Source organism: Hordeum vulgare, chromosome 6H, assembly GCF_904849725.1.
Source record: "Hordeum vulgare subsp. vulgare chromosome 6H, MorexV3_pseudomolecules_assembly, whole genome shotgun sequence".
Taxonomy (NCBI): Eukaryota; Viridiplantae; Streptophyta; class Magnoliopsida; order Poales; family Poaceae; genus Hordeum; species Hordeum vulgare.
Genome location: NC_058523.1, coordinates 522,108,466 through 522,180,554, shown reverse-complemented (window position 1 = coordinate 522,180,554; position 72,089 = coordinate 522,108,466). Strand labels below are relative to the sequence as shown.

At 45.8% G+C, this 72,089-nt stretch overlaps 2 protein-coding genes and 1 pseudogene across 2 annotated transcripts; 2 read left to right on the top strand and 1 right to left on the bottom strand.

Moving 5' to 3' along the window:
- Window positions 1-8,165: 8,165 nt before the first annotated feature.
- On the bottom strand, window positions 8,166-8,263 carry LOC123406607 (annotated as a pseudogene).
- Window positions 8,264-31,121: 22,858 nt separating this feature from the next.
- LOC123404675 lies at window positions 31,122-31,942 on the top strand. The gene has a single exon (XM_045098613.1). The coding sequence runs from the start codon at window positions 31,369-31,371 to the stop codon at window positions 31,696-31,698; it is 330 nt and encodes a 109-aa protein (XP_044954548.1). The 5' UTR covers window positions 31,122-31,368; the 3' UTR covers window positions 31,699-31,942.
- A 29,590-nt stretch (window positions 31,943-61,532) lies between these two features.
- On the top strand, window positions 61,533-62,348 carry LOC123404673. Its single transcript, XM_045098612.1, has one exon. The coding sequence runs from the start codon at window positions 61,764-61,766 to the stop codon at window positions 62,091-62,093; it is 330 nt and encodes a 109-aa protein (XP_044954547.1). The 5' UTR covers window positions 61,533-61,763; the 3' UTR covers window positions 62,094-62,348.
- Window positions 62,349-72,089: the final 9,741 nt, after the last annotated feature.

Sequence of the window (72,089 nt, the reverse complement as noted above, 5' to 3'; positions counted from 1 at the left end):
CACATTGCTTGCAAGGCTTGTGTGTGATGTTGTAGTACCGAGTGGGCCTCGAGATACCTCTCCGTCACACGGAGTGACAAATCCCAGTCTCGATCCATACTAACTCAACGAACACCTTCAGAGATACCTGTAGAGCATTTTTATAGTCACCCAGTTACGTTGCGACGTTTGATACACACAAAGTATTCCTTCGGTGTCAGTGAGTTATATGATCTCATGGTCATAGGAACAAATACTTGACACGCAGAAAACAGTAGCAACAAAATGACACGATCAACATGCTACGTCTATTAGTTTGGGTCTAGTCCATCACGTGATTCTCCTAATGACGTGATCCAGTTATCAAGCAACAACACCTTGTTCATAATCAGAAGACCCTGACTATCTTTGATCAACTGGATAGCCAACTAGAGGCTTGCTAGGGACAGTGTTTTGTCTATGTATCCACACATGTATATAAGTCTTCATTCAACACAATTATAGCATGGATAATAAATGATTATCTTGATACAGGAATTATAATAATAACTATATTTATTATTGCCTCTAGGGCATAATTCCAACACCAGGAACCAGTCCGGCGTGCCGCCGGCGTGCTGTTGTTGGAGCGTCAGATTTTGTAGCGCCATGTACAGCTGGTGGTACTGTTCCCAGGACGGCCCGGGGCCAAGAGCGGGAGGAGCGGCCACGGGGTAGGCCTGATGGGACGGTGGCGGGCGAGGGCCGAGCACACCGGCGGCATTGGGGGCCGCCCAGGGCGGGCAGGCGCCGAGTACGTTCGGGAGGAGGGCGTCGTAGGGGGCGAAGAAGCCAACCGGCGGTGCTGCGGGTCCGGGCGGTGGCGTGCCGCATCCAGCAGGAGAGCCGCGCCCGCGGCCGCGTCCACGGTCGCGACCTCCTCTGTCGCGCTCGCCGGCGGGAGAGGCAGCGGGGCTCTTGCCCCGGTCGGAGGAGGAGCGATCGCCGGAAGGGCTCCGGTCGGCGGAAGCACTGCCGGGGGTGTGGCCGACGGCGAGAGCGCTGGCGGTGGCCTTGGGACGCCCGTCGAGGCGGGCGCGTTCGTTGGCGGAGATTTCGTCCATGAGGAGCTTGGAGCTCGCTTGGACGAAGGAAGGGAACGGCGTTTGCATGGGCAGGAGGGTAGCCATGACATGGAACTTGCGACTAAGGCCGCGCAAGAGCTGGAGAGTGAGCGACTGGTCAGAGACGGGCTCGCCGACGTCCGCAAGAGCGTCAGCGAGGGTCTTGAGTCGCCGGTTGTAGTCGGCGATGGAGAGGTCCCCCTGGACTAGGTTGCGAAACTCAGCGCCGAGGATGACGGCGCGGCCGGGCTGGTTGTCCATGAAGAGGAGATGAAGCTGCTACCAGATGTGGTGAGCGGAGCTGGCGGGGGTGGCCATGGCAGCCAGAAGGTCGTCGTCGACGACGCCATGCAGCCAGAGGACGATGGTCAGATCGTCGTTGCGCCAGAGGGCGCTCTGAGCGAGTGGTTCGGCAGCGACGTCGAGGTGGTGTTGGACCTCGTGCTTGCAGGCGATGAGGTAGAAGAGCTGGCGCCAGCGGGTGTAGTTGCCGGACTCGAGTTGGAGCTTGGTGGTGAAGTAGTGGGCGATGGAGGAGGGGAGTCCGGTCGCCGTGGAGGAAGGGCCGACGTCGCCATCGTCGAGGCCGAGGGACGGGATGAGGGTGCGGTCTGGGCCACCAAGATGGAGGCGGGGAACGGCGACGCTGCCAGCGGTGCGGAGGGCACCGACGGCAGGCGGGGTGACGGCGGTGCCGACGGTAGGCGGCGAGGAAGGTGTGGGCAGGCCGTCGTCCCGGACAGGAGTCTTGCCCAGGGCGGCAGGGGGCGCACGGCGAGGTGCGGGAGCCGCGGCGGGAGCCGGGGGGCGGGGTGCGAGCACAGCAAGAGTCGCGGCGGCGAGGGGAATGGTGGTGGAGAGGGGCGGCGAGTCCAGCTCAGCCGAACGGGTCCGACGGAGGAAACGGTGCATGGCTGGAAAGAAGGATCGTAGAGAGGGATGATACCAAACTGGAGAGTAGATCACTAGGCTCAGATGATATCTATTGCATCAGTGGTGTTACACATATATACGCCCAGCAGGCAGAGCTACAACGGCTGAAGCCGTGCATGCATGTGCGTGCGGAGAGGTGGATCACGATGGAGGCGGCAGGAGGAGTGGCGCTGAAGTAACCCGTCGTGGCGCCGCAGGAAGTGGTCGTGGAGGTTATCGTGGAGACGGTTTCCAACAATGGCGGCCACGAGGTTGTCCGAGCACAGGAGGAGCTTGTTGAGGAAGTAGGGCGAGGATTTCGGGAGCGTCATGGTGGTTTCAGAGAAAGGATCAACGAGGAGGAAGTGGTCCACGGCGGTGTCGTCCGTGGTGTTGTAAACCTCGTACACGAGCGACTCCTCTGAGGTATAATGACGGTCGCAGCATCTGGTTTCGTCGACGCGGGCAGGGAGGCGGTGGAGGGCGCCGTCTGGGAGGCTGATGAAGTCGAGCACGTCGGAATCGTTCCATGAGGTGGTGAGCCATGGGAACGCCGGGGGGAGCTGCTTCTGGGCGGCGAGGCGCCATGAACGGCAGACGGAGCAGAAGCGGGCTCGGTCAGCCAGGGAGGGTAGGGGGCAAAGGATGTCGTCGGCCATCTCCGGCAGAAGGTCCGACCAGTCTGGCTCGGTCATCGTTAATCCTTAGGGCAGTGCTAGGCGCCGGCGCGCCGGTCTGAGGGCTCGCGCCGGTTGCACAACACACGTCAGATCAGGGCCCCCTGACCGTCAGATCTCGTCGCGCGAGCCCCCATCGCCCGCCATCCTCGCACGCGCCGCTGTCCCAACACGCGTCTCGCCTGCGCCGACGCCCCAGCACGCGCCAACCGCCTCGCCTGCGCCGACGCCCCAGCACGCGCCGACCGCCTTGCCTCGCCTCCTCACTGCTGGTTGCCCTCACCGTTGGTCGCCGCTGGTCGCCGCCTCGACCGCCCGTCGAAGCACCATGGATGCAGCCCGTCGGTCTTCACCTCGTTTCGGTCGCATCTCACCCCGCTGTGTTGCAAACGCTGGATAAAAAGTTTCAACCGTGTGTAGAAAAAACTTCAACCGTTAAGAAAAACAACTTCAACGAGGGAAAGTTGCAAACGGTGACAGAAAATGCTTCAACCGTGTATGAAAAAAGTTTCAAACGCCGCTCCGACTGCAGCATCTCGCATGGTCACTTCTCAGAAGTTTCAACCGTGTATAGAAAAGCTTCAACCATTAAAAAAAAGCTTCAACCAAATACTTCAACGAGGAAAAAGTATGATTTGCCTTGCAACTTTTTATATATATGATTCCAGCTTTTTTAATCAACGGTTGAAGCTTTTTTAAATAGCCGTTGCAGCAATTTTGAGTTACGTTTTGTAAACACTTGTATACGTGCGCCCCGGCCATGGCGGGCAGACGACCAGGACGACGTGCGAAAGCTGGATCCGGCGATGCGGACGGTCGACGGTGGCGGGAACTGGCGATTCGGGCGGGCCAACGGGGGCAGGGACCGGCGCAGCGACGGCGGCAGCGCAGGGGCGCGTGGATGATGGGGCGCAGCACGCGAGCCGTTCGGGATGGGAGGAGATCACGGGTCGTTCAGGATGGGAAGAAGATCGCGAGATCAACGACGCGCGTGCGTCCGGCCGAATGTTCTGCCGGCGCACGGGCGGAAAACGTTTACCTAATCCTTATGCGCGTGGAGCTCGTTCGTGCTAAGCTTTCCTCTATATATCATCGAATCGAGCGTGAGAGTTTTCGAGTCCGTTTACATGACTGCGACTGAAACCGAGACCATACGGGTGTGTCTCTGTCACGTACGACGTACCTGCGGATTGATACTCCGAGGGGAGTGTAAAACGAGAGGATTAAGCGCATACCTTTTGGCAGGGGCGTGTCCGTGTTTATATTGAAGAAGATTACAGATCGGTTGGGGTGTAGATTGATCTCCAAGAATATAAACAGAAGAGGAGATCTAATCCTAACAACCCCAACAGGTTTACAATAGATATAAACACACATGTCCACGCCTAACAACTCGGTTTATATACCACCAAGATATACAATGTTTAACACTCCCCCTCAATCACAACTGTCCAAGTTCAGATTGCAACGAAAAGCTTCTAACTGCCGTACTGACAATGGTTTGGTAAAGCCATCAGCCACTTGATCTCCAGTTGGGATGAACCGAACATTGAGAAGTTTATTGGCTACCCTTTCACGAACAAAGTGATAGTCAATTTCAATATGCTTGGTCCTGGCATGAAATACAGGATTAGCAGAGAGATAGGTACCACCAAGATTGTCACGCCATAACGAGGCTGCTTTGGGATGAGGAACACCCAACTCAGTTAACAAATTCTGGACCCAAATAACTTCAGCAGTAGCATTGGCTAAGGCCTTGTATTCAGCTTCTGTACTTGATCTTCTTACGAGCACTCCAAGAAACCAAATTTCCACCAAGGAAAACCGCCAGTCCACCTGTGGATCGTTTGTCATCTGGGCAGCCTGCCCAGTCTGCATCTGAAAAGGCATTAACGAGCATAGAGTCTGATCTAGTAAGTTTGAGTCCATAGCTTTTTGTTTCTTGAAGGTACCGAAGGATTTGTTTGACTGTTGTCCAATGTGAACTAGTGGGAGCATGAAGAAACTAACAAACCTTATTGACTGAAAAGGAAACATCTGGTCTAGTGAGAGTCAAGTATTGCAAGGCTCCTACAACACTTCGATACCTTGTGGAGTCAGTGGCACCAAGTAGCACGCCATCATGTTCGGATAATTTCCCAGAAGTGGACAAGGGTGTAGGTGATGGTTTGCAACCCTTCATGCCCACTCTGTGAATAATATCATGTACATATTGAGAGCACAAGTCCATTATTCACAGGTTTTACCTCAATGCCAAGAAAGAAATGCACGTCACCCAAATCCTTAAGTGCAAAGTCCATACGCAAATCCTTGAGGAGAGCATCAACTGCCTTGAGGGATGACCTTGTAACAATGATATCATCAACATAGATAAGCATAAAAATGACAGTGCCATGACGATGATAAAAGAATAAAGAGGTATCTGCTTTGGAGGGAACAAAACCAAGAGACTGCAACTTGAATGATAGCCTAGAGTACCAAGCTCGAGGTGCCTGTTTTAGTCCATACAGTGCTTTGTCAAGTTTGCAAACCTGACGAGGTGAGCCCAAAACTTCATACCCAGGTGGTTGCCTCATGAAGACTTCCTCTTCGAGAACACCATGCAAAAACGCGTTCTTTACATCTAACTGACGTATGCACGAGTTTCTAGAGACAGCAATTGAAAGAATAATACGTATAGTAGCAGCTTTAACTACTGGACTGAATGTATCCTCATAATCAATTCCATATCTCTGCTTAAAACCTTTGGCCACTGAGCGTGCTTTATACGTGTCAATGGACCCATCAGACTTGCGTTTTACCTTGTACACCCAATTACAGTCAATGATATTGCTCCCTTTGACAGGTGGAATAAGGCGCCACGTTTTGTTCTCCATAAGGGCATGGAACTCTTCGTCCATTGCCTTTTTCCACTTCGGATCACCAAGTGCTTCTTTTAAATTTTCTGGTTCACCTGTGGCACAAAAAGACCCTCATCGAATACACCCATCGGTGTACTCTTTGGGTTTAATAACACCACTTTGTGACCTCGTATGAGAACGAGATGGCAGTGGTTGAGCAGGGCGGGCAACTTGAAGCTGAATGCGATTGTCTATAGGAGAAGTATCAGATGCAGCAGAAACAACAGTAGTAGGAGAATCTTGAACAACCAAATCAACTCCAAACGATTCCACCGAATTAGAGCCTGCCATGTGACGGGAGGAGGTAGCAGAACCTGGCGCGGGCGCTTCCAGGCGGTGCGGGCGTGGGAGGTTGTCGGACATGGGGGCGCCAGGGGACGCCTCGGGAGGGGAGCGCAGGGGGCTGTCGGGCAGAGGAGGTCCTCTGCTGTCCGCACGTGACGGCCCGCGCGGCAGGCGGGCCCCGGCACCTTGGCTGTGCACACGTGAGGGGCCGACCGGGGAGGCAAGCGGGGACGCGACACGTGCACAGTTTCCAACACCGAGGGAGCCAAGCGAATCAGCCCGCGCAGATCCCGCGGCAGATTCACGTGCAACTCCTGACGCCGCCGATCCCGACGCAGATTTCCCACCCACATGAGTTCCAGGAGCTGTGAAGGCCGGATTTTCTGTGGCTGGAGCACCAGAATCCAGATCCTGCATAAAATGACGCGAATTTTCACCTGTTTCTTCGCCTGTTTCTTCCGTGCTAGCTCCTGGTTCCTGCACACTTTCAGACGCAGGGTCAAAGGTATCATTAGACATAGACATGTGATCATTACGGTCATCTACTACTCCCGGAACAAGAAGTGAGGATGGTAGAAGATGTGAGGGAAGGAGAACTAGCTCCTTGCGAAGTTGTGCGCCGGCATTAGGGTGGAGGCTAGCAAAAGGGAAAACATGTTCATCAAAAACATCCCAGGAAATATAGACTCGGCTAGAGGAAATATCTAGGCACTTGTAACCCTTGTGGAGAGTACTGTAACCTAAGAATGCACATTGTTTGGAGCGAAATTCAAGTTTATGTTTGTTGAAAGGACGAACATTAGGCCAAACAGCACACCCAAAAATGCGGAGAAAATTGAAGTTGGGTTTAGTATCAAAAAGTCGTTCTAGTGGGGATTGATTTTTGATAACACGACTGGGTATGCGGTTAATAAGATAGACGGCAGTGAGGAATGCCTCATCCCAAAATTTTAAGGGCATGGATGTATGAGCAAGAAGGGATAACCCGACTTCGACAATGTGTCTATGTTTGTGCTCTGCGGAACCATTCTGTTGATGAGCATGGGGACAAGACACGTGATGAGTGATCCCTATACGCTCAAAAAGGAATTAAGCTTTTGGTATTCACCACCCCAATCAGTTTGCATAGCAATGATTTTACGATCAAATAGGCGTTCAACATGTTGTTGGAAAAGACGGAATTTCTCAAACACATGAGACTTATGTTTAAGCAAATAAATCCAACTAAACTTGCTGAAATCATCGATGAAACTGACATAAAATTTCTGTCTTCCGACAGAAAGAGGCCGAGGGCCCCAAACATCTGAAAAAACAAGCGCTAAAGGAGCTTTGGACTCACTAGTTGATCGAGGGGCATGGTAGTTGATGGCTTTTAGCCATCTGACATGCATCACAAACTAAGAGATGATCTTTATTATTGACACTGGAAGACTAAAATTGCGAAGAATTTGTTGAACCACTGGAAAGGCAGGATGACCCGGGCGCTTGTGCCATCGAGAGGTTGAAGGTTTGATTGCACCAAGCACTTCTCGCTGCGGGGCCACATGATGACCCGTGACAGGGAATAGGCGCCTCTTACTCCTGCCTTGAAGGAGAACTCTCCGTGTGTCCTGATCCTTGACAAAGAAGAATTGGGGGTGAAGTTCAAGGTAAGCATGGTTATCTTCCATAAGTTGGTATGCGGAAAGAAGATTTTTGGATGCACATGGAACATGAAGAATATTGTTCAACCTAAGTGAGCCTTGAGGAGTAGTTAAAACCGAATGACCAACATGTGCAATATCCATACCTTGTCCACTTGCAGTGTGGATTTGCTCGTTGCCGGTGTAGCGATCACGGACTGCAAGCCGTTCAAGGTCGCCTGTCAAGTGGTCCGTGGCTCCGGTGTCAAGATACCAATTGGTATCTACGCCATAGGAGTTTGTAGCAGTGTTTGCAGAACGATCACCACCACCTCCACCTCCTGTCTGGCGTTAAAGTTGTTGTTGTAGTTGCGGTCATACATTTTCTTGCAGCGCCAAGCTCCGTGGCCCTCAAGCTTGCAGAATTGGCACCTGATGATGTCTCCCCCACCCTGGCGAGTGTCGGAGTTGCTGGAGGTATTGGTGGGACGAGAGCCCCAGCCTCCAGAGTTGTTGTTGCCGCGAGAGTTGCCGCCCCCTCTGGAGTTGCCACCAGATGGGTGGCTGAAGCCACCACGGTTGCCCCCCTTGGAGGCAAGATTGGTGCTGGAGTTGGTGTAGGTGCTCTGGGCGTCGATGCGAGCTTCGGTCGAGAGCAGGAGGGAGTAGAGCTCATTCAGGCCTACTCCTTGATCCACACGCATGGATATGGCAGAGACGAAAGGATTGTAATCTGCATCAAGACCTTCCAAGATATGCGAGACTACCTCATCTTCATCAAGTGGCTTACCAGCAGCCGCCAGTTCATCGACAATGGTTATCATCTTGCAAAAATATGCAGCAGCAGAAAGATCTCCCTTGCGGGTACGACCAATCTGAGAACGAAGTTGACTTATCTTGGCTCGAGATTGAGATGAGAAGCTCTGCAGAACAGCCGCCCAAACGGTCGCTGCAGTGTTGAGATTGTTCACCTGGAGCAACACTTCTCGAGTCATGGTGGCAAGGAGGAAGGTGAGGACCTGCTGGTCTTGGGTCACCCAGATCGAGTGCTTCGGGTTGGCCACCTCCTCCGCCACCTTCTTGCCGGAGACCTTCTTCTTCGTTGTCAAGGTCGAGGCTGGTTCCTTGATGGTGCCGTCCAGGTAGCCGACCATGCCGGCGGCCCTGATGTGTGGTATGACCTGGGTCTTCCACACCAGGAAGTTTTCCCTGGTGAGTTTTTCTGTCACGGTGTGACCTAGCGACGCGAGAGAGGGAACCGCCATGGCGACAGAGGGGGAGGACGACATGGCGCTCGTAGATGCGATGGGAAGAGTTTGCTCTGTATACCATGTAAAACGAGAGGCTTAAGCGCATACCTTTCGGCAGGGCGTGTCCGTGTTTATATAGAAGAAGATTACATATCGGTTGGGGGTGTAGATTGATCTCCAAGAATATAAACAGAAGAGGAGATCTAATCCTAACAACCCCAACACGTTTACAATAGAGATAAACACACACGCGCACGCCTAACAACTCGGTTTATATACCACCGAGATATACAATGTTTAACATGGAGGACGAGTACCTTTTTTCCCGTCTCAGACGACATTATCTATCGGATGTGTATAGGGATACATCTGGACATGATGACATAGTTATGTAACATCTAAATTGATTTTATTTTCATCAGTTTTTAACTTTGTTTTTATTTTCTTTGATTGTTTTCTTCTGTTATCCAGGTGCTTGCGGCGAGGCGGAAGCTCGCCTCGCTAGTGTCTTGGGCGTCCGTTCAGTTTTTTTTACGTTCAGTTCAGGCTACGCTACCCTCCACTTTATTTCCCGTTCGATGGCTCATCCTTTTCCCTCCCAATAATTTTGTTTCTCATATAAGCTTTATATTCGTGTATATTTTAGAGAGGCATCACCAACGCAAAATACAAAACTAATTGGGACATGGTCAATCGCCCGCTTGCTTATGGTGGGCTTGGAGTTCTTAACATCAACAAGTTTGTGCGGACGGTGGCCTTGATACGAGTGAAACAATCCCATAAAGTTATTGATAGGGACCGGGAACCCATGCGACGCGGAAGACCTCGACTTATTCTACGCCTATAATACCATTACAGGTCGGGAATGGTGTGAGGACTTCATTTTGTAACTTCCTTTGGATTCTTGGCCGCAAGCATAAGGATATCGCTCCATTCATTTTTGAGTCTTCCTTCCGAAATCGTTGGAAAAAAGCATGGATACTCAAAATCAGACCGCCTGCATCAATTTCCATCGAGCATGTCATGCAAGTTTTTCATCCTTTGAATGCTTCTGCATGAGGTGCAACTTCATGAGCTTGCTGAGGATGATATTCTTTGAGCACACACAATCTAGGTAATACTCGGCGGCCTCTGCCTATAGGGCATAGTTTTTGGGTTTGGTTTTCTCCCTCATGGACCAAATGGTTTGGAAGGTTTGAACACCACCGAAAGTCAAGTTCTTTGCCTCGCTTGCATTTCAAGACCGGATCTGGACGGCTTACGGATTAGATAAGCGAGGATGGCCAAGCTGTGGCCCTTGCTTCCTGTGCAGGGGGCGTACAGGACTGTGGTCCACATCTTTTCTTTAGATGTCTTTATACTCTCACGCTTTGAAACTTGGTGATTCAGAAATTTCGCACCGACGACTTGGACACATCGGCCTGGCACTTGTTCGACTGTGGGTAGGGGTGGGCATTCGGTAGAAACCGAAAATTCGGTTTATGCCATTCGGTTTTTTTCTTAATTCGGTTAGTAAAACTAAAAAACTGAAATAACAACACAAAAGAACTAACCAAAGATTCGGTTCGGTTTTTGGTTTATACCGAACAATTGTTTTGTTGCTGATAAGCTACAGTGCAAATCCTGACTCAACCATCAGACCTCTTATATAGCCGAGGAGCTTATCTATTTGAGGATAGCTAGTCGATGTGGGACTAAACAAATAAGATAGTCATGTGCTGCTACATAGTTCACCTGCATGAATGGGCCATTCAGTTTACTTGGACGTCCCATGCGGCCATGCCTGTGATAGCTGGCTGGTGGTTGGTTTCGCTTGCACGTGCGCCGGAGCACAAGAAAAGTGGGCGCGAGTGGTTGTAGGCTTCTCGCCTGTTGCGTGTTGAACTCATGGTCCTACGGCCACGTGAAGACGATCACCAAAACTAACTATATGCTGGCTGAGAGTGGTTGTAGCTTCGCGCGACGTGAGGACGTGAGGTCGTCTGGAGTACTGGATCGCTCAAGGATTCGATTTTTCTTTCGGTGATCGGCTTCATACCGAACCTACCGATTTGAGTTCGGTTCCTGAAAGCAAAAACCGAATTTAACTGTAGCAACAGCAAAAAACCGAAAATTTGGTTTATTCGGTTTCGGTATTCGGTTTGTCGGTTTTTATGACCACCCCGAACCGTGGGCATCGCCAACCGAAAAGAAAAGGCATCGACCACCATGGTGGTGTCGTGGGTCATATGAAACGTGCGTAAGGTAGGAATGTTCCGGCAAAAGAGCGCACCTCCGCAAATTTTGCTCAACTTCATTGTCGATGAGGCCAATCCTTGGATCAAAGCTAGGGCAAAGAAGTTAGGGTCTTTCTTATTACGTGAATAGTTAAGGAGTACAGCATAAACATTTTGGCGTAATTAAAAAAGAATGTTTTCTACAATTCAAAAAACATGTACGCGACATTTTAAAAACAATTGTTTGTGGCATTTATAAATGTTTATAAAAATGTAAAAAGTATACATGTAGCATAAAAAATGTTTCATAGTATTCAAATAAATGTTCAATGTCTATTTAAATTTTTTTAACACACAGCAGAAAAATGTGCAAACTATATATTGGAAAATAATGTTAATCATGCATTTGGAAAAAATCAACGCGTATGAAAAAATCCAGATGTATACATAAAAGGCACGAGTATTTAGAGAGAGTATTACAAAAATATAAAAAATATATATAATCATGTATTTAGAAAATGTTTAAGACTTGCTTGTTGCACTTATGTTGAAGACATGACGTCGGCACATGGAGTTTAAAGGCGAGGGAGACACTTCTAGTTGCATATTCCATGATGGTCATGTAACTAGCATTACAAAAATATGATTTTTATAAGAAAAAAAAGGAAAAAAATGAAAGTAAAAAAGGAAAACAAAGAGGACACACATGCAACTGGAAAAAAATGTCGGGTCCATCAGTTGCATATCGAGGGTGGACCTACAACTTGGACTAAAAGGGATCGTCCCCGCTCCTAGTTGTGTATCGAAGATAGACTTGAAACTGGGGAAAAAATGGGCCGGGTTGCATGTCGAGGATTGAATTGCAACTGGGACAAAATGGATCGGGCCCCTAACTGTGTGTTGTGGGTGGAGTTGCAACTGAGATAAAAAGAAATCGTCCCACACCCAGTTGTTTGTTAAGTGTGGACTTGCAGTGTAACATCCCAAAATTTTCCAGATTCTGAAATGTTAAGAATAAGAATTTCTTGAGTGAATTGCCATGATTTTTAGGGGAATTAAAACTTTTTGGGACCTTGTTTAAACCTTTTCAAACCATATTATGAAAGTTGGATAATCTATTATCCAATAAAGAAATGATGGTTGAGAGGTTTATACAAAAAGTATATTATCTCTTTACGTCTCTTTTGAAATATGCTTTTACCACATTCAAATGGATGGGTGAGAATAAAATGACTTTCTCAGTTGTGGTGTAAAAATAAAAGGATTTATTTAGGGGATTTTTGTTTCTATGCCTTCCTTTTTGAAGTTGGAACTTATTTGTAAATATTTCCAGTAATTCATTTAATAAAAATATGAGGGGAGATAATTTGACTTGTCAAAAATATTACTGGAAATATTCAATATTTCTTATTAGTTATTTTGGGTATTCACAAAACCCTAAGACATATATTGGGGGAAATTATGAAGCCCATAATGCATTACTGAAAGAAGTTTGTACATGAAAATAAGTTTATTGATATCTGAAACTAATGTGCAGAGACTCCAAATAATAAATATGTAAATGTGAACTTGGCGCTCTTGTTGTTTGCAATGCTACCGCTATGACTATGTGGGGATGTTAGAGATATACTAGTACAAATGCCCGTGCGTTACAACGGCCAAAAAAAGAGCAAAATCTGCTTCGTGTCCGTCATTGCGCAACATTTCCTATATCCAGTTCTGATTATCTCTTTTCGGAGTATGAAGTATGAATTTGAAAAAGCCACCTTAACATCATCCATTTGATGAAAGAGTAGTTGTGCATGGAATACTTTGTCATTAGTTTTTTACTTTTCGAGAGAACATGGTTATTTACTTTTTTTAAAAGGAACATTTTTGATCATTTTTTAAAAATGGATTTATTTTACAAGCTTCACATTTTTTCACACACGATTTTTAAAAACAATTTTGATTTATTTAATCTTTGAGATTTTTTATAAATGAAAGCATTCTTAAAAAGGTTGTTACATTTTTGGAAATATTAAATATAAAATGGTGAAGATGTTTTAAAATGCTCACATTTTTTGAAATAATTTCTTTTGAAATAGTCTTTCACTTAAAAAAACACACGCTCTTTGTGTGCAGTAAAATAAAAGAATTGTTGGTGTTTGGAGCATGTAGTATATAGTTAAGAAAGTCATAATCATGTCCTTGGGTGGCGCCTCCTTCGACTTATCACTATAACCGGGTGAAAGAGAAGTGGTGGATGTGTTCTCATTGGGATATACAAATGGTGAAATTGTTGTATACAATTTAAAGTTTAATAAATAATCCAATATTTTATTTAGAATTGTCAGAAGATAATAAATGTAAAAGGATTTATAGGATGTTGAATATTTTGAAACATAACGTTCTATTTTCATTATTTGGGCTTGGCCCAAAAAACACTTGCTGCACACAAAAATACAATGCACATGCTCTTTCCCTAAAAAACATGCAGGCATGAACTTATCTCCCCTCTCTTTCCCTATGTTTAAGTCTCCCTGCTGCTCGAAGTGCCTAGCACTGCCGTCACATGCTCGTGTCTGCTCGCCGTTTTTGGGATACAAAGCACCTCATGCCGTGTTCTTCCACCATGACCATCAAACTATATATTTTTTAAACCGAATGGGCACCGAATGGGAAACAGAACAGTTGCGGGTGTCATCGGTTGGATCGGTTCATCGATTTATTTCTGACAAAAAAACCAAGTTATAAAAAATAACCTAGATAAAATGAGTACACATAATATCATATGTAATATAAAAATAACCAAGCATAATTTATATGTACCCCACAGATTCAAAATAAAAATATGAATGGTCATTGCGAGCCAACCTTTTTGTGAGAATAGAAGGGCCACTCAATTAGAGCATGTGCCGATGTTATTTACTTTAATTCCTCCCTCCTCGGCCATGCACATACAACAACATCATCGTTGGAGGGATCGAATTAGTCTGTGTTTATTGCCAATTTGAGATGTCCTTGTCCATGAGCTAGTGATAACTTGGCTTCTAATATAAATAAAAATCCAATTCTTTTGGAATTGGATACCCAAATTTAGCATACTGCACATTCATCTCTCTTATCGTCAGTGTTTGGTTCTGCAAAAATAGGTTCAACATGTAAAATCAGGGCAGCTTATCTGCATACAATTTCCTAGGCAGAGATAACAAACCTTTGCATCATTCAAATGTCACAAGTGAATTGTTTCAGTTCGAGGTCTTGAAAAAATCAAACCAACATACATCTTCCAGGGATAGCCATCAATGGTATGCATGTGATGCTGGAGCCTGACCAACTTCCCTTGACCCCATTTACTGTATCATATCCATGGAGACAAAGGGAAAAAAGGTTTCAATGGACTTAGGCGGGCATCCATGATCAGGTTTCAAAGGGAAAAGACTCACCGCCTGCTGGTAAGGCCCGTCGATCGATAAGATCATTGAGGTTGACCAACCCACTGGGTACTCATCACCTTGCTCTACTGAATCTGCTTGAGGCTGTCGTTGGTGCTCTGGTGGTCTATAGCCGGGCTCTGAAGTTCTCTATTTGTTGTTCGATTCACCACAGTGAGCGGGGAACAACGTCAGGAGAACAATGTCGATATCCAATCAAGACGGTAGAATAGTTCAAGATCATTTCAAAATAAAATGAATAACAAACATCATGCATCTATGTGAACAAAATTATAATCAGCAAGGACATAATTATATTTGACAGAAGCCTCAGACCCGATTGAAATCACAACCAGTACAATTTTCTTAATTTGGTCTTCACAACTATAAAAAAATAAGAATAATAAATGTGCATCGTCATTTCAAATCCAAGATAATATTATCAAGGTTAAGGATTGTGCAACGCTTCTATCTTGCTCGTAGATGGAAAAATTCAAGATGAAAGGTTAGGCAGATGCAAATGAGTTACAATACATTAGGAAAATTCACTGCTACAATAAACCTGTTATTGGTAAACTTATTTTCATGACTGTATATCACAATATATTCGGGTCGTAATCTAATCAAGTTTTGTCCAGCTCATGGTTGGGTCGACGCTGCCTATTGCCAGCTTTGAAAGTATAGACAACAACAATGCAACATCATATCAAGTTTGTAGTTGACCTGACTTGATCACTTGGAATCTTGGTTGATGGCACTACATATGAGAAAAATGATTGCCTATAGTTTGTACCAACATTTAACATCATCGGCTAAACTAACATAATTGCTTGGGACTAAATGAAGCAAGGATGGTTCAGGTTTCAGACTAAACTTTTCACAATATCTTGCAAGTGGCTAGACAACATAGCCTGAAGCAGTAAAATGGCATAGTAGACAGTAGACAACAGAGGTAAATTTATCTAACCAAAGACCAATTATAATTTATTTTACATTAGGAGATGAGGAAGACAACAGGAATGCATTCAATTAAGACTCAAAAGGTAGACAGATAACAGATCCGTAAGCAACATATGGGTCAACCCAACACAACATGTTAATGGTGGCCTTGTTGACCTTAAGGAACACACCATTAAATATCCGTAGAAGTAAATTTTAGAAGTGAGCATATGTAATCATTTACAGAAGTAGATGTATCAAGCAACATGTTCATTCACAGAACCAAATAATTAATCAACCCACCTGCCTCAAACGCAAAAGCTGCAAGATCTTCTTGGTCTTCGGGTGCATAGCATTGATACTGAGGTGAAACGTTACAGAAAATTAGCTTAAACACATGTCCACACAAACCCAAATGAATGTAGATAGCAAGGAGCAAATGACCGTGATCCCTTTTCCACAGATACGGACGACAAACATCAGCTTTGCCTCAGGACTGACATAGAACCCACCCTTCATCCGGGCCTCACGCTTAAGTTGCACCAACTCCTTGTCCTGCTCCCAATACCCAGATTAGCATATTGAGTTGTTGACAGTATTCGTTCATTACTGAGAGCATGTTTATCAATTATTCCATCAAATAGAAACACCAACATGTCAATGATCAATCAGGCTAGATTAGAGCTATGTGGTAGTAGCACATATGTCGAACTACAGCAGAACAAACTGAATCTGAAGGATTTATACAAAACTAACGCGACTCTACACAGATATCAAGATGACTCGCAGTAATGCACAACACAAAAGCATAAAAAAATGGGTCGGTATGAACAAATCTTGCATATAGAACTGCTAAACTCCAAACACTCCTTCCCTATCAATCCAAGACAAGAAAATGAGTAGTTGATAAAGTCCAAATTTGACTCGGCACCGCCCCAAAACCTAATTAGTGGAACTACCGCAAATCTTTGTAACTCCAGAACACAATCCACAGTCATGAACGAGCAAGGGGCATTGGATCGAACAAGACATGAGAAGCGATCTGACCTGAGCCTCGTACTCACGCCGGCGACCATCCGCCTCACCTCGGATTCGCCTGCCCCATGCCTCGCCGGAACGTCGCGCCGCCAGTGGCAGCGTCGCAAGCACCTGCAGCCCCGAGCATGGTCGATCCCGTCGGCCTCCCTTACTGCTTTAGGTGGAGATGGGGAGATGGGGTGGCAGCATGTGGCGGGTAGGACGACGCGCTGGAGGTGGAGATGGGGTGGTGGCATGCAGCGGGGCGGGGTAATACTCACAAGCTATTGAATGTGAATTATACATGTGTGGGCAATGTAAATATATTGGTGTTAAGTTTGTGAAGCTGATCTATACTGGCCAAAATTAGGCATTTCTCCTATATTTCTATCTGAAGCTGGGCCACTTACTTTCGATGGGTACCACTTTACCTGGTTGCTGTTAAGAACTTGCTGTCGAGGGGTTCATGCATCTTTTGTTGGTGGGTAGTTAACCTCTGACCAGGTGTGTCAGCTTATTTAATTTGATGGCATGTATACTGATTTGAGAGGGAAACACTTGTGAGCTGAAGTTAATATCTTAAATGTTTATCTTAGCACCTGGTTATAGGGAACGAAGATCTCCCCATCTTAGATCCTAATGTTGAACGAAATTCTGTGCTACAACTTGTAATGTCATAATAAGCATAACCAAGGGTTCGGAATAATTATTTGTGTTTTTGTCCACTCAATTTATTTTAAATAGTGGTATCTGCAATTTCACAATACAGGCATGCTCGTTTTATTAGTGTTGCAAGCTTGAATGCATAGTTGATGAGTATCGAGAAGGGAGTTATGTAGAGGGCCAAGCATGAAACTACACCCAGTCTGATAATGATATTGATGTGAAATTTCGGATTGACTATTAATTAAACTCTGAAAGACTATCTTATGGTTATCTGATGTTTATAAATCCCTTGTGGTTATTCTTGCAGGACCTGTACAGGAGCATACTAAAAGATGCAGGAACCTCAGCAGACAATAAATTCACATCAATTGCCCTTACCAACTTCATCGCTGGAGCCGCCGCCGGATGTACCACTCTGGTGATCATTTACCCACTGGACATAGCCCATACCCGCCTTGCAGCCGACATTGGCCAAACAGACGCCCGCCAGTTCAAGGGCATTCAACACTTCATCCAAACCATCTACAAGAAGAACGACATCCGCGGCATCTATAGAGGGCTACCGGCGTCGCTCCACGGGATGTTGCCGGCGACCATCCGCCTCGCCTCGGATTCGCCTGCCCCATGCCTCGCCGGAGCGTTGCGTCGCCGGTGGCAGCGTCGCGAGCACCTGCAGCCCCGAGCATGGTCGATCCCGTCGGCCTCCCTTACTGCTTCAGGTGGAGATGGGGAGATGGGGTGGCAGCATGTGGCGGGGTAGGACGACGCGCTGGAGGTGGAGATAGGGTGGAGGCATGCGGCGGGGCGGGGTGGCCAGGGACAGCGCGCTGACGCATTGGAGGTGGAGATAGGGTGGAGGCGTGCGGCAAGGCGGGGCGGCCCGGGACGGCGCGCTAGAGGTGATGATGGGGTGGCGGCGTGCTGCGGGGCGGGGCGGGGCAGCCCGGGAGGACGCGCTGGAGGTGAAGGAGAGCTGCCAGCGGCGCATCGGGTCGCCTGGGAGTGGATATGAGGAAGGGATGACCACGGACATCGGGACTGCAGGTTGAATACATAAAAAGGCAGGGGTCTTTCTACAAAAAAGCCACGACGGGTTTTCCGACAGAATTAGGTAAAGATTCGATGCACATGTATTTGATATTTTAAGGTTTGTAATATGTCTTCTATCTTATCTTTAGGAGAGGCTTTTTATCCTTCAAATTTGTACTCTTATATATACTCGTCCATAAGGCACAATACAACATTCATCATATTCCACACAAATCCCTCTCTCTTCCTTCTAACAGGTATTAATCATACCTCTATAGTCAGTCTAGGATGTAAATGTGATGAAATCCTTCATGTTTATATGAAATCCATCGTATTTATATTAAATCCATCGGTGTTTGATCAAATTTCGTGAGAGTCGTTCGAATGTTGGCAGATGTATGCGGCTAGCGTTGGATGGCGATCTCCCACATCCGTAACCATGGACTGATCCCCTATCCACGGACAGATGGGGAAGGAAATTTCCAGATCCCCGTTGAAGATGCCCTTAAGAGTGATAAACACTAGTTTCAGAGACCAAATGTTCGAACTGTTGTAGTACAAGATAGGTTTACTGCTATCTTCTACAGTACTTCAAGAACAGGTAGTCGTCAATTAGCTGTACAGGTTCGACAGTTAGCTAACTCGTTCGAGCTGTAGAGGTTCGACAGTTGGCTAACTCTGGTTTGTCGGCAATTCGGCATCGATGCAGCCTCAAATTGACACGGCCTCGCGTGCTTAGAAGCCAAAGCAGACCAAGAGCCTCGGCCGCCGGTAAGACGCGACGCCGTCCTCCCCAAGTGCCGGAGCCGCGGCCGAGCTTGCCGTCGCAGCCCAGCACAGCAGGTGCTTGACGCCTCTCCTCCTCGTGCTCCTCTGCGGTGGCCTCCTGCTCGCCTTCTGCCCGAGGTGCGAGATATTTAGGTTCGCCGCGGCGGTTTCGGCGCCCCGAAGCGGCGAGAGCGACCTGGAGCGGCGCATGGGCCTGCTGGGCAGGGGCGCGGCGGGCCAATCCCGGCGTACCTTCTCCAGCGCGGCGGCGAACGGGTCGAAGTCCCGGTGCCTCGTGCTGCTCGCGAACGGGCTCCACGACGGCACCATGCACAGTTGCGCCTGCGTGTGCGTGGTCGGCGAAGTGGCGGAGGAGGACGCGGCGGACCAGTCAGCTGGATGCTGCAGCCGCGGCGGCAGCTTCAGAGGGAGCTGCGCGCCACCGCCGAGCAGCTGCCTGCCGCACCCTCGCGGCCCGGCGCTGTTATCTTCATCCCCGACGCTCTTGGCGCCAGCCGCGGCAAACTCGTGGCCGTCGGCGGTGTCTTCGTGGAGCCAGTACTCCTCCCAGGCGGGGGCGTCGAAGAACAGGTAGAGCGGCGCGCTGTGCGAGAGCGACATGATCGAACCGGCGAGGTCTTCCATGAGCTGCAAAACCTCAGATAGGTAGGATCCAACCGAAAGCTGGGAGAGTGTATTGGCGCCGGATGTGATCGGACTAGAAATGGTTCCTGTATATATACGTGGGAGAGTGACCTTTTTTCCTGCCCCAAAACGAGAGTTTTTGACCGGGGTTGGTTATACATACAAGTCGCAACCCAATGATTGGTCTATCCAGTGAATGCAGTCCACTTGTGAACTACTCAACTTATTGCCTCGGCAAGCTCTCGTCGTCTAAATTAACGTATGTGTTATGTTATCCCAACGAACTCCCGCGCCAGATCAGCACGTAGAAAATTCGTGCGCGTGTGAGCTATGGTGACGAACGTGACGGCGACGACGATGGCGGTATGTATTTTTATCGGCGTGCCGCGTACGTGTTACCAGCAGTCATGCGGTTACCAAACACCCACGCGAGCAGAGAGGTTGCAGACGAATGAAGCATATATATTGGGCTGCAGCCCCAGAAAATGTGGCTCGAAATCTGGAAAGGATGACGGTATTTTATTTGGGATTTTGCTGGCCGATGCTATATATCTTATCTCACACTCGAACAATGTGGTAATTTGGCGGGCGCGCAGAATGTCGCGTCGTTTCTTTACCCGACGGCAACAAAGCGCAGATTGCTAGCTGCTGGAGAAAAAGAACCATGTGCGGCGGCCTTGTTTAAGAATGCTTGGCAAGGTACTCGATTTATTTCGGTTTGAACCATGGGTAGTTAGGCATCTATCTGTCTATTTTCTATCCATCTCTCTCTTCTATTAACTACACTACGCTCCTTAATTCTGAAGGCATCAAAATCAATTGAGATCTTAAATTTAAAATTGAGTCATACGATTCTGAGCGGATCAATAATTTCTCAACGTGTACTCTCATTCAATTCTTCTATTTTACTATGCTTTCTAATTTTGGAGCTCTCTTAGTTGAATGGGGTATTCAATTTTAGAATTGGTTCATATCTTGATCAAGTCAATGATCAGCGACAATCAACATATAAAAATATAGGGAAAATCTAATGTGCTTCCTACGCACACATGTTTTTCCGTGCAGCGGCCGCGCGCATGTGTCAGATCTTAAAAGGATGGAGACGATTTACCGATTAACATAATGTAGTATTGATTAGTTTAATAGAAGTATAAGAGGGAATCTACTTTTTGCACTTACACGCTGCTGAGTTATACTAGCTATTTGCATTCTAAAAATGATTTATTTTTCAAACCGTTATCTCAATTAATGATCCGCTTTCATCGTTAACTTTATCGCGACGAGATCTTCAAAACTAGATCTCATGTTAACATGTTTCAATAATTTTTGTTTTCGTCGGTACTTGCCAGATTATTATGATTTACTTATCATATTATTTGTTATATAGTTCTCACATTAAATCAACTTGGTTATCACGTTCATGAATGAGTAAAAAACTTGATTCATTATACTTGTGCTGGTTCAAGCATTTGCTTGTTTATTATTAGTGCTTTAATACCCACTTTTTAGCTTCATAGAACACTACAATACTTAAAAAGTATAAATTATTGTCACGGTAACTATGTATAATTTTTTATGACAACTGTACATTCGTAAGATAACAACTATGTTGACACAAATGTGGCAACTAGGAACGACGAAAAAAAATCAACGAAACATATCGACATGGGATCTTATTTTGAAGGTTTTGTCGAGACGAACCAAACAGTAAAGTCGAATCTCCAATCAAATTATTAATTTGTGAGATAAAACTTTTTTAAGATTGACAATAAATATGCATAAGATGTTAACTAGGACTGGAAAATGCTTTGTATGCATGCGCTGCCAAAATGCTCTTTTTTGTCATTGAGATGCATGCAATGCATGCAATAGTATAAGTTTTTGTTGTTCGTACATTTCTGAACATAAGAGCCGTATTTGTATAATTTTTTAATCCCAAAACATGCGCTTAAACGCGATTTGCGTCGTGGCCAGCCAGCCGCCGCACGGGAAAGCAGCCGTGTGGCGCCGCTACGTAGCGAGCTCAAAAAATACATCAATCTCGCGCACCCTCATATCCCCTAGAAAAATGTAACGCCATATACTGCACGAGAATGTCTTGGTCAGGTTTAGGATATAATGTGTATTAATTATTGAAAAGTCAATTTTCTTTAACTTTGACCTAGTTCAGAGACAAGACATTCACAATACTGATTATATAAAATATAAATTTGTTCTATGATGAATCTATCAATACCTATTTGATATTATGATATTGGTATATTTCTCTCAATTTTGTCCAACTTAAAGAGGTTTGACTTTCTAGAAAACTACTCATCGTAATTTTGAAACACTGGAAGTAAAAATGTATAAAAATCCAATAACGCTAACGCCCAACCCTTCTAGTAAGTTACTAAGCTCTCTAGAAACTGAGCTTTCTCGTACAGTAAGATAGTTTTTGTAGTTGTGGCCCCACATGAGAGGGAGTGGTTCGTTCAAGCCTATCCGCGTGTGAACCTGGCACACCTACACTAGTCGATAAACAAATCTTCAAATCCATGAAAATTTTGTAAATGGATAACGTCTCAGGAATTCATGAACTCCTTGAGAAATTCAACAACATTTTCTAAGCTCATGAACATTTTTTAATTAGCGGATTGTTTTTGAATTTCAGTTCTTAGATTTCACAAAAAAATCTAAATTCATGAGCAGTTTATAAACTAAAAAAATTCATAAATATTATACAATTTATAGGCATTTTTATTTATACAATTTTAATAGATATTTGTAAAAAAATAATTTTTTAAACATTTTAAACATACTCTATAGTTTTTCTAGTTTTCCTTCCTCTTTGTTTTCTTCTTTGCTTCTCCGGATGGACCTGGGTTCCATAGGGATACTGGCCAGCCAATCAAAGCAAGATTTATGGGTATGCGTGTTTGGTCGTTCTTTGAGGTGATGTGCACTGAATAGGATGCGCTCATGTGAGTTATTTGGCTTGCCGGGAGAGGTGAACTGGTTTTCTGCTTCGTGCGTTCATGTAATAGCCCTGGATTTCTCCCCAAATTTAAAAAGTGTTTGATATTTAATTTTTCTATTATCATTTCGTCATGCCAATAAATTTTTCAACCTAAGTAAAACTTTTCATAGTTTCCAAAATATTGTATGGGTCATTTTTCTATTTTATTAGAATACAATTCTTTCTATTGGGTTTCGATCAAATATTATTATTTTTCTAATCTTCTTCTTCAATGGAGGCCTCCAAACTTAGGACATAATCTTTTCAACCCATTATAAAGCCTTCCCCAAAGTTTCTCATTTTGAGCACACTTCTAGATCACACCTCTAGTTCAAATATAATTCTTGCTTTCATGTCTTACAAATTTAATTCACAACTTATAAATGCTAGTGGACCTTTAAAACATGTAGAAATTGCCACATACAAAATTTCAGCCCATTTGGGATTTATTTGACTCTCCAGATAAAATTTGCCTTTCTCTTTTAAAGTATTCTAGTTTAAAAAGTTGAAGTCAGTTTTGGCAGCAATCCTAACCGGCCCACTTGCCTTTCCATCCCATCTTGTAGGAACCAGCTCGGTGAGCCCAGCTCGTTTCTCCCTCTCTTTACTTGTTTCACTTAACTTAGTCGACCCAGCCCACCTATCAAAACATTACGCCTCTCACTATTCATCATCTTCCCCAAGAGACACAACGCGTGATGTCGTGAGCAGAACCGACGTCCACCTGCTCCACATCGTCACCCCTCCCTATAAAAACCCCACAACTTCCCTAGGGCCCCCTTACTCCTCCCTTCCTCCGGTGATTTAGCCTAGGTAAGCTCGCCACCACAGAGTCCTCGCTTACACATAGGATACGTTGCTAGCTCCGCCATGAGCAACCTCTGCCCCAGCGTCAATCGACATCTCCACAAACTCTGCTACCTCCCCTTCTTCCTCTAATACCATGAACATTGCGAGGTAGAGCAAACACCCACTCACAGCACGATAAAACTTGAGAAGACCTAGTAGCGGGGCACCTAATGGTTTTTGTTGTTCCGGTTTTATTCAAGTTTTGTGTCCATTTCTCAAATTTGTTTTCTTACAACTAGTTTTATGTTCAGTTTTACCTTCTTTTCTTACAAAACCGTTTCCCTTCTTCCCTTTTATTGTTCATTTTGTATGTTATTACTTTTGTCTCCTTTTTTAAAAGAAATATATTCCTTCTACTTTTATCTAATAACAACTTAACAATAACATAAACACGGTATAAAGCTATATCAATTTTTTTCTTCAGATTTGTACTTTCTCTCTATCATACCTACACTCAACATATATTTTTAGAAAAACTATACATGAGTTTTTCTAAAATGTGTGAACATTATTTAAATTTTAAAAGAACTTTTTTCTTATATGCTCTATATTATTTAAAATAGCATAGATAGTTTTTTAAGAATACACAAACATTTCACTTACTTATATGAAGACTTTTAAAAAAGCATGAAAAGCATCAATTACGTGAATATGATTTTTAAAGATGTGTGAACACATTGTTAAAGTACTTGAACAATTTCAAAATATCCTTGACTACTTTTAAAATACATGGTCAGGTTTTAATACGTGCTAATAATTTTTTAATGCATGACAAACATTTTCTACATACCCGGTGAATATTGTTTAGTACATGTTGAAATTTTTCGAAACAACGGATGGAAAAAATCTTAATAGACGGCGGTCATTTTTCAAAAACAAATTACCATTTTTAAAACAGATTAGCATTTTTATATACCCAATAATCATTTTCTAAATAGGCGATTGACATTTTTAATACATGCTGAAAGCCTGAAACCCAAAATCATTTTAAAATATAAACACATTGCCAAATATAAAAAATCTAGAGTTCCAACATAAGGGGATACATGTATATAAGAAAACAATAAAAGGAAAATAATAAATAAAAAACAACAATCATAAAGGTTATTTTAGAATCACGATAAACATACAGGTATACACACTACCATGCGCATGTAAGTCGGCTGCTTTTTGCCCGCTGCACTGACAACATCTTGTTGGGTCGGCCAACTGCGAAGGGAAACCCTATTTAGCGTCACAGCCGCTGGTTACAGGTGAAATTTACTAACCTGTGCCTCCAACGCTCAGCAAAGGGCTGGCCCATGTATAGATCCTTCATGAACTTTTTTTAGCCCGTGAACTGTTTTAGCCGTGATTTTTTTTAAATCGGTGAACTTTTTAAAATCGATGTTTTTTTTGGAAATTCGTGAACATTTATGAAAATTCATGAACATAATTGAAAATTCATGAACTTTTTTCAAAATCAGTGAACTATTTTTCAAAATTGATGAACTTTTTTCAAAACCGATGTTGTTTTTTTGAATTCTATGACCATTTTGAAAATCCATGAACATATTTCAAAATTGGTGAACTTTTTTTCATCATAATTGAACTTGTTTTGCAAATTTGAACTTTTTGAAATTCTGTGAATTTTTGTAAATTTTTGATTACCAACGCATTTCTACATGAACCGGCCCATGATGAGGAGCGCTGCAGGCGCCGGTTTCCTTGACCGGCGCTGAAGGCGCCGAATAGGAGGTCACCAAGAAACCTTGTTGTCCCGTGTTCGATTCTTTCTCTGACGCTCATTTTGGATTTTCTTTCCCATGATTTTCTAGTGTATTGGGTTGGCCGAGTCGGCTGCTTCTGGACCAACACACGCGAGCTAGAAGGAGCCTTCGCAGTTGGGATCCCCTATTCGGCGCCTTCAGCGCTAGTTAAGGAAACTCGCGCCTGCAGAGCTCGTCCTCATGGGCTGATCCATGTAGAAATGCGTTGGTCATTAAAAATTTGAAAAAACTTCACATAATTTCAAAAAGTTCAAATTTGCTAAAAAAATTCAATTATTATGAAAAAATGGTCACCAATTTTTGAAATATGTTCATTGATTTTCAAAAAGTTCACAGTATTCGAAAACAAATCATTGATTCTGAAAAAAGTTCATCAATTTTTAAAAACAGTTCACTGATTTTGAAAAAAAATCATGAATTTTAAATTATGTTGATTGATTTTTATAAATGTTCAGGAATTTAACCAAAATCATCGATTTTTAAAAAAGTTCACCGATTTTTAAAAAATTCACTGGTTAGCAAAATTTGCCTGTAACTACGTGTGTGGCGCTAAATAGGGTTTCCCGGTTTCTCATTCGGGTGGACATCCAATCGACCTGATGGCATTTGGTGCCTAAATAGCGGCACAGTTCTATAAGAACTAGCGCAAAAAGTAACTAATTACAAAATTTGGACCTTTTTTTTGGAACATAGAATTTAAAAATACACTCCAAAATTGTTGTAGTATGTGATGAACTTTCTACAACACCCACTGAATATTTTCAATATACGGTGATCTTTTTCTCAAACACACACTGGACGATATTCTTATACCCGATCCAGACTTATTTTATATATAGTGAACAAAAATTGAAATCATTACTAACTTTAAGACCCCTAAAAATCAAATTTGAGAATTACAAAAAATATTGAAAATTATGAACATTTTTACATTATTTTAACAATTAGTATTATACTCTATACAAGTTTTAAAATACACACAGAATATTTTTAAGATATAGGCTGAACAATATTTAAATACAAACTGAAGAATTTTACTATATGCACTGAAAAATATTTAAATACATCTTCAACAATTTTGTGATATGTGCTAAACAAATTTAAAATACGCGATAGTAGGATGACCTATTAGTACTAACAAATTTAAAATATTTGAATATATCTTCAACAATATTAATTGGCTTAGTCTTGATTAATTTGTACTAATTGACTTACTGATGACCTATTAGTACTAACTGATGTTGTCAAAGCCGATAGTAGGATGCGTGGTGTCATAGGAAGAACATCTAGTATTACAATATGTGGGTTATTACCCAATACACTGTCTCAGATGGGCCCTTCCAAAAAGCCAAATCCGTTAAGTTTCCTTCAAAACTTCGCATACTTTTACATAAACCTTCGGGAGTGCTAATTTTCATCCGGATGAAAATTATTGACGTTCATCCGATTTGTGAGCCGTTGGATCTGGTTCTGAGATTCGTTGTGAACTGTGCGGCCGGACTCGCATTATCGGGCGCGCTCTCTTCCTCGTGTGATCCGTTCTTTTTTTCTTTTTTGAATTGTTTTCATTTTGACCCCTATAGCGGCTGGGTTCTCTTCCCCTTCCTCCTTGAGAGAGAAAAAGAGAGAGAGAGAGAGAGAGAGAGAGAGAGAGAGAGAGAGGGGGGGGAAAAAGGGGGGGAGAGAGAGAGAGAGAGAGAGAGAGAGAGAGAGAGAGAAGGGATTGGGGTCCGACAGCAGAGAGCAGGAGAGAGAGAGAGCCAGAGGTCTCCCTGCTCGATCGCAGGATGATGGTCAGCGCCGACGTTCTCCCCTGGGCTCACGCCGTCCCTGCCCATCCCTCCCCTCCGGCTCCCCCTCTGCCTATGTCCGCAACATCTGGACCGCCGCACCTTAACGTCCGCCCTTCGTTTCTCCCCAACGACACGTGTGGTCATCGTGATTCGGTATGTTTGTCTATTTTAGCCTGGATCCTCATGTGTATTGTTAGCTGTGTGTAGAAAATTATGGTCAGATCTATCCATTTTTGTTCGATGCGTGTGGTTCGCGTTCTTGTCTCGCATTGAGTTTCGTACTCGCACTAATTTTAGGGTTGTGCACCTATTGTCTTCTTTGATTTATTTGGTTGCTTGTATTCGGCCGATTTAATCTGTTGCTCCATGTTGCCCAGCTGGTCCTTGTTGCAAATCAGCAGCAGAACCAGCCACTCCATCCGCTAAGCCATATTTAGTGGCCTGTAGTAGCAGCTTCTAATTATAGTTGTCACTCCCCTGCTGTTGTGATGTACAGTGGGTCAGCAAATCAAACCTAGAGTTGAGTGTCTTCACGTTTGTTTGGTGCTTGTTGTTTGTAATAGAGTTCAGTGTTAATCCTGCCTACATCAAGTGCTAGTAGGTGTTAATCCTGGAGGTAGCAAGTATTAAGGCTCAAGCGAACTGATTCTAACAACCTTAGGTTGGATTGGTATGTTTTTTCTTTCCAGAGGGAATAATAATTGTGCATGCAGTTTTGTAGTGTTGTACTCCCTCCGTTCCTAAATATAAGTCTTTAAAGAGGTTTCATTAATGGACTATATACGGATGTATATAGACATACATTAAAATGTAGATTCATTCATTTTGTTCCGTATGTAGACTTCTAGTGAAATATCTTAAAAGACTTATATTTAGGAACGGAGGGAGTATAATTGATGTTCACGGATGCTTCATGTGGTTTTTGCTGTTAGATGCACTGCTCATCTTTTTAGGATTTACACTATGCAAGATTGCTGCATTGGGTTCCCCTCATTGGATTTACACTGTAATCCTTAGTGGATTTACATTGTATTTAGGAGATTCTACACTATAGATTCTTAGTAGTTTCACTGTAATTTTTTTTGGATATTGAAGTGTAATTCTTAGTGGATTTTTAGTTGTAATTCTCAGGAGATTTTTCACTGTAATTCTCAGTGGGGTTCCACTGCAACTTTCCTCTTTTTAGCTGAAATTCCAGTATGATTTACAGTGCAAATCCAGTTCCACTGACCACTGATATCCTAAGTGTGTTTTATACTGTAGCTGATGACCTGTAGTTCTCAGTTAGTTTCCACTCTAATTTTATGATATTGTAATGCATTTCAACAGTTATAGCATGACCATCCATTATACTACTTGATCCACTAGCACTGCCATGCTTCTACTAATAATCACAACCACCACCTTGAGAACTTAAGTGTTTATTACACTGTAATTTCAGTGTAGTTTTTATCATAATGTCATTAGTGTGCAACTTACAACGGTTTTCTCCCAATTTTCTAGTGTTTTTAGTGTAACTTTATAGTGATTTTTGGGACCGTAATTCTTAGTGCATTTCTGCAATGTGTCTTAGTGGTTTTTTACGGTGTAATTCTTCATGTATTCACATTGTAATTCTGAATGTTGAGATTCCTCTCTTATGGTTTTTGACCAATTCTTTTGCAAATAAAAAAAAAGTGCAGGAGTGCATGCTGAATAACAAAACCCAAACACAAGGAATCCAGCCATTGTCCGTAATGCTTTTGAGGGTGCTTGGAACGCTTATCTGTTGTGGAGATTGAGCTTTGTAAGTCCAAGTTCTCTCTTTCTATCTTTTGTTTGTGTTCATGCTTTTTCTATTATATTTTTACAGTGTAATTCTTAGTGGATTCACATCGTAATTTTGATAGTGATTTTACTGTGTAATTCTAATTGGGTTTACAGTGTAATTCTTAGTGGATTCACACTGTAATTTTTATAGTAGTTTTACTGTGTAATTCTAGTTGGGTTTACACCGTAACTCTTCGTGGATTTACTGTGTAATTTTATTTGGATTTACATTGTAATTCTCAGTGTATTAACATAGTATTTTTCTTACTGGTTTTACTGTGTAATTCTAGTTGGGTTTACACTGTAGGTCTTGGTGAAGTCACATAGTAGTTTTGTTAGTGGTTTTACTATGCAATTTTACTTGGAATTACATTGTAAGTCTTAGTAGATTCACACTGTAATTTTGTTATTGGTATTACTGTGTAATTCTAGTTGTGTTTACACTGTAAGTCTTGGTGGATTCACACTGTAATTCTTTAGTTGTTTTCCCATGTAAAACCTAGACCGTTGTACTAGTTGATAGCTCTTTAGTTATTTTTGTTTTCTTCAGTAAATTGGTTTTGGTATGTTTTGCCAAAAAATTTAGTTCCAACACAGATTAATAATTTCAGCAGCTTTTGGCATGCGTATGTGACTCCTATGATGCATAGAAAAGGATTGATTTCGAAGAGCTTGATGTGCTATACCCAACAGTTCCTAAGCAAGATAATCGGTATTATTTTTTTGCTTTTATTGTTTTATTTATTTTTATATAGGCTATATGAAAGCTTCGTTTCTTATTTGTGTTTTTTGTAACTTAATATCTGTGCTCAAGCAGCTGACTTTAGGTGTTTTTTTTCGTCTAGACATGCAGTACCTGTTGTTATTTTGATTTCCTACTTTAGGTGTTTTTCTATCCGGGTTGAAAAAGTTGTGGACCCGTTTAAAAAGATAACACAGGAAACAGGAAAGGGGACAAGTGTCATGCTTTTATTGAATTCAAAATTTGGATGAAAGCTAATTGCATTTCATCCGGATGTAAAACAGACACTCCCACCTTCTCTCTTCGTGTAAATAAAATGGCCGTGCTCATGCCGGTTCCTATAAAAAAATAGTGACCGCCATTGTTTAGCTTGCAAGCAAAGTAATTAACGCGGGGAAGAACCCAGTCGGCAATGACTCTACTATAGCTCAATATATATATATATTTGACAGCGGAAAAGATAGCACTTGGGGATTTTAGGATGCGGTGGCGACTTGGCGTTCGCGCTATAGTTTGGCTTCTAGTGAGCTTCTGGTCGACGGTTGAGGTGAGGCATGCATGCGCACATCACACGCGCTTCCATCCTGTCCGCGACGTATGTATGTATCAACTACTCTTTTGCAGGTAATCGTTACCGGAATTCATAAGAATGCAGAGGACAACTGCTGTGCCCAGCCGCAGGTTCGTCCCGTAGCGTGGAAAAGGCAAAGGGAGACGAGAATCCACGTGCAGCTGCCCAAGCGGCTTGCAGTATGCACACGAAACCGCAACAGAATCGCCGAAGCATCGTAGCAGGGCAGGCGACGGACAGGCGCAGGCCAAGCAGGCATGGGCATGGCAAAGCCAAGGTAGCGAGGCGGGCACGCCTTCCCTTCCGCGCCTCCGCTACCCTCCAAACATAGGCTATATGAAAGCTTCGTTTCTTATTTGTGTTTTTTGTAACTTAATATCTGTGCTCAAGCAGCTGACTTTAGGTGTTTTTTTTCGTCTAGACATGCAGTACCTGTTGTTATTTTGATTTCCTACTTTAGGTGTTTTTCTATCCGGGTTGAAAAAGTTGTGGACCCGTTTAAAAAGATAACACAGGAAACAGGAAAGGGGACAAGTGTCATGCTTTTATTGAATTCAAAATTTGGATGAAAGCTAATTGCATTTCATCCGGATGTAAAACAGACACTCCCACCTTCTCTCTTCGTGTAAATAAAATGGCCGTGCTCATGCCGGTTCCTATAAAAAAATAGTGACCGCCATTGTTTAGCTTGCAAGCAAAGTAATTAACGCGGGGAAGAACCCAGTCGGCAATGACTCTACTATAGCTCAATATATATATATATTTGACAGCGGAAAAGATAGCACTTGGGGATTTTAGGATGCGGTGGCGACTTGGCGTTCGCGCTATAGTTTGGCTTCTAGTGAGCTTCTGGTCGACGGTTGAGGTGAGGCATGCATGCGCACATCACACGCGCTTCCATCCTGTCCGCGACGTATGTATGTATCAACTACTCTTTTGCAGGTAATCGTTACCGGAATTCATAAGAATGCAGAGGACAACTGCTGTGCCCAGCCGCAGGTTCGTCCCGTAGCGTGGAAAAGGCAAAGGGAGACGAGAATCCACGTGCAGCTGCCCAAGCGGCTTGCAGTATGCACACGAAACCGCAACAGAATCGCCGAAGCATCGTAGCAGGGCAGGCGACGGACAGGCGCAGGCCAAGCAGGCATGGGCATGGCAAAGCCAAGGTAGCGAGGCGGGCACGCCTTCCCTTCCGCGCCTCCGCTACCCTCCAAACCGCCGAACCAAACGAGCCCAGCACCCACCGCCCGAAATAATCCTATATATCAATCGACGCATCGAAATCTTTTCCTCCACTCCTACCAGCACCGGGCAAGTGTACAACTCCTCTTCCCCCTCGTCTGCTGTTCCTTTCTCCGGTAGCTAGCCGGCAGTCTGCGCAGCAAGAGAAGAAGAGAGAGTTCTGCTGCGAAGATGGTGGCGCCCGTGGTGATCGCGTCGGCGGGGCTCGGGATGCTGGCGGGCGTGGTGATGGCGAACCGGACGACCGGGGACGGGCTGCCGGCGGCGTCCAGGTGGGACGCGCGGCCCCGTTGCTCCACGTGCAGCGGCACCGGCCGGGAGGAGTGCCTCTGCAGCCGCTGGTCCGACGGCGACGTCGGCTGCGGGACGTGCTCCGGCTCCGGCCGCAAGCGGTGCCGCAGCTGCGGAGGCTCTGGCACCGGCCGGCCGATCCCGGCACGGCTCATCGTCCAGCAGCAGAAGCTGCCGACCGCGCCCGGGCGACGCGGAGGCTACAACTGATGTTCGTCGTCGGTTTCGCGGAGGAAATTAAACCAGAAGTGCAATTAGGCAGAACATAATAGTTATGCATAAAACATTTTTAGAGCTCCTTTGATTCAAGGGAATTTATAGAAATTTTAGAGGATTTATGTCCTTGGGGATCTTTCCTGCGTTGGCAGGTTGATTCACATGATTACAATTCTTTGGAATTTTCCTTTGGATTCATTTCCATTCTATTTTGGAGAAAAAAAAATCATTCGCTCAATCCTTCATTAAGAAATGTCAGCGGTTTCCTATGTGGATGTGCTAAAGCACATCTACATGTGACTTAATTACCGGTCGTTGATTTTACTCGAAGATTCATATACATATTTGACGATTTTTAAGTTTGATTTTTTTAGAGAACGTCGACATTTATTGATCAAGCAACAAAGTTATAAATAGTCTCCCGGATACAATCCGGAAGAGAATGAAAGAAATAAAGACTAAACGTGGTCAAACCTGATTTGCTAAAACATGAGCTGATATATTAAGGTGCCGACGGATATGCATGAACAACAAAGAGGAGAGGCCGCTCGCCGCTTCTTTGATCTCAGCCATAAATGGCTCCTACCACAGAACGATCCTTCGATGAAGACGTCACACGTTGCACAACCGAAAGGCAGTCAGTCTTAAAAAACATTTGTGAAACCTTTATCAAGCGCCAACCTTGTTGTCCGTTGAAGCGCCATGGCCTCAGCAATCTCACGAGATAGCACCCCCGTGAGGGTTCAAAGCAGGCCGCCACACATCGACCGAGGGAGTGCAGGGACACCACCCTCGTGGCTACACCGACTCGTGTACCGCCACTGTGTCGCCCCTTCGAGCCGTGACAATGAGGTCTTTTTGAAGTCGCCCTGACCCGTGTGTTGCCGCGTCGTCACCCCTTCGGGCCGTAGCACCGGGATGCATGGTCCACGCCACCGTCCCCGCGCATCGACTTCTATGTGGCATGCATCGCGTTGCCTCCCTAGTCGCGGGAAAGCCACCGTCCACGCTGGTCTTTGTCACGGTCTTGGGTTCTTCCTCGTCTACTTCGAGCATCGTCGCCGCGCTCCTAACCAACCGCCTCCATCGCCGTCAGGCCACGGCCGCATCTCTTCTACGGTGTCGATGTAGCTTGCTCGCCCATGTCGCGCCGCCAGTCCACCCCCTTCATCTTCGTCTCCTACCCCGTCTCTAAGAGAGGCTTCTTGCCCTCTAAGTATGTACTCCTACATAGACTCGACCATGAGGTTCAATACAACATCCATCATATTTCCTACCAGTCCATGTCTCTCTCTTGTAACATTGAGCATCAGACAGAGCCTTAAATATTTTGATCGACCACTCTAAACTTCTGAGGTACACATCTAGTTTCTTAAGCGGCAGCGACAGCTAGGAACTCGTCGGATTCGACTCCTTTGTGTGTTGCTTTGGCAACCATTGACAGTGGAACCTCAATGCCTCGGCTTCAGTTAGTAGTTTGGATTAGAGGGTTTTAGTCCTTCCAAGAGTGACACTCGGGCAGATGGCAGCCTTGATCTTGGGATTGGTATCTGAGGATCTCATGTTTCTCATCCTCCTCGAGTTCACCCGTCAGACAAAGTTCTGACATACATTTTTGACATATCGTGAGTGCGGTGAGGTTAGGATTTCTCGACATCCACGTACGCCGGCAAGATATGATGTTAGACGTGGTAGATTAATAGTATTCTGGGTTGCACTTCATTTCGTTCAATTTATCGTTTCTTCATTTCATTCAATATATATTAACCTGCCTTGTTTACATATTCCTTCTACAATTAACATGACATCTAGTGGTTCAATAGTGACAACTACCCCTATTAGAAAAAGGCTTATAGGTGGCTTCAAATCAGTAGCAGGCAAGTATTTGAAACGGACATTACTATTGTGAAAATGTAGCACTGGCGGTAGAAAAAAGCCCCTGCCACTTCAGTTAGTAGTAGCTGGCACAAGTATCCATCCGCTACATATATCCATCCGACCATCCGCTACATATAAGGACATCTCCTACGTGGCTGCTCAATTGCCCCGGACCAGTCCGTTTTGAGCAGGCTGGGCCAAAACCAGGCCCCTATGGGGCTGCTCATACGGACAACAGTCCGTGGATGCTCAAACCCAGACCAAATTTGGTCCAGATTTGAGCAGCCCGCGGACAACAAAGTGTCATGTTTTCTCCCTCCCCTGGCCCGCCACAGAGCGACCCCTCCTTCCACCTCGCGCCACCCCCAACCCACCTCACCGCCGCTAGCTCGCCGATTTGGCGACCCCCACCGGCCACGCCGACCACCCCCTCCGCCCCTACCTCTCACCCACGTTGCCGCCGGTCCCGCAGGCGTTTCGCCGGCCTGTCCACCGCCCGGTCCACCTCCCACCCCCACGGGACGCACACAAGGTGTTCGTCCGTGTGCTTTGCCTGACCTCGGCTTGAAAAATGACGGACAGCGGCGACGAGTTCTTCTTCAACAACGTGATCATGTACTCGTCCTCGTCGGAGTCCGATCCGAGGACGAGAGAGACATCCTCGTTGCCACTCTTGTGGTCAATGACCACATCTCAAGGATGCGGCCGATGTTCAGAGGGTCCATTTCCGGCCATGAGCCGGCCTTGGACAGGGACAGAGGAGGTGGCCATGCCCAGCTGTACAAGGACTACTTCCATCCAACCAATCCGGTGTACATGGCGAAGCTATTCCGGCGCCGTTTTCGGATGAAAAGGGACCTGTTCAACCGCATTTGACTCGGGGTGCTCGATTTTGATGATTGGTTCAAGTGCAAGCCAGATGCCACCGGTAAGCTTGGCCTCTCTTCTTATCAAAAATGCACCGCGGCAGTTCGGATGCTCGCATATGGAGTAGCTGGTGATCTGGTTGATGAATACTTGCGTATGAGTGAATCCATATGCCTCAAGTCTATGTACAACTTTTGTGAAGCTTGGTTCAGGTCTTTGGTCCGGAGTACTTGAGGGAACCAACTATTGCCGATACTTAGCGACTGTTGTCGATCAACGAGAACAGAGGGTGTCCTGGTTGTGTTTATTTGAACTTCATAATTTTTATTAAGACTTTATTTGTGTCTTTATTGAACGGTCAAATTTGTAATAAATGACTCGTATTTTATTTAAAGTATTGTGTTTGTTTTTAATCTCAAAGTATCCATAGGAACCAAAAACTTAGAAAAAATATGGCCCGGGCCACTAAATGAACAGCCCCGTAGGGTGTAGGGACCAGAAACGCGCGAACACCGCCCCGGACGGCTGCTCAAACAGACAAAATCCGGATAAATTTGGTCCCGATTTGACCAGCCCCATAGGAGATGTCCTAAGCTCTTAGAAATTTACCCAGGTGATGAAAGCAAGCAGTGTCGGGCACCTCACCAGCGTCTGCCACTGGTTTGTCTCACAACAGTGGCGGGCAAAACTTGTGCCCATCTGTTTTGCCAGCCACAACAATATTATGGTAATCCATTATAATTGTTTTTGCAGAAGTTAGCAATGCCGGGTCATATGGGTCGCCTGCCACATATATCTTAAACCTAGAATAGTCTCACATTTTATCATGGGGCTATGGATGGTGTGTTTTACTAATAAGAAGTGTTTAAAGTCCAAATGATTTAAATAAATGGAGTAGTTTGGCTGGCAGTCGTGTGTAGTCTTCCACCGTACACGTCGCCTCTCGTCCATGCCGTGTAAGAACGTACACGTCATCCACGTTGTAGCTTCGCTCCTTAATTTGGAGCGAATGTTAAGGTCGAGCACAACTTGAAAGCGAGCGCGAGAGACACCCCTCTCCCCCATCCGCGCCGCGGGCCACTCCATCCGCGGCGGCCACCAAGTACGCATTCATGGCGGGCATCGGCGAATCCCGCAGTCCCCCGCGGGTGTCCCCTGGGAGTGACCGGCGCGGCTCCCTGCCCCGCGGTCTGAGCGGCGCCGTGCGGTCGACATCCCCACCTCGGGCTGCTCCAGATCCAGACCAGGCGCCGCGAATCCTGCGGCACGGCAGATGCTCGGAGTTCCCTGCCGGTCCGTCGGTGGAGCTAGCGCCTCTACTGCTACGGCAAGATTCGGGGAGCTCGGGTCTGCTCTTGGATCCGGTCGCAACGGAGCGTCCTTCACCATTTACCTCCGACGGGACAGAGCCTCCGCCTGCGCCCCGCATCAAATCCATCGTCGTCGCGCCTCCTCCGGGCTGTAGGCATTCCTCTTCAGGCATGGAACCAGGCTGGACCGAGGTCAGCGCTCGGAGGGGCGGCCGTCACCTGCTCGACCCATCGGTCCCTCGGGCGCGCCGTGTGCCGCAGCGCTCGGCCCGCCTGCAGACTTTCATTACCGGTACGTCGCCGCCCCCGCTATATCTATTCCGTGGACGCTGCTTCCGTTGCCTGAGCAAACGTCACCGACTAGCGGAGTGCCGGGATCCAATACACTTCATCACCTATAGGAGGGCCGGCCACATCGCAAAAAACTGCCCTTGGAATCCCCTTGTTCGAGGTCGGGGAGGCCAAATTAGAGGCAGGCTAGGTCCGGCTCCTCCCGAGCAACCCCTGCACCAGCGCATCCGCTTCCCACCACCGGCTGTCTCCACCATGTGTTAGAGCATATATCTTCATATGTGGTTTTGGTAATTGATGACAACTCCTATGGACTAATGGTTTCTTTAAGTTATATTTATAGGACTTGTCCATAGACACTTCTTGAAGTCCATCTGTTGGGTTCAAGGAGTTTATATGATGACCAAGATGTTATTCAAGGTATTATCCAAAGAATGGTCATAGAAACACTAGGTTGATCAAGATCTCAGACAAAGAGTAAATCAAGATGATCAACACACAAAGCGTACAAGATGTACCGAGAGGGATCAAGTGATCCCATGGCATGGTAAGCATTGTCCATTACGTGTTTGTGTACTAACCCATGGTCTTTGTGAGACTCCTATGTGGGGGTTAGGTGTGCTTCCATTGGGCTTGCGTCAAAAGGAAGATCTCATACAACCCATGAAGGATGACGTCAAGTGGTGATCGCCATCAAGATTGTGGTGTGCAAGTTCAAGCGGATCAGCACGAATATATCATTGAAACTATTGTCAATGATCATGTGCTGACAAGGACAACCTCATGTGCTAACAAGGACAAGATCAAGATAAGCATTCCTGAGCACTACATGCTTGACTCTTGTGGATGTACACATGGTGGACAGGACAAGATCAAGATAAGCATTCTTGAGCACTACATGCTCGATTCTTGTGGATGTACACATGGTGGACAGGACAAGATCAAGATAAGCATTCTTGAGAACTTCATGCTTGATTCTTGTGGATGTTCACATGGTGGACAAATGAAGATGAATACATAAGCTAGGCTTTCCGCATTGTGTATGGGAAAGCTACTTGAAGACTTCATCATCTCTTGCTTTCAACTTGAGCCAAGAAGGAACAACAACAATCAAGCTCAAGTGAAAGGGCTAACTCAAAGGTATCAGTTCCTTTGACGTTAGTTGTGCGGAGTGATAATCAACAAATAAAAGTGTACACTCAAGTATGGATCATCAGTACTCTTTTATGATTCTTGAGTCCTTAGGGATCCCGCACTATTAAGAGGGGATCACAGGTTTTGCGATGAACTTGCTCAAACTACAACTTCACTTTCTGCTCAGGCCACATCTCCACTGCTTTGCTGTTATCTGTGAACAGAACCAGTGCCTCGGACATCCGGCTTCCTCCGGACGTCCGAGGGCCGGACGACCGACTACCTCGGAAATCCGACATCCTATACGAGAGAAATGAGAGCCATATAACTCGGACTTCCGGCTACCTCCGGACGTCCGAGGCCCGGATGTCCGGTCAAGTCCTGGAAATCCGGAAGCCTGCACCAGTAGAAGTTGAGTTCTATATCTCGGAAATCCGGCTCCCTCCGGACGACCGAGCGCCAGACGTCCGACACCCGTCGGAAATCCGGAACCTACCACCAGTAGAAGTTGAGCTGTATAACACGGACTTCCGGGCCACTCCGGACGTCCGTATGCTGATGAATTCAAATATGTTCAGGCACATCTACAGGCCTCGGACGACCGACCTCTGTCGGATGGCCGGCCGCTGATGAATTCAGAAGAGTTCCAGTCATGCCTAAAAGTCTCGGACGTCCGACCCCGGTCGGACGTCCGGCTCCTGACGGACGCCCGGTCTTCCGACAACTGTCGGACGTCCGGACCCTGTGTGACTTAAAGTGTCCCCAACGGCTCTTTTTCTCTCCACACTATAAATACCCCCCTCCCACTTCGTGAGAGGGTTGCCCAACACAGCCTTATCCTCATAAGAACACATTTCCACCTCACACACATTTGCTCACTCCAAATCTTAGATCCCAAGAGCATTTGTGAGTCCCTTTGAGAGTTGTTCCAATCAAAAGATAGATCTTCTTCCTCTCCTTCTCTCAACCCAAGCTATTTGTGATTTGAGCAAGTTTTGAGCATTCCCCGTGATCTTGTTACTCTTGGAGGTTGGAGACTCCTAGGCGGTAGGAGTTCTTCGGAGAGGAATCAATCCGTGTGATTTCCCCCGGAAAAGTTTGTGAGGGTTTGGAAGCCACCTCAAAGGCTTACCACTAGTGGTTGAGAAACGCCTTCATGGAGTTATCTCAAAGGGAGAATAGGGTGAGCCTTCGTGGCGTTGGTGTGCCTTCGTGGTAACATCCACCTCTCTAACGGTGACTAGCTTCCCTCCAAGGAAGTGAACATCGGGATACATCTTCGTCTCAGTGACCTTGGTTATCCTTAACCCTAACTCCTTACTTGTGGTTTACTTGTGTTATTTGAGCATACATACATTGCATATTGCTTGTGCTCATTATATTGTGGTGGCCATTTCTTGTACAAGATTAATCATTCAAGCATACCCTCTATATCCACACGTACATACTTGCAGCCCTTGATATATCGTGTGATCTAGTATCTTGTGTTATTTACCTACTTGTCGTGTGATATAGCTCAAGTAAGTTTGTGTAACTTACTTGTGCTTGTTAGTAACTGCATTGTGCCCATCTTAGTAGATCGTGTTGTTGATACACGTTGCAGTGCCTAGTGCATTTAGGATTTGTGCTTGACAAGTACCCTCTTAGTTTATTTCCGCATCAGGTTCAAGCCAAATCTGAAGAAGTTTTTAAATAGGCTATTCACCCCCCCTCTAGGCGTCATCGAGGTCTTTTTCAATTGGTATCAGAGCTAGGTCTCTCTTTAATTAGGTTTCACGACCTAGAGAGTATCGATGTCGACTATTGGACTAGTGCACAATGGCATCTTTGACTTTGATGGCACAAATTATACCCTATGGAGAATTTGTATGCTTCATCACTTTCGGGCCATGGGCCCAAATACTTTACGAATTGTTCTTGTAGGGATTGCCGACAAGAAGGATGATACATCTTCATCTACTAATGAAATGTATCTTGATTGTGAGGCTTTTCTTGCCATTCATCGAACCATAAGTCCTGAAGTGTTTAAGTCTATCTCGACTTGCAAGTCAGCTCATGAAGTTTGGACTAAGCTTGAAGATATATATGGTGGGTCCAATCTTGATGAAGACGGTATTATGATGGAGTTGGTGCATGAGCTCTTCACTCTTTTCGATCTTAAAGAGTCCACCACTACTTCCATATCCGATTGCTTGCACACCTCAGCATCTTCAATCTCACAAGGTAATGACATGGTGAGTGAAGAAATATATGTTGATGAAAATGTCATAGCCTCTGTGGACACGAGCATATCTAGCACCACACATAGTGTAAATTATTGTGCTGATAGGTCATGCATTTCACCTAAAGATTCCTCGACAAATGTCTGTGGTGATATGCCTGCTTCCTCGTGTCCTCTTGATCAAAATATCTTGTTTCTCCCTAGTTGCTCTATGACTAATCATTTAGGGGAAATCAAGAAATATGAAGTACCTTTGACTAATGAAGAATCTGATTCACCAAAAGAATCATCATCAACTCCTCCACTTCACATGTGCCTCATGGCAAGAGGTAATAATGAGGTATCATCTTCCCTGTGCAATAACGATGATATTTGCGATGAGGAAGATGATGATGACTTGACTGAAAATATCTATGTGATCAGTAAAATTCTTCATAAAGCTAAAAATAACGCTCTTCAAAGATTCCAAGATGTTCTTGCTTACTTTGAAAGTTGTAATGATTCACTTAATCATGAACAAGCTAGAAGTGAACAACTTGAACATGAACTTGAGAAGAGTCATCAAGCATGTAGAGACTTAAGATCTTCAAAAGGAGAGATTGAATTTGCTCATGATAAACTTAAAAAGGATTTTGAGGTCCTTCTCCTTGAATGCAATAATGTCAAGGGAGAGCTCATCAAAACCTCTAAGATCTATGAGGAGCTTCAATCTACTCATGAGAAGTCTCTATTTGCTACTTACTCCTCTCATATTGTTGATGATACTTGTACATCTAACTCTACCTCATTTGAAGTATCAACATTGAAGGAGAATGTTGAGCTACGTGCTCAACTTGATTTACTAACTAGCAATTATGGGAAGTTGGAAGAAAACCATGTAATGCTCACAAGCTCTCATGCCGATCTTCTAACATCCCATAATGTGCAAAAGTTAGCTCATGAGGCTATCATCACCAAGGTAACATCAAGCGAGCCTCATGTGGACAATGGCACTACTTCTAGTCAAAGTACTATATTTCCATGTGCTAGTCCTCGTAATTCGTCTACTCATAATGTTGCTACCTCGTGTGATGAATTACTTTCCTTGCCTTGTTGCTCTAACATTGAAGCTTACACTTCCTCTAGTACTTGCATTGATACTAACTGTGCAGAGGAAATCAAAGAGCTCAAGGCCCAAGTCACTTCCTTGAAGAAAGACTTGGAACAGTGTCATGAAGGGATGCCCACACTCAACAACGTCCTGTGTGAGCAAACATCTCCGAATGACAAAAATGAGTTTGGAGTAAACTCAAACAAGAACAAGAGGGGCCTAGAACAAGTCAAGAATTCGGCCAAAATCGTTTGCTTCAAGTGCAAAGTTAAAGGGCACCATGTTAGATCTTGCCCTCTGAAGACGAAGTCTCAAAGTCATAAGCAACAAGGGAAGCGGCCACAAACTCAATCACATATTCAACTACAAGTTGAAGGAAGGCCTCTTCCCAATAAGACCCAAGCCAACACTCCCCAAGGTGAGAAATCAACTAGGAATAAAACAAAGGGTAGATGTTGCTACTTATGTCGTGAGAAGGGTCACGTCGCTTCGTCTTGCACGAAAGATAACTTATCCAACCCAATCACTATTGATGATACATATTCCCTTGGGAAGGATAAGGTTGGCAATGTGTTTGCCAAGTTTGTTGGTACTCAAAATGGTGTCAAGAAAAGAACCATTTGGGTTGCCAAGCCTATTGTGATTAACCTCTTAGGACCCAACGTAGTTGGGGACCAACAAGCTCAAACTTGATCAATAGGTGACCTTGGAGGACATTAGAGACTTGGATACATAATGAAGAATTAAGGGGCCTTCATCATTCATATTATCTCAAGCCAAGTCATTTGGATTATCGAGTTCATATCTTATATCCAATGTGCCTCCTTACGGTAACTTATACTTAAACTGTTTACACTGTTAGGTGCTTGCCCCTTTGCATGTTGTGGTTTTGTACCTTGCATGCGTTTGTATATGTTGTGCTTCCAACTTGCTTATCTTGAGTAATCGAGTATGTGTATGTTGTTTTGCACATCATGTACATGTGAGTCCTGTATTGAGCCTATTTGCATCTTGTCTGTATTTTTGTTGGCTCTTGTGAGAGATTAATGGACTATCCCACTGTGGGGGAGTGATGTGCTTTGCACACCTCACAATCCTATAAATGTGTATACATGGGGAATACCACTTAGTTTTGATGCTTCAAGATTATCTAGTGTCTATGTGGTATGTCTTACTCATGAGAAATTCAAATTCTGTATGGTCCATTAAATATCTCTTGTTGGTTTTAATTTGCCACTTGTTAATGTTATTGGTTTATCACATTATGGGGGAGTAATATGCTATGTGCATATTACAAACCTAGAAAATGTGTACATTTGACGAATTGCCACTTAGCGTTGATATTGTAAACTATCTTGTTCCTAGGTGGCATGTTAGCTCTACAAGTGTCATTTGCTTGCGTTTTATGGGTAAAGATGATCTTGGATATATTTGTGATCTACCAATGAGTATCATTTCAAAAATACTTCTTGTCCTTGACAATTGGTATTCCCATCATATGATTGGAATTGATAATCATCTTTACATTGGATTTTGTGTTTCGTTTGTCTTTCTTGCCTCTTATGAATCTATTTTTAACATGTCTAGTGTGGTTATAGATATAGAGAAAGTGATGATCCCATCGTGTGCGTTTTGTATTCAAATGCAAATTCTATACAATGCACGTCCCTTAGGGGAGCTATCCTATTCCCTTTTAAAACACTCTCTTTATTCACCCATCATAAAATCATTTGATCCCCATCAAGTGTGTGTTGAAGGGAGGCAGGTCTTGCTCTTTATGATGCTTTGTGCCATCATGAAAATTTGTAGAGGGCTTTGTTTGTTGGAACCTAGCTCTCTCTTAGAAACTAGATACCTCTGTTTGTTTTCCTTCAATTGGTTTCTTGTTGCCTTCTATTCGACATGTGTCAATGGATATCTCATTCCTTGATGTATCTTTTAATTGATATCTTTCAAGTGATAGTTCTTTTGTTTTAGGATCTTATTGTCACTTGATATCTTCTCTTTTGATGACTTATCAACTTTGTGTTGAGTTGACTCTTGAGAGTCTTGAGCATGCATATCTAGCTACTATATACAACTTCTTTTGCTTGCTTGACCCAATATATAAGGAAAACTCCACCCTGTCATAAATTGGCTAAAGTGTGCATGAAATTCAAATTCATATCTATATGCACATATGTGTGTGGAGTTTGTCCTATGTATTGCTGGTTTTCTAACTCTTTGGTCCCAATGAGTGTGGGCACCATTTTGTTTGTTTTGTCGTTCCAGGAACAACTCGAGATGCATTGGATGCTCGGCTCACCTATAAGGAAGATGTTGAGACCATGGGATTATTGGAGCCAAGTTAGGATGATCAAAGAACAACTATCTACTACATCAATCCAATGTTGTCTCGGTAACAAGTATCCACTTCATGCATTCTTTTCTTGCAAAGGACCCAACCTGTCTTTTCTTTTCGGGGTTGCATCATGGAATGAATCTCTTGATTTGTTCTCGTAGTACTTGTTTGCTTTCTCAAAGCATCCGAACGATGATGTCTTACTGCTAGTTGGGATGTCTTTGATGTTCGTATGTTGGAAGTTCATATTATACAATAAGAAAATATTAGGCCATGTGCTATGCTTCCAAGCAAAAGATCTCATTGATATATTTATGACTTCCCTCTTTGGATATCTAGTGCTCTTCCTTCTTGTAACCATTTCGTGTGTACATCCTTCTTTGTGGATATATATACCATCATGATTGTCTTCTACTTAGAATCTTGGTCACATGAGAGAAGTTATATCTCTAATTGATATCCTCTTTTCTTTCACGTCCATCGCTGCATTTCCTTTTTCGATTTTGGTGGCAACGTGAAAGGATTTGTTTTGAGTGCGTATCCTATTTTCCTACATCTTGGTGCACTCTTTGGCCGTGAAGATTATTTTCCTCATGCTTGTCTTGATGAGGGTTTTTGCCACTTTCAATTAGTATCCCTCCTCTTGACAAGATTCTTACTTCCTATCTTCACAATGGGTTGTCACAAGCGTTGGTTCTTATTTTGTTTATTAGCAAGCTTGTGAACCCATTTTCTAGTATGTGTGTGTGGGAATGATATGTCTTGCACTTTGTATCTCATATTCATCAAGACTATGTTGATGAGCAATTCTCATCCTTATCTTAAGTCTTCTCAAGTGCCTTGCCATGACTCACACACATTACTTTGGTTGAGCTTATTCTTAAGTTGCTTCCTTTACATGTGCTCAACCATTAGTTTTGTGCAATTGATATGCCTATTGTCTCATCTATCTTCTTGCACTCGTTGTGTGTGTCTATTAATTCTGGGGAGCAACGATCCTATTTTGTGCACCTGTGTCAAATACAAAAATCTCATATTAGTGCACAAAATCATGGGGAGCTTCTCTAGTTTTTGATAAAGCACTATGTTGCCTCTATCATAATATCTTTTACTCATGTGGTTCGAAGGACCATATGATTGTTTGTTCCATCTAGGAATTCTTTGATTGCTTGCCTCCATCTTTGTATGTCTTTGTGGCATACGATCCTTTTATTTGCAATCTTTGGGTCCTCAATATAGTTTGTTTTCCTCCAACTACTTATCATTGTATTTGTGTATTTTTCTGCACTCATTTGCTCAGAAGTACACACTTTTTGGAGGACCACCTACTATTTTGGCTTTCTAAACTTGTCGTCCATTTTGGCAATCGATGCCAATGGGGGAGAAGTTTAGAGAGTTTACTTTGGATATGTTTAGAGGGTTTTGCTTTTATTGCGTAAGCATTTACATCTTGCACACATGCATTATTACCTCGTATGTGTGCGCCTGGTTATGCTTATCTCCTTATATAAACTCTCTTGAAGTGGTTGTCTTCAATTACCAAAATGGGGGAGATTGTTAGAGCATATATCTCCATATGTGGTTTTGGTAATTGATGACAACTCCTATGGACTAATGGTTGCTTTAAGTTATATTTATAGGACTTGTCCATAGACACTTCTTGAAGTCCATCTGTTGGGTTCAAGGAGTTTATATGATGACCAAGATGTTATTCAAGGTATTATCCAAAGAATGGTCATAGAAACACTAGGTTGATCAAGATCTCAGACAAAGAATAAATCAAGATGATCAACACACAAAGCGTACAAGATGTACCGAGAGGGATCAAGTGATCCCATGGCATGGTAAGCATTGTCCATTACGTGTTTGTGTACTAACCCATGGTCTTTGTGAGACTCCTATGTGGGGGTTAGGTGTGCTTCCATTGGGCTTGCGTCAAAAGGAAGATCTCATACAACCCATGAAGGATGACGTCAAGTGGTGATCGCCATCAAGATTGTGGTGTGCAAGTTCAAGCGGATCAGCATGAATATATCATTGAAACTATTGTCAATGATCATGTGCTGACAAGGACAACCTCATGTGCTAACAAGGACAAGATCAAGATAAGCATTCATGAGCACTACATGCTTGATTCTTGTGGATGTACACATGGTGGACAGGACAAGATCAAGATAAGCATTCTTGAGCACTACATGCTCGATTCTTGTGGATGTACACATGGTGGACAGGACAAGATCAAGATAAGAATTCTTGAGAACTTCATGCTTGATTCTTGTGGATGTTCACATGGTGGATAAATGAATATGAATACATAAGCTAGGCTTTCCGCATTGTGTATGGGAAAGCTACTTGAAGACTTCATCATGTCTTGCTTTCAACTTGAGCCAAGAAGGAACAACAACAATCAAGCTCAAGTGAAAGGGCTAACTCAAAGGTATCAGTTCCTTTGACGTTAGTTGTGCAGAGTGATAATCAGCAAATAAAAGTATACACTCAAGTATGGATCATCAGTACTCTTTTATGATTCTTGAGTCCTTAGGGATCCCACACTATTAAGAGGGGATCACAGGTTTTGCGATGAACTTGCTCAAACTACAACTTCACTTTCTGCTCAAACCACATCTCCACTGCTTTGCTGTTATCTGTGAACAGAACCAGTGCCTCGGACATCTGGCTTCCTCCGGACGTCCAAGGGCCGGATGACCGACTACCTCGGAAATCCGACATCCTATACCAGATAAATCAGAGCCATATAACTCGGACTTCCGGCTACCTCCGGACGTCCGAGGCCCGGATGTCCGGTCAAGTCCTGGAAATCCGGAAGCCTGCACGAGTAGAAGTTGAGTTCTATATCTCGGAAATCCGGCTCCCTCCAGACGACCGAGCGCCGGACGTCCGACACCCGTCGGAAATCCGGAACCTACCACCAGTAGAAGTTGAGCTGTATAACACGGACTTCCGGGCCACTCCGGACGTCCGTATGCTGATGAATTCAAATATGTTTAGGCACATCTACAGGCCTCGGACGACCGACCTCTGTCGGACGGCCTGCCGCTGATGAATTCAGAAGAGTTCCAGTCATGCCTAAAAGTCTCGGACGTCCGACCCCGGTCGGACGTCCGGCTCCTGACGGACGCCCGGTCTTCCGACAACTGTCGGACGTCCGGACCCTGTGTGACTTAAAGTGTCCCCAACGGCTCTTTTTCTCTCCACACTATAAATACCCCCCTCCCACTTCGTGAGAGGGTTGCCCAACACAGCCTTATCCTCATAAGAACACATTTCCACCTCACACACATTTGCTCACTCCAAATCTTAGATCCCAAGAGCATTTGTGAGTCCCTTTGAGAGTTGTTCCAATCAAAAGATAGATCTTCTTCCTATCCTTCTCTCAACCCAAGCTATTTGTGATTTGAGCAAGTTTTGAGCATTCCCCATGATCTTGTTACTCTTGGAGGTTGGAGACTCCTAGGTGGTAGGAGTTCTTCGGAGAGGAATCAATCCGTGTGATTTCCCCCGGAAAAGTTTGTGAGGGTTTGGAAGCCACCTCAAAGGCTTACCACTAGTGGTTGAGAAACGCCTTCGTGGAGTTATCTCAAAGGGAGAATAGGGTGAGCCTTCGTGGCGTTGGTGTGCCTTCGTGGTAACATCCACCTCTCTAACGGTGACTAGCTTCCCTCTAAGGAAGTGAACATCGGGATACATCTTCGTCTCAGTGACCTTGGTTATCCTTAACCCTAACTCCTTACTTGTGGTTTACTTGTGTTATTTGAGCATACATACATTGCATATTGCTTGTGCTCATTATATTGTGTTGGCCATTTCTTGTACAAGATTAATCATTCAAGCATACCCTCTATATCCACACGTACATACTTGCAGCCCTTGATATATCGTGTGACATAGTGTGATCTAGTATCTTGTGTTATTTACCTACTTGTCGTGTGATATAGCTCAAGTAAGTTTGTGTAACTTACTTGTGCTTGTTAGTAACTGCATTGTGCCCATCTTAGTAGATCGTGTTGTTGATACACGTTGCAGTGCCTAGTGCATTTAGGATTTGTGCATGACAAGTACCCTCTTAGTTTATTTCCGCATCAGGTTCAAGCCAAATCTGAAGAAGGTTTTAAATAGCCTATTCACCCCCCCTCTAGGCGTCATCGAGGTCTTTTTCACCATGTCGCAACTCTCCCCCGTCATGCTCCGCCACCTTGACCACGCGCGCCGGCCGAGAGCGACCCGCTCCATCGCCGTCCCTTCCCCGGCTGTTGACCAGGCGATCTTCTTCCTGCGCATTCACGCCGTCACCCTGACCGCGGCAGACGGGGTCAATGCCACATCTCTTATGGCTGTGGGCAGAGCACTGGAGGGGCTGCTGTCGGTGCCGGTGCACTCGCTGAGAGTCACTGCGCATCACCTAGAGCACTTTCTAGTGCTATTCACGCAGCCTGCGCACCAAGTGAACGCCCTGCGCCGAGGCTCCATCCGTGTCGAGGGTGCCTCCTTCAACATTGCATCCTGGCACGAGCATGACCTTGCCATCTTCGACTCCCTGCACCTGCATGTTCGCGTCGTCATTGAGATGGTTCCAATGCAGTTTTGGTCCGTGGAGGGGGCGGAGGAGATACTGGGGAAGCGGGTACGGGTGGATCGGCTCGACAGCCGGACGCTCGAGCGAGGACACACAAAGCCTTTTGCTTGCTGGATTTGGACGAGTGACATTGCCAACATCCCCACCTCGCATACCATTGCGGTCCTGCCGCGGGGTGCGGGCCGGGTGGAGGAGATGGAGGGGTTCTCCCCTCCCGACAGGCGCGTCGCGCCGCCGCCGGCAACGGCGGACTACACCATGCTGATACATGTTGATCGCATCGAAGACTGGACAACACCCTCCCCCCGTTCCTCTCACTCCGTAAAGAGTGGCCTACCCTCGTCAGGATCCGACGATGACTCCGCCCCTTTCCCGTTGGTGGCTCCCGCCACCTGGTCGATGGGGGTCGAGGACGGACGGGGGCCAGGGCGCAATCAGCGCTAGGCTCACGTGCCGGTTGCTGATCTCGGCTGCCGTGGCAGGCCGTCGGGTGGACACGCGCGGGATCAAGACGGCGACGGACGCTCGGGGGTGGCAGCCAGAGGTCCTGGAGAGATGTCCTCCTTCGCCGGGGACGCTCTCAGGCTCCTCCCAAGGCTGCCCCGGCTCCTCGCCACCGAAGCCACTCCCCGCAGCCCCGCCGTAGGTTTGGGGACTCTTCTAGGCGTCGTCAGGGAGCCGGGAGAGCCTCTTCAAGGGCGCGGCCACAACCCCATCATCCGCGGGCGCGACCTCCCCCTCCGCCTCCCTTTGTCGGGAGGAATGCCCCCATGGCCATCGCAAGTTCAGAGGCAGCTGGCCCTGACGCCGGGCGCACGGGGAAAGACCCTATGGAAGATTTCTTCAAGACCGTGCCCAAGCCCTACAACACCTCCGCCACCGTCGACAGCTTGGCGACTGACGTACACGCCGCTGCAGAAGCAGTAGTCAATTCACCGCTTGAGTTCGACGCGGCGCTGCTGCTAAATGACCCCTCCGAGGCAGTCCAACTAGACGCCTTCAGCCCCACTCTGTCCGCCGCAGCGTCGGACATGGGCCAATACAATAGAACTACCCCGACAACGGCCTGTACGATGGAACTGCAGCTAGGTGCAGTCACCGGGCGTGTGAGCAAGATGCAGCTGGGAGCTGCCACTGATCGGCCGGAGGCTCGGGGCCTCTTCCGCGCCAGCAAGCAGGCCCTCATCTCGGCTGCTCCTGCCCCGGCTACTGCTCGTCACCAAGCTACACCTCCCAAGAGCAGGGCTTCCTCGACCCCGACTAGGCACAACGCCAGACAGGCGGCTAGCGGCTCGACGGTGCCAGTAGCTCAGCGCGCCTCGCTGCGCCTCGTGAAGGAGCTGGGGCTGCTGGGCCCTCGAGATAAGATGACCGATGAGGTGGCGAGAGCACTGCTGCAGCGTTTCGAGGAACCGCTGTCTGACGGTGACTTAGCAGTGATTGCCAAGCTGACTCGCCTGGATAGCTAGGCACTGCGTGTGATGGCCGGCATGATCGGCCCTGAAGGAGTTATCGAGGAGGCAATGGTGTAACCCATGTTAGTCGACTTATGTATCCCACTACGTTGGCAACCGAGTATAGCTCGGTTTAGGTTTGATCTAGGTTCGTCGAGAGGTAGTTCGGGCAGAGAGAAGGCAACTCGTCGCCGGCGCATCTTGGGGGCTGTTGGTGGGCGCCGGCGCGCCATAGTTAAGTTGGCTGTGTGTGTCATGGACCTGAGGTCGTTTAGTTATTTCCTTCGGAGCTTTGTTAGGTTTCCAAATGAGTGAAAAATTCCCACCCATTATGTGTTGGAACGTACGCGGTCTTAACAGCCCAGCTAAGAGGGCGGCCGTCGGGAAGATGGCGAACGCACTCCGGGCGACCATCCTATGTCTCCAGGAGACTAAGATCTCTGCTTGGTCGCCAGAACTAGTTAGGGAAATCGGGGGAGCGAATCTAACCGGATGTATCGCGCTGCCGGCAATAGGCACTTGTGGGGGAGCAGCTATCCTTTGGGATAAAAACCTTGCCACCGTCACCTCCCATGCGATAGGAGTCTTTGCCATCACGGCGAAGGTTACTCTGGTGGGGAACCAGCATAGCTTCTGGTTGTCCTCGGTATACGGCCCGGCGGACGATGTTAGAAAGGAAAATTTCCTAAGAGAAATTTCCTCCTCCACACCACCGGCGTCTGAGCCGTGGCTCATCAATGGAGATTTTAATCTCATATACGAAGCGCGCGACAAGAATAACCTTATCCTCAACCGAAGGTTAATGGGTAGGTTTAGATCGGCAATCGACTCGGCGGGACTAAAAGAGATTAGATGCAGAAATCACAAATACACATGGAGCAATGAGCGTCGGGATCCCACCCTAGTTAGCATCGACAAGTTTTTCTGCAACATCCCCTGGGACAGCTGCTTCCCCTCGGTGTCCTTGCATGCGGCATCAACGGCAACATCGGACCATTGTCCGTTAGTCCTAATGGACACGTACGACCACCCCTAGGCCGGCACAATTCAGATTTGAATTTTTTTGGCCTAGCTTCCCACGCTTCCACGTCACGGTTGCAAAAGCATGGAATAGACCAGTGCAATCTTCTTGTCCTTTCAATAGACTTAGCATTAAGTTGACTAGGACGGCGCGTGATTTGAAGACATGGAGTAAGGGATTCTTCAGCCAGGCAAAGCTCCAATTTCATCTCGCAGCGGAAGTAGTGCTTCGTCTTGACGTAGCGCAGGAGAGTCGTCAACTCTCAAACGCAGAATTCCATCTCCGAAAACTGCTAAAGCTGCGGCTACTAGGGCTGGGGGCACTAGAACGAGCTCGACGACGACAAGCATCACGCCTTATCTGGATAAGACTAGTAGATGCGGGAACGAAAAAATTTCACGCCAAGGCCACGGCGCGTAAGCGAAAAAATTACATCCACTGCTTACAAATAGGCTCCACCGTAGCATCCTCGCACGAGCAAAAGGAAGAGGCCATCTTCAGTCATTTCCAGCAAAATTGGGGTACTAGGGCTGATAGACCTATATCGATCGACTGGTCGATTCTCGATCTTCGGTCGGTGCAAAATAGGGGGTTAGATAACCCTTTCTCTCAGGAAGAGGTTTGGGAGGCGATAAAGGCGTCACCGACAGAAAAAGCACCAGGCCCTGATGGTTTCACAGGGACTTTCCTCAGGTCCTGCTGGTCAATTATTAAGGAGGACGTCATGAGTGTGTTTAGTAGCTTCTACAATTTAGCAAGGGGAGATTTCTGTAGGCTAAACACAGCTAGTGTAATTCTGCTACCTAAGAAAGAGGGAGCCGCAAGGGTGGAGGACTTTCGACCAATTAGTCTAATCCACTCAGTTGCGAAACTAATCACCAAAGTTCTATCCCGACGGCTAGCGGCACAGATTAACACCATCATCTCCCCGGCGTAATCAGCTTTCTTGGGCTCCAAGTCTACTCAAGACAGTTTCCTCTATGTGCAAAACGTAGTGAGATCACTACAAAAGAGGAAAGTACCGGCCCTGCTACTTAAACTAGATATAGCAAAGGCCTTCGACAACGTCTCATGGGAGTATCTGCTAGAAGTACTGCAGCAACTAGGATTCCCAGCTCGTTGGCGTGACTGGATGGCGCTTCTTTTTAGCACTGCATCGTCGTCGGTCATGTTAAATGGCTCGGTCGGCCGCTCTTTCTGCCACCGAAGGGGACTTAGACAAGAAGACTCCCTATCGCCGCTTCTATTCATCATAGCAATAGATACACTCCATCGCCTGTTTGAAAAAGCAACGGAACTGCACCTGCTAGACCCATTGCCGGGGAGGGACATCTCTCTCCGGGTCAGCCTATACGCCGCCGACGCGGTCATTTTCGCCAACCCAACCAAAATTGAGATAGACACACTGATGGTGATTCTCCGTAATTTTGGGCACGCATCGGGTCTCCGCATTAACCCGGCAAAGTCTACCGCCTCGGCCATCCGTTGCGAGGGGATCAACGTCCATGAGATCCTTGCCAGTTTTGGGGGCGAAATAAAGGGCTTCCCGCTGAAATATTTAGGGCTGCCGATCACCCTGGCACGACTACGGTTAGTCCACATACAATTCATCCTGGATAGGATTAGGGCAAGGCTAGCAGGATGGAAGGGTAGACTTCTAAGCATCGCCGGAAGAAGAGTCCTAGTTCGCAGCGTTCTAACCGCCCTACCAACCTTCACATTGGCGGTACTTAGGACGCCCAAGAAATTCCTTGCCGGGGTAGACAAGGTTAGGCGTCGCTTCCTTTGGGCACAGGATGATGAACCTACCGGAGGAAAATGCAAAGTTAACTCGCCGACAGTTTGCTCCCCTGTGGAAAACGGAGGCTTAGGAATCTTGGAGCTGAATCGCTTCAGTAGAGCGCTTAGACTGCGATGGCTATGGCTATCCTGGACAAGCAATGAGAGGCCATGGCATGGCATGGCTCTACCATGCGACAAGGCCGACAGGGCCCTTTTTCATGCGTCCACAACGGTCACCCTAGGAAATGGAACAACGGCAACATTCTGGCACTGCTCCTGGACGGGATCGGGAAACCTAAAGACGTCCTTCCCAAATCTTTTTAGACACTCGAGGCGGAAAAACAGATCGGTCCGAGATGCACTTGCAAACAGCACTTGGATATCTGACCTCGCCCATGGGAACACGGTGCATCTCTGGGAGGAGGCAATCAGGCTACACAGATGGATCCAAGACAGGGACATCCAATTACAAGAAGGAATTCAAGACACAATCATGTGGAATCTGGAACCTTCAGGAGTATACTCAGCCAGATCGGCATACAAGGCTCAGTTCCAAGGACACCTGAGATGTGAGTACAAAAAGATAATATGGGCAACTTGGGCACCTGCACGGCTCAAGATCTTCATCTGGTTGCTGCTGAAGAACAGACTTTGGTGTAACGATCGTCTTCAACGCAGAGGATGGCCAAATGGCTATTTCTGCCAATTGTGTCACCGGAATCTCGAATCAGCAAAGCACCTGTTCTGGCAATGCCCGCTGTCCCTACAAATTTGGACACATGCGGCATCGCACCACGGATGTGCATCGCTGCACCCGGGAGCATGGGTGGACAGAGATAACTCATCAGAGTTTCTAGCCTTGATGAGCAACTCAGCTTTACCGAAGTACAAAAAAGCAGTCAAGACAATCATCATTTTGATCCTGTCGGAGATATGGAAGGAGAGAAACGCATGCACCTGCAGGGACAAGTCTGCAGATTTTCAAAGTTTGAAACATGCTATCAACGGCACCGTAGAACTTTGGAGGCAAGCCGGAGCCACAGTTTTGGAGCCCCCGTTCTGGGATCCTCCATGAGATATCAACCTCTCTAACCACCCTCATTTTGTTGGGGGTGTCTTTTTTTCCTTTGTTTCACCCTTTTTTCTTTTCTCGTTGATCACTCTGATCACCCCCACCCCCTTGTCACGTTTTGTTTCCTCCGCACTGCTTCCTCCTTCAAATCAATATATGCCAGCCTGAGGCTGGATCTTTAAAAAAAAACGTTGTAGCTTCCTACGGAGCGGTAGCCGAGGGTAAGCGGCATGCCCCATCCGTCGTCCCCGTCCGCTAGGATTTGGTCTAGGGTTAGGTGCGGACAGCGGTTGTTAAGGGTAGGCTAGGAAAATACCACAAATTTTGCATCGTTCTTTATCTGATTAGCAACAACTCTGCAATGTTAGGGGGCTAGGGTTGATTTGTGAAATTTTAGAATTTCCTTCAGTACTGTAGTTACTAGACTTGGTGAATTTGCTTGAGTTGTACTCCCTCCGTCCTAAAATAAATGTTTCAACATTGTACTAGCTCTAGTACAAAATTATACTAAGGTCAAGATATTTATTTTAAAACAGAGGAAGTACTTGTTACCTATGTACGCTACAAGTTCGTTGTATTTTAGAATTTGCTTCGCTAGAATGAAGCTAGAAGTTAAGAACTAGATACCATTGTTTATAGAACGTACACGCACGTGGCTTCAATTTTTCAGGGAATCATATACTAAGTGTCAATATTTTGAAGAAATGTTAACTGATTTCTATTTCGCCAAATTTCTGGCACTTAATCTGTCCAATATTAAGCAAAGGCCGTACCAAAAAATTTCAAACATTTTAAAATTTACATAGCTTCATTTTTATGATTTTATTTAGTTTATGATTCATATTGTGTTGCAGTACATATCTTCAAATTTTTACAGGGATTCATAATAGACATGTGCATGGAAAACCTAGCCCGAACCCAAAGCCAGACATGTGAGCTGGGCTCGGGCTCCACTTTCTCGCCCAAAACCGGGCCCAAAAACTTGAAAAAAAATCGGAAATGGCCATATATATATATATATATATATATATATATATATATATATATATATTATTGGAAATATTGGTACAATTAATAAATATAATATCATGAATATGATTAATTTAATAAAGAAATGTTACTGTTCGTGTGCTTTGGGCCGGGCCGGGCTCCGCCTTGGCATTTTTCTTAACCCGACCCGACCCGTGATATGATCAGATTTCATTCATAGTAAGCGATAATGTTTTGTTGAAATGTTGATTGTAGGACTTATATGTCCATTATTAAGCATAGATCATGCCAAAAAAAATAGTACATCTTTAAATTTATGTATCTATATGTTCTGGGGAACTTTTTTGTTGAAAATGGCAGACAACAACATGTACCGTGATGTTTTACTTAGGCCTTTGAGTAAGTGGGCGGTCAAGACTCAAAATCCTAACACACGCAAGAAGTAATGGCTCGACATGTTCGACATTGCTGAGGAGACAACGCACGCTTTTGATGTCGTGGCATTGGAGTACCAGGGGCCAAGGACCCAGCTCAACTTTCCCCATGATGTGTGGCGCAAAAGTCGGCTAGCATATCCCAACATGAGGGTAACCTTCAAGGCCGAGGAGTTGATGAGGTCCCGACAACATCAACGCAATGATTCCTTGGTGGAGCATTATCGCAGGGAGGATTCGTAGCTCTATGCCTTGAACGAGGCATTGCTGAAGGCTGCACGAGACAAGGAGGCCGAGGATGCCCCGATAGACTAGGACCAAGTACTCCAACATGGATGATGAGGTTGTCACATTGAATTTGATTATGATTTTCTCTCTCCGCCGAAGCTAGTTGTGTCACTATGTGCTAGAGATGTTTGAACTATTATTGTAGTACTATTGAAACTATGAAAGTTACTATACTGTACTATGTCACTCATCATCATAGAACCTAATTCGTAGGCTTGATAAACCTAGTTATATGTATCATCGTACTAGCTACTTCTGCACTGTTGGTAATGAGTTAATGTGTGATTGTACGTACCTCACCGTTATGAATATTTTTTGTCAAATTTTAATCTTCTATTTATGAACACAGTAAATGGATGAGGATAAGGTAGATGAGATCCCTGAGTGCCTCGACTGTTCCTGCAAAAGGGGTATGTGTGACAATGCTTGTTTAGAGAATGATAGGGGCTTCTCACTATCGCAGGTATGCCTAGTAGCGGCGGGTGTAAAAGGGCCGTCACTGACAGGATAGGGGCCCAACCGTGCCCGTCAATGACCTCCCCCCACTACTAATAAGCCACCAGTGACGGGCGATGGCCCGCCATTGCTAATTTATGTTTTGTAGCACGCATGTTGCAAGACTCGTCACTACTTGTGGAGTGCATGAAAGCAAGGTTGTTCCACAACAGATGCTCCACTAAAGAGCACCTACTGCCGAGTAATTTCCGGTTTAAAAAAAGTGCATGTACTGTACTATTTATACAACCCATTACAATTCATGTATACATATTGTTCACATGTACATACATATATCATATAAGGTGGCATCCATTTTACAAACATCATCATCATCCAATTTACATACGTCAACATCAAATTACAATTTTAGATAGGCTTGCACGAAGATCATCAAACGCTAACTTAAGTTCACCTTGTAACCTTGATGAGACAACTATGCTTTAATCCCCATTGTTTTTGGTTGAACGTAGGTATCACATGAAAAAAATCCAATATCCTATGAGCTCTTGAAGCAGACGGTTTGCAAAAACAAGTTTAAAGAAAATAAGTTTCAAATAAAGTTGATGCTGTTAGTTTTTACCACTGATGTTTCATTGTTCCAAATCCCTTTTGAAGGAGATACAAGACCATAGGGATACACCACCAGAAGCTGCATCAAATTTATTTTTCAATGCAAGAAACCTCATATCATTTGGAGTTGTGAGTCAAGAGTTCTAGTCGTTCTCATAGAAGGTGTCCAAGTTGTCAAAACTTCGTGAATTTCCGAGCAGCTCTCCAACAACTCCAAAAATTGATTGCTTATTCTTTCAAGGAAGCCATGCAAAGCTGATTACTTTTGAAACCTTTTCACATCTAGTTAAGGGGGTTGTCCCTACTATAAAATCCCATCTCCCATATCCTTTTAGGAACCTTAGTCAATCCATTCAGCTACAAGCTTATGCAGCAAGACTGCTAGAGATTCGAGAGATCCTTACCACCTTTGCTCTTGTGAGTTAATCCGGATTCACTAGGAGCCTTGGGCTCCTCCTAATTCGTGCTCTACGATTTCGGCCGTTTTGTGTGGGTTAGTCCCGGTTTATGGTTCTGCAATTGTTCAGACAACAGGTTGAAGTTTTTTAGCTCCGGTCAGCCATCCCCGACGTACGGCTTGCATCCAACCTTGACAAGTATAAAGCTAGTTATCGTTTCCGATTCGATCCTACGTTGTGAAGATCGGGCCACCCTCGGGCATGAACTCGTTCAGCGGGTTTGAACCTATCATAGTGTCCCATGTTCTACTTTACCTCGTCGACGACCGGAACGACACTACGAGGGGCGGAGCCGGCCGCCGGAAATGGGCAGGGCGGAGCTAGATGAGCTCCGCATATATTAGGTTTATGTTGCGTGTAATAAAACTGATTTGAGGTTTCTAATTTGAGGTGTCCGGTTGTAGAATGCATTATTTGAGTCCTGACTGGTTAGTGTCCGCGGACGTGTGCGGGCGCGTTTGCGGGTGTTTGAGGGATTGGATTTGCCAAGTTTGGTTGTAGAAGCTCTTACAAAAGACAGGACAGCATGCGCGCGCCCGCGGATGTTTGAAGTGTCGGGTTTGCCAAGTTTGGTTGTAGATGCTATTAGAGCATCTCCAACAGCCGCGCTTCGCGCCGCGCCCAAAAAATTTATTTGCCGCGCGCGCTTCGGCTGGTTTGCCGCGTCGCGCAGCGCTGGCTCCAGCAGCAGCGCTAAAATGCAGCGCGCGCGCCGCTCCAGCAGCGCGCAAAAATGCAGCGCGCGCAAAAATGCAAACATGTGAATTTGACACAAACAAGTTGACGCGTAAAAGTTCATGCCCACAAGTTCATCCAACCAAGTTCAAAATGCAAACAAGTTCAAGACATATAAATGAAAGACACATCAATCATCATCTTCCTCGTCTTCGCCTCATCTTCCGAAGACGATTCTTCCGCCTTCGTAGATGAATCTTCCTCCCTAACCTCATCACGCACCGCATCATGTGAAGCTCCGACGGTGTTGGCAAGATCTTCAACGGCGGCCGGAGGTGCACCCATGCCTCCCATGGCGGCCAGAGGTGCACCCATGCCTCCCATGAGAGAAGCAAAACTCATGCCTCCCATGACGGCCATAGCGTCGGAGGGTGCTCCAAAGCCACCCATGCCTCCCATGGCGGCCGGAGGTGCACCCATGCATCCCATGGCTCCGAGGCCACCCATGCCTCCCATGGCGCCGAGGTCACCGCCACCCATGGCGCCGAGGCCACCGCCACCCATGCCACCAAGGCCACCGCCACCCATGCCGCGGATCAAGGCTCTTTTTTGGATCAAGACTTCCTCACGGGCAAGGTTGACATATTCCTTTTGCGCATCATTGAACAAAGATGTGTCCAAGAAGAACAAGCGCTTCTCCTTCAAGATCTTTCCTTTCTTGATCTTCCCCTTCTTGGTTGTCCTCGTCTCTTCTTTGAACAAGTTTTGTGTAATGTTGTACTACAAGAAAAACAAAACAAGTTAGCACTTCGGACACCAAAAACAAGTATGATGAACATGTATGAGATGATACTTACTCTATCATCCTCATTTGTGCCACTTGGGTTAAGCTTGTCAACTGACTTTTGTGCGGCCGCCCACTTTTGACAATCCGAATTGATTGTCAACCATCGGGACCGAAGTGATCTCTCGGAGTGGTCAATTCCACTCACGTTCTGAGCATCAAAGTATTATTTCATTCGCCCCCAATATGCATTTCTACTTTGATCACCTCCAATGGATGGATCCCTCGACACTTGCAACCAAGTATTGCATAGTAATTTGTCATAGTTGGTGGTGTAATTGCCCGCTCTTCCTTTCGGCGCCGCGACAATGCCCTCACCCTCCTCGTCCACCTCAAACTCATGGTCGTCCAAATGGGTGTCATTGGTTTGAGACCAATGCGAATTGTTGGACCCAACACCTATAGTTGACATGTATGCATCATCGTTGAGACTACAAAGTTTTTGAACAATGCAAATATAAGCTATCTATATGATGATACATTGAAGAGGCTGCAAGAAGAGGCTGCGCGCGAGGCCGACGGTCGGCGTGGTCATCCGCGGCGGCAAGAAGAGGCTGCGCGCGAGGCCGACGGTCGGCGGAGCTCCGGCGGTGGCGGCGCCAACGCTCGCTGCGCTAGGGTTTTCGACGGCGGTGGCGGCGGGGGGCTCGCGGCTGTACAACGGGGTGAGCGGGGTGCCGGTCTGCGCGTCCATGGTGGCAGGGGCGCTGGCGCCGGCGCGCGCGGTGCGAAGGAGGAAGAAAGAGAGAGAGTTCGCGCGCGCGGAAGTGTGCGCTCCAAATTACCAGCGCGGGATGAGGCTATGGACAGTGCGCCCAACTTGTTTTAGCGCGCGCGCGGTTTTTACGCGCCCGCTGGAGCATCCCGTCGCGTCGCGCACGCGCTAAAAAGGCATATTTTTAGGCACGACGCTTGTTTTGCGCTGCTGTTGAAGATGCTCTTACGCTGTATTTGGATGTCCGTATTAAAGGCCTCCGTATTGAATTGATTTTAATTTTAGTTAATCTAGGAAACTGTAATGGACATAAATATGAATTCGGATGTTTGAATGTTAATTGAATTGGCTCACGGAACCCTACTCAGATTTCAATACGGAATCATATTTGGATGCCAAACCGTGGAATTGCGTAGCAACGTTAGTATATGCATCAAAACAGAAGTTGTATAACGTGTCACTATAATTGGATCTGGCGGCTATGGAGCAGAGGAGATGGGGATTGTCCCAGGCAGAGGAGGAGGAACGTCACAACACGGGAGGGAAGCTGGAGCCATGGAGAGAAGCCGAAGCACGGGCAGGGGAGCAGGAGTGGCGGCGGATGGCTCGGGCAAGACCATGGCGGCCACGGACAGAGAAGAGCCAGCAGGGGAGGAGGAGGAGGGCTGGCTAGGGGAGATACCATAGGAGAGGAGAAGGAGGACTAGCGGGGTAGGTTGATATGCCGGAGGACATGGGCAGCATGGTCGTTCTATCCTGTCTGTGTGTGTGTATGCGGTAGACATGTCCGCTCACATCCGCACAGCACCTAACGGGAGGCCGTTTCCTTTTCTTTTCCATGCAAGTTATTTTGTGCTTTGAACATTAAGATAATTTAAAAATAAATATTACTTCCTCTGTTTTTTAAATATAAGTTTTTAGAGGTTACACTACGGACTGCGTACGGATGTATATAAACATATTTTAAAGTATATATTTATTTATTTTATTTTGTATGTAGTCTCTGATGAAATCTTTAAAAACACTTATATTTAAAAATAAAGGGAGTACAACGCAACAATAATTCAAATGTGAATATTACATTTTAGACATATTGGTTTACACAGTATAGATTTAAACTCAATTTAGTCAGCCTCACATGCTCTGTTGATTTTTATAGAACACCCACAAATGCTTCAGTAGACTATTTACTTATTTAGTAGTTGTTGATGAGCCTGTCAACCACAAATCCTCTCATGCATCTCGAGAAAATTCTCAAGCTAAGTCGGGCCTTGTTGTGGGAGGTCGACATGATCACCCATGTCAAAATTAAGATTGCGAACACCGTCCCCATCATGTTGTATTTGATCAAACAACATTCATCATCTTCCCCGATGTCTCAATATCTCCCTATTTAGCATGTCCTTGAACAATTACAAAATGTGCTTGGAGCACTTCAAACGATCTCTTCAAATCCTTCCTAACACCTTCTTGCTTTTTGGAAGAAAAAAACTGATATTTCTGTTACCTATTGGATACGAGATCGTCTTGACAAACGTCGTCCACGAAGAATGGACATCATCGACAAAGTAGTGCCACCATGTTGTAGTTAGGCCCATTTAATGGTGGACCCATCCTAATAGGCCAGGATGGGCCAACAGTCCATGCACTAATAAAAAAATTATTTTTTTATTTGATTTGTTTTGCTATAGTATAAAGTCCGATTCTTAAATTCAGGGTGGGTCGCGGCCCATCCTAGCCACCCTGGCTCCGGGCACATTCATGTGGTCGTTGCATCTCATCGTTGTATGGCATTTCATTGAACACGATGTGTGCGGTGTCCGACATGGACTTCATCTATAGTGCGAAGGGTATCTGAGCGTCGTAGGGATCCCACGACTGTGTCTTGGCGGTAAGGTGGAGTGACCGAGGTCTGGCTAGATCTGGGCGGTGTTTGAGGTGGGTGCAACAGAGGAGTCGGGGTCCGCAAGTGAAGACAGAGAGCAAAGGACATGAGGGTGGAGTGTGGTACGGGAATGAGGTTCCAATAGGTTCTTTACATGGGAGTATGGGCCCGAACTGTTCGATCAATGTGGCGGACAGTTAATCTTTCTTGTTCTTTGGCGGTTGCCTCGCCTATTCTCTCTCGAGAGAAAAAGCGGCAACAGTTTCCTCTTCACTACGCCGGCGAGGCCGGGGGTTCTCTTCCCCTCTGTTTGCCTCTCCGACGACGGGTGAGGAAGGAAACCCCGGTTTTTCTATCCTGGTATATAGTTAGGAATAGGATTGTAGATTTCTTCGTCAACGTTTTGGATGGCGGCGGCGTTGACGTTGAGAATAATTGTTCCCCGATCCCAGCCACATCTCGACGACGTCCTCAACGACGATGTCGATGGATCAAAGGGATTTGTTTTCCACCATTACTCATGTGTGGTGGATCTGGTGTTCAGAGGTGTTGTCGGCGAGGCGATGGTCGCCGCTTCGGATGGCGATAGGGACGAGCATATGCTGACGACCTCTTCGGTACTGGGTTTGTGTGTGAGGGTTGGCGAATTTGTCTGTCTTCTTCAACGGCGTTGCCTGAAGATGGCGGTTTCGAGACCTGAAGTGTTCGGGGTTGTTCCCCGACCGTTATGCCACAGAGATAAGTATCCTGCTGTTCATGGCGGTTCTTTATTCGGTTCAGAAAGCTTCGATGCGATGTGGCGCCGACGTGAAAGGAAGATGACAACAGGCTTGGATTTAGTTCAGCAATCTCTTCCTTTATGGTCTTTGTTATAATTCTTATTCCTTTTAGGGTGGATATGCTGTTATTCTGGGACGATTGACCACTCTGTTTTGGTTTGCCTAATGAAAATGTGGTACAAAAAAATGTGGCGGACAGTTCAAACTACCTTATTTGTTCCTTCAGTTTGAGGCGGGACTGGCGATACCGAACAGTCGGGACTATCCAGAGGAGCCCATTGGATGATGTTTTCCGATTGACAAATAGGGCGAAAATAAGGAATCCGCTAGGGATGTCTTTAAATCAGAATCTTGCAAGTAATCAAGAGAATCGTCTCGTGGCATGGAAGAGGAAAGGAACACAGAAGAAGGAACCAGCAAGCAGCCAAGCAGCCAGCAGCGCACACGAAACCGCAACCGAAACACGGAAGCATAGCAGAGTAGCCGACGGATGCAGACCATGCAGGCAAGCAAAGGCAACGAGGCGGGCACGCCTTCCCTTCCCCGCCTCCGCTACCCTCCAAACTGCCGAACAAACTATCCCAGCACCCACCTTCCTACAACCTCAACCCCCGATAAAAATCCTATAAATCGGCGCACCCCGTCCACAAAAACAACAGATTGCCACGACCTCTCCTCGTCCACACACGCCCATCGATATCTCTTCTTCTCCCGCTCCTACCAGCACCAGCCAAGTACACACGGCAAGGAAGCCAAGAAATACAGTTCCTACTCCTCCTCCTCCCCTGCAGTTGCTCCTCCGTTTCCGGTTAGCTAGCAGTCTGCGCACCAAGGGAAGGGAGATTCTTGGGTTGGTTTTTCGGCGAAGATGGTTTCCCCCATCGTGATCGCGTCGGCGGGGCTCGGGATGCTGGCGGGCGTGGCGGTGGCGAACCGGGCTACGGGCGACGGGCTGCCGGCGGCGTCCAGGTGGGACGCCCGGCCCCGTTGCTCCACGTGCAGCGGCACCGGCCGGGAGGAGTGCCTCTGCAGCCGCTGGTCCGACGGCGACGTCGGCTGCGGGACGTGCTCCGGCTCCGGCCGCAAGCGGTGCCGCAGCTGCGGAGGCTCTGGCACCGGCCGGCCGCTCCCGGCGCGGCTCATCGTCCAGCAGCAGAAGCTGCCGACCGCGCGCGGGCGAGGCGGGGACTACAACTGATATTCATCGGTTTCCACGAGGAAATCGTAAGTGTAATTAAGCAGAACATAGCACACCCGTATATGCAACGCGTCCATTTCTGTGTATGTTTATACGTTGTCTCCTTCAAAGAGTAACTAGTTAAGTAGTTATAAAAAGTCCTTGGGACCATAGATTTGGCAGTAATAAGGACGAAAGCATGCATCAAACAGTTTCGAGCTTCCTTGGATTCAAAGAAATTTTACAGAATTTTCGGAGGATTTAAATCTTCAGGAACCTTTTTGTGTTATGATTTTTTGTAGGATTTGTTTATATTATATATTTGACAGGAAAATATCCATACACTCAAACATTTTTGTAGACTTCCATTGCTTTTCCTATGCTAACAGACTATCAAACATTCCTTCGTAATTCTTGCACTTAAAATTACGTCATTTATCTTGGGATGGAAGGAGTAGTTCTATTAGTTCCGTAAGATTTAAGAGGGCATGAAACTCTGAGAATATCTATAACCGGATGACTCAAACGATCCCTCATACGTTCGCGGTCGTGTCCGATGAATGACCGAACAAGAGAGAAAAAAAATGATCTAACCGGACCCCTCATATCATCGTATACGTCTGAGCTGTCCGCGAACTCTTGTATCCATCTTAGATATGGCGAGGATATAAGGGCTTGCCGACCCGTTCGGACGCATCCGTCCAGTCCGTCATGTAGGACGTAGCCCCATCCCGGACCATCTTTTCTGTTTCTTTATTCGATATTTTTTTTTCCTCTCTCTTCCTTTCCATCGGTCACGTGCAAGTGATCGGACATAAAAAAAAATGTGACCGTGTGGACGGACAAATAAGGAACACGTCCGATCATTGACCGGATGCGTCCGTAAACGTTTAGGGGGTCATATTTGTTATGTCCGGCTGTAGATGCTTTAATCTTCATGGATTCTAATATTCATGTTAACTAAAGAACCTTAACTCTTCACCGGATTTATTTTGTGAGAAGTGGTCGAGGGATTGAGTAAATGACTCTCTCCCTCCCTTTCGCCGCGACATAGTTCTCTTCAAACCCCTGTTCCTTGTTCACTCTCCTTCTTTCCACTGTGACTCTCTCTCTCTCTCCCCCACCAGTTAAGAGCCATGAAAGGGCCAGTGTTACCTTCTGTTGCTCTTCCATGTCCACGATCGCGATCATGACGACTACCATCTTGCAAACAGGCACCTCCATTCTTGAGTGATGTTTCATCTGGCCATACAGCGTCTGATGCTAAGCTGAACTGTAGCATGTTTTTTTAGACGAAAGAGAAGAGCTCCTCGGCTGCCATTTTATATAAAATAGAAGCCAACCCAAGTACCACAGCAGCCTAAAAACGGCAGTCCAAAAACGCACACAGCCTACCCATACAGGAAGCAATAAAGGAAATCTATTTATTACATCTTCTCCCCAGGGGAGACAATGGAACTAAAGTCAACAAGGATGAAACTAGAAGAGGAGATCATTTTCTCGGCCAACCTGCACTTTTCTCCCTGCGCGCTGCTAATCATGTGCTGACAGGGGATTGTAGGCTTCCGAAATCCAGAGTGAAGGTCGGATCGGGCGTCAACTGGCGCCTTGCTGCTGTGTTCTGCATGATCATCTTGGCAGGAACAATCCCCTCAGTCATCTTCAAGCAAGAGCAAGAGGGCTTCTGATCATCTTCATCAACTGGCCTTCGAAGTTTTCCAAGGCGAAGCTTCATGTGTTCCTTGAAGATCACCTTCCATTTCCTGACGAGCTTTAAGATGTGCCACCAAATCTGTTTAATAGACATCCAAAACACCCCATTAAAATCATGCTATTTCTAAATTTCCATATGCCCCATAAGACTGCAGAGCACACAATGTTAACAAGATCAAGTTGCTTGCCAGCAACCCACAAGGATGCAATAGATTCTAGATTGGATCCAAGAGACCTGCCAAGTAATTGACTGATCATGGACCAGATCTCTTTGGTGATAGCTCATTCAAAAAAGAGGCGGTGTGTTGTTTCTTTGCAAGTACAGAAAACAGTCTTCAGGTTACCCCGAGGTTCCTCTTGAGCAAATTATCCCTAGCAATCATCTTATTATAGAATAACAGCCAAAGAAAAACATGCACTCGAGGAGGAACTGTGATTTTCCACACTACAGGTAAGAACACAGCCAGGAGTCACACCCCTGAAATTAATGATGGTGTATAAGGAGCTGGATGAGTATTGTCCAAAGGACTCATATTGCCACACCAGGGAGACACAATCATGAGACAGGGTTATACTCTTAGCTAATTCTTCTAATTCATACCACCTAAGCATCATTTGTTCATCGAACACTCTTTCAAAACTGATTTTAAGTACTTGCAAATCCCATAGTTGACTAATTGTATTGCATTGTTCTCTACCAATGTAATAGAGATCTAAGAATTGTATGGCTAATGGGAATGTACCAAGCCAAGAATCTTTCCAGAATCTCATCTTAGTACCATCCCCAACTACCCATCTAGATCCCATCTTAACTGCTTTTGTTGCCCACATTACCCCTTTCCAGAACTGGGAGGCTCTGTGGGTCTTCCCCTCAAAGATGTTGGGAACATTTTGGAGATATTTGGAATCAACAAAGTTTTTCCAAATTTTCCCTTCTCCACACATGTATCTCTTGACCCAGGATCCAAGTAAGCAGATGTTCAGGTCATGAACGTTTGGGATCCCCAACCCCCCAAATTCCTGCTTCATACACACTAATTGCCAATGGGCTAGGTGAAGTTTCATGTGACCTTCATAATCATCCCAAAGACATTTTGCCATTTGGGAATTGATCATGTCTAATGCCCATTTTGGGAATTTCAAAAAGGGCAACAGATAGATTGGAATACTAGCTAGACAGATTTTAATCAGAGTTAGCATCCCTTTGTAAGAGAGTAATTTCCCTCTCCAACCAGCAATCCTTTGAATTTTATCTAGCAGATTCATAGGCATCATCTCACTTTTGTCATAGTTTATTCTCATCCCTGAGACCTGCTCAAAGCAAGTGAGAACCCATTTCAGGTTAGTGGCCATAGTTGGGTCACTATCTACAAACATAATGGTATCATCGGCATATTGAAGACTAATTACCCCTTCAGGGCAATCCTCTTAAGAAAGTTTTTTTTATCAAATTAGTGTCAGCAGCTTTTGATAACATTCTTATGAGAACATCTACTACCAGGTTAAAAAGCAATGGTGACAAAGGATCTCCCTGCTTGAGTCCTTTGGCATTTGAAAAGAAGTTACTTTCTAGATTGTTAAGTTTCACTCTAATGGACCCACCACGGGCAGTAATTTTGTGGATCCAACCGATCCATTTGCTACTTAAACCCCTTTTGGTGAGTAATTCCTCTAACAAATCTACATTGACTTTGTCAAAAGCTTTCTCATAGTCCAGGTTTAGCACAATCCATTTGCTTCCTGAATTGGAAAGTGAGTGGATGGCCCCATGTGCCACTACTACACTTTCAAGGATGTATCTACCTTTGATAAAGGCAGACTGATTGCTAGATATCAGCCTGTCCATGATATTGGACAACCTATTAGTGAGGACTTTAGTAAAAACTTTAAAAATGCAATTAAGAAGACTGATAGGCCTAAATTTCTTCAAAAGTGTAGCATTTGGTTCTTTTGTGGATCCAACCGTGCAGCTAAGAACTGTGGCGTGTGTGTACCTCTATCCGAGATATATATTCGTAGAAACGTCAAAGTGTGTGTAAGTTCCTTACTGCGCGGGAGAGAGAAGTGATTGATGTTTTTTTATTTTTTGAAAAGGAGGATGACCCCGGTCTCTGCATCTGAACGACACATGCAACCATTTTACTAATTATTTATAAAAATCTTACAAAACAATACATCAGGTATTCTAAAACCATCATCTTGGCAACATCTGTCGCTACTCATATCCATTTGACAAATAGACATCACATGAAAGGCTAACATCTAAAACCGAAGGTCCCAGCCATGTCGCATTGCTAGGGCATACAACGATCCTGCGCATCCTTAAAGGCCGTCGAATAGGAAAAGGCTGAAATAAAGTATCACGTCCTCTTATATCTTATAGGAAAGCTACATGAATTTCGACGGAATAGTATTTGATATAATAGACACAAAGGATTTCTAGTAAGAGATTTGAGTGGATAGAAAGTTTCCTTCAACATGGAGCAAAAATGAACCCCATGGGAAATTTTCTAACTCTCCAAATCCTACAAATAATCCTACTTGAAACAACTGCACAGATGATGTTTCTTGTACAAAATTCGGACGATGCAACATCCACAGGTCGCTGCACTTTCAGTCCACCTCACCACTGGTTTGATCTGCTACGTCATGCAAAATTCTTCCGAGAAATATCGTCTGTATAGCACTGCTCAATCCTATATAATTCATTTGAATTAAAGTAGTGTGGGAGTAACGCTTACCATGACCGTAAAGGTTTTGCGCAAAGGCTATATCTACCTTTTTGTGAGACCTATATACACTACTTATTGCGAGAAATACACTATGCATGGGTCACGGCCAGTAGCTACTTTTTCCTTTTTTTTCTCCGAAGGTATTAGTTATTCGCCTCTAGACCTTTCTTTAAATTTTCAGTTTTTCCAGCTTTATTTATTTATATTACATTATTTTGTTCATTTTGTTTCTTTTCTTTGTCATTTTGGGTATATCTTCCACTTTCTGTTTTTCTTTTGAAAAAAAATGGGTTGAGTGTGGGGGAGGATTACATGAAAGTTGAAAAATTGCATGTGCTATTTTTCACATTTTTTATTGTGTGAACATTATGAAATATTACATAAACATTAATTCAAAAACATGTGAGTACTTTTGAAGTCTATATGAACGTTTTAAAAATGTGCAGATTTTTTAAAAACATGTGAATATTTCCTACAAAATACATGTTAACAAATTTTAAAATTTACATCAGCATATTTCAAAATATGTGAACACTTGTATAAGTATCTTTTTTTATGTTGAGCACTTTCTAAAAGTAAGATTTTTTTTAAACGTGTGACCACTTTGAAAAGTTACAAAAATATTATTTAAATACATTAATATTTTTCTTAGTTGTATGAATTTTTTTAAACGACTGACCACATTTCCTAATAACATGAACATTATTACAAAATACAATTAACATTTTTCATAATAAAATGAACATTTTAAAAAATATGCGGAAATACATTTGTAAATGAATAACACAAACATACATGAGAGCCACAAAGGTATTTTTTAACCAGAACAAAAATTGCACTGGGCGTTGTACGATGTCATCCCGTGAAACAAACCCTACTATGGCAAGTTTTCTTTTCTTTTTTCAGAACTGTTATCATTTCTTTAGCAACCGAGAATTGCTATCATGGCCACCTCGACAAGGAAAGTGTGCCTTGCCTTCTCACGACATTGTTGCCTAGTAGTAGTAATAAATGGCAATAGTAGAAGAAACTCACGAAATAGGGTTTTCTCATTTTATATTATATTATAGAGTGTTGAGGTCTTGTTTGGTTAAAAAGTCCTATGCCTTTTTTTAGTTCCAACTGAAAAATTTCTAGCCCTTGCCTATTTGGTTCAGGGCTAAACCTGGATTAGAGGTTATTAAATGACATGCTAAAAGACTATGTTACCTCTAGTAATGAACTAGAGGTTATTAAATGACATGCTAAAAGTCGGGACACTTTTGGAGAATTTTTTTCCCAAAAAGACTCTTCCCTGAGGGTCTTCTTTCTTTAGTCCCACTAGGCAATGCCCGTGCATTGCTACGGTGGCACATATATTCTCCCAACTCCCTAATCTGTTTGATGAATAGGTTTTCGAATTCATTCTATGAATGCTGAAAATTTTGATTCTGTCGTAACCCTTCAACGGTTATGTACTACTTAGATTCGGGACACAACCACTAACTATCTTTGAGATGCATCAGACTTTGATTCATAGTATTTTGAAAACGTAGGAATAAGAAAAGTATAGGGTTGAAGTGGCATGTCCACTTGAATCCTATAGGATTAGCTATGAGTGTTTGATGCCACAGGAAAACAAAGGAATTGTAAAAAAGGTTGAAGTGGATGTTAGAATTTCCATGAAATGTAGTACAAAAGATTTAATCGAAATATATCCATATAGGATTCAATCATATGAATAAAAGGACCAACATAGCAAAAATTTAAAATCATTTCAATCCTTCAAAAATCCTATTTATTTCTTTTGAATCAAAGGAGGCCCTAATGTAGGAAAAATCCTAAGGATTTCAATCCTCCAAAAATTCTATAAAATGTCTTTAAATCAAAGGACATTCGTGTACTTGACCTATGTCTCTGTGTCCAAGCCACTGGGCGCTGGCCGTGCGCACGTTCGTGTACATCACCGTGGCCGGCCTGAGGGTGAGAGACATCGAGGCAGTGGCCCAGTCGGTGCTCCCCAGGTTCTACACCCGCACGTGCACAAAGAGGGGTGGCTGTTGTTTAGCTGATTCGACAGGTTTCACCCATGGCAGGCAGGCATGTTGAGGAGAGAGCGAGGAAGAAGGGGAACTGACTGACCTGGCTCGAGGTCGAGGGAGCACGCATAGCCCTGCACCTGCACCTGCTGCAGTAGTAGCAGTCCACACCACCACAAACCAGTCAGTCACACAAGAATCAGGATTGGTAGGAGCCCATCTTCTGCCTTGTTGGCCCTGACCTCCCTCCCGTCCCGTCCCCCTCCCCGCTCTTCTTTTAATGGCTTCTTTGTCCCCTCACCTTCCTACCTCCGCTCGCTCACCTGGGTCTTGGCAGTAGTCGTAGCAATAGCAGTAGCAGTAGGCTGGGGTTGGGATTGGGTGCGGCTTCCACCACTGCCTCTGAGGTGTTCCTTCTTCCAGCGAGTGTTCAAAGATTGGGGGCGTAGCTAGCTAGCTAGCCATGGGGAGAAAAGTAAAGTAAAGTAAAGTACAGCAGCAGGCCTGCGGCGAGGAGGCCGGCGAGGGAATTTCTCTTTTTGTCAAGCTCCTTCCTTGCTCGGTTGGTTGGCTGGGTGGTTGATTCTCTTTGATCCCGGACCGCGACCGCTAGTCCAGTCCAGTCAGTCCTCGCTGTTCGTGCGATGGAGCTCGTGGCCGTCCGCGCCAGCGCCAGATCTGAGACTCACCTCGCCGGTGGTGCGCTGCCACGGCACGTGCGAGCGCGGCGGGGAGCTGCAGATCGTGCTGGAGTACATGGACGGCGGGTCCCTCGACGGCCGCCGCACCGCTGACGAGCCCTTCCTGGCCCATGTAATTTAGACCGCTGGTTATTTAGCATGAAAACAAGGGGGTTTTATGTAAAATGTGAAAAAAACGGTTCGGCCTCACTTATAAACGGACTGCGGGTTAATTAAAGGAAACTACAGGGGCCTTTCTGCAAAAACGCCATGGCGAACGGCAGAAACCATCGATGCTTTATTATTAGGGGAGAAATGTCCACTTTTAGTCCCTAAAAGTCCCTCGTGTTCGGTTTAGATGGGACTAAAAAGAACTTTTTTTAGTCCCTACACTAAAAGGTCCCTATAAACAAACACCCTCTCACTATTGATCACATTGTAATTTGGGACGAACAACACATCAAACCTAAATTAAAATAAGAAAAAGAAAGAAATGCCGACAACGGCAACTGGGCAAGCACAGATGAACCGCCATCGATTCGCCCTCCGTCTTTGTCCCACCACGCGCCATGGCTTGGGACCGTCGCATACCTAAACAACACCTCCAAGAAGGAATGCGATGCCAATGACGCTGCTGCCCGGACATGACCTAGGGTTTCCCCCGGCACGCGACGTGGGGCAGAGGATGGGAAGCACCGACCCCCTTTTGGAAGGAATGGTGGCACCCTCAGGCACCATCTCGTCGAAGCCGGATGAACCGGCTGGGTTTTCTCCCGCACCCCATGCACCGCCACCCGAACCAGAGCCATACAACCATCTAGCCACCCGCGAGCACGCGCCACCATGGTCTTGGACTCATCCACGCCGCCTTGCTGCGAACACCACCACGAGGTCAGGAGATAAGAGCCAGGGACCGTCCACGGGCGAGGGCGAGGGCACGGGAGCCGCACGGGAGGGAGCCACCTCCACCGCCGCCGTGCCGGAGGCCCTTGATTCCAACACTGACATGGGTTGTCGCATGGACACCGGCAAGCGAGGCAAACCAGGCCACCCCAGCCCGGTCGGGCCCAGATTAGGCCCGCAAAGCCCCAGCCACGGGGCTACAGCACGTCGGTCGCCGAGTTGCCATCCACCACCAGCTGGACGCACCGTCGCCAACTCCTGAGAGCCACACCGACCCATGACCTTCCGACGACCCCCCCCAAGACCCATATGGGGCCCAAAGGGCCCAAATATGGGCCTGGCGAACGCCGCCAACCCGCGCCGCCGCATCCCCATCGCCAACCACGATGTCGCCGCCCAGAGCACACCCCGTCCGCGCAGGAACCACCGCCGCCTAAGAGCACCGCCCGGAGCTGCAACGTCCCGCGTCGGAGGAGCCCTGGAAGTGGAAGGGCCAGGGGCCGCCGCCGCGAGCGTTGCCTGGGCCATGCCCGCGCCGGGAGCCGACGACGGTGGCAGGGAGGAAGGGGGAGGAGAGGGGCTGGAGGAGGGAGTCGTCGGGCGCGGCCGGCTGCACGTGGGGGAGACGCGTTCGCGGTCCCGGTCGGGGAGGGCAGTCGAAGTCGGGGAAGATCATAAATAGTATCTTGCATGCCAACTAAACAAATTTAATAAGATGACATAAAATTTGAAAATACTCTATGACTCATGGTAAAGATCGTATGTCAATACCATGGTCGAATACATACATGGAGTCTTCCATGGTCGTGGCTATATAAGGTGCACCATCGAAGAGGGTCTGGTCTTTTTTGCCTAGACTAGCCTAGAACACGTAGAAGATTCTCGGTGCTTTCCATCGGAATCACCACCTCAACTCATCCAGTTTCCCTTGCTCGATGAGTACCGATGTTGTAATGCCTCATACTCTTTATATATAAAGACAATAAAATTGAGCACTAATCGGCCATCTCAAGGCACTAGCAATTTTGACCGTGGTTTTTATCGTTTTAGGAGTTCCTGGCCGTTAGAGGCCTTTTCAATGCGCGCATGGGCTGCAGATTATCTTCCGCTGCAGAATAGGCACTAATCCAGTCTTCACATGGTTCTCCAAAAAAAATCCAGTCTTCTCTGCTGGAATTTTATTCAATTGTTTGGGCCAGCCCAACATATAATTCCTAATAAATCCTAGAGGCCCACGCAGCCCATTTGTGCAAGGCAAGAGGTGGAAATGTTTAGTCCCATATCGCTAGTTTAGTGGGAGTTGGACCTCCTTATAAGGGAGGATGTTTCTGTTGGGGAACGTCGCATGGGAAACAAAAAATTTCCTACGCGCACGAAGACCTATCATGGTGATGTCCATCTACGAGAGGGGATGAGTGATCTACGTACCCTTGTAGATCGTACAGCAGAAGCGTTAGAGAACGCGGTTGATGTAGTGGAACGTCCTCACGTCCCTCGATCCGCCCCGCGAACAATCCTGCGATCAGTCCCACGATCTAGTACCGAACGGACGGCACCTCCGCGTTCAGCACACGTACAGCTCGACGATGATCTCGGCCTTCTTGATCCAGCAAGAGAGACGGAGAGGTAGAAGAGTTCTCCGGCAGCGTGACGGCGCTCCGGAGGTTGGTGATGATCTTGTCTCAGCAGGGCTCCGCCCGAGCTCCGCAGAAACACGATCTAGAGGAAAAACTATGGAGGTATGTGGCCGGGCAGCCGTGAGAAAGTCGTCTCAAATCTGCCCTAAAAGCCCCATATATATAGGAGGAGGGAGGGGGACCTTGCCTTGGGGTCCAAGGGACTCCCAAGGGGTCGGCCGAGCCAAGGGGGGGAGGACTCCCCCCCCAAACCGAGTTGGACTTGGTTTGGTGGGAGGAGTCCCCCTCCCTTCCCACTTCTTCCCTCTTTTTTTTTTCTTTTCCTTTGATTCTC

Excerpts from the sequence above, each read along its gene's own strand:
- LOC123404675 (XM_045098613.1), top strand. The coding sequence starts at position 31,369 with ATGGTGGCGCCCGTGGTGATCGCGTCGGCGGGGCTCGGGATGCTGGCG.
- LOC123404673 (XM_045098612.1), top strand. The coding sequence starts at position 61,764 with ATGGTTTCCCCCATCGTGATCGCGTCGGCGGGGCTCGGGATGCTGGCG.